This window comes from Bubalus kerabau, chromosome 10, assembly GCF_029407905.1.
Source record: "Bubalus kerabau isolate K-KA32 ecotype Philippines breed swamp buffalo chromosome 10, PCC_UOA_SB_1v2, whole genome shotgun sequence".
NCBI lineage: Eukaryota > Metazoa > Chordata > Mammalia > Artiodactyla > Bovidae > Bubalus > Bubalus kerabau.
In genome coordinates this window covers 9,897,083-9,969,171 of record NC_073633.1, presented here as the reverse complement: position 1 = coordinate 9,969,171, position 72,089 = coordinate 9,897,083, and the positions used below count along the sequence as shown (strand labels likewise).

The window sequence follows — 72,089 nt, the reverse complement described above, 5'->3', positions numbered from 1 at the left end:
TTTTAACATGTTCCTGGGTGATGCTGAAGTGGCTCTGGGGACCTCAACTCAAGAACCGTTGGTTAGGCCCTGAGAACCACCGAGGGGCTTTCATCAGGAGAGGCGGAAAGGGCCATGGGCAGTCTGGATGGGAAGGGAGCACCCCTTTCCAGGGGCAAGACCAGGCTGTAGGAAGAAGTGGAGCGGAGGGTGGCCAGGCTGAAGCCCCAAGCCCCCTTAGGCCCTCTCCTCCAGCTGATGACTGTATCTCCTAGGAGGAAGAGGCGGGCCTCCTGGCTCCTCGCTCACTTGAAATTTTAATTATCTGCCAGAGCGTGATTTCCACAGCCACCCCCACTAGAGGCGGGTGTGAGACAAGCCAAATAACTCCAAAACACATGATTTCAGCAAAAAAAGAATCCCAGTCTCCCTGGCAGCGCCTTGGCAGCAGAGTGGTGATGAATCCAGAGGCAGTGGAGGGGAAGGCAGGCAGGCGCCCTGTACAAGCCCCAGGACTGCGTTACCTCAATTGTCAGGTCAGTTACCCAAGAGCTACTCAGGAGTGTCTGCCGCACCTGGGCCCTGGGGGCTGAGGACTCGAAATGGACCTTCCCTGCGGGCATCAGAGGGACCAGATTTATCTGCCATCCCAGGGTGTGAAGTGCACACTGGCATAGTTGTGTAATATTCACTGTAATAGTTGTGTGTCTATTCAGAAGTGAAAAATGTATAACTAGCACATTCAATCTGTGCTGTTATGGAGAACTACTTCTTATAGTGGAGCTACACAAGTTGTTTTTTTTTTTTTTTAAGAGAATTGATCTCAAGAAAATGTTAATTAAGCCATGGGTATCCAGCAATTCTATAATGCTTACTCACTATTTATGGATGAATTCATCAAAGTTTTATAATAATCCTACAAGGTAGGTGCCATGATTATATCTATTTTACAGATGGAGAAAACAGAGGTACAGAGTGATTAGTTTGCCCAGTAGGGAGTAGAGGGGAGCTGAGATCTAGATTCTGTGCTCGTAACAGCCTCTTGGTGACATAGGCAGGATGTGGTGCTGTTCTCTGGACAATGTTCCTCCAAACACTGATGGTTGGGAAGCACCCAGTAGTCATCCTTCCTGCCTCAGCCATTCTATGACTTCAGTTCAGTTCAGTCGCTCAGTCATGTTCAACTCTTTGCAACCCCATGGACTGTAGCACGCCAGGATTTCCTGTTCATCATCAACTCCTGGAGCTTACTCAAACTCATGTCCATCGAGTCAGTGATGCCATCCAACCATCTCATCATGTGTTGTCCCCTTCTGGTCCCGCCTTCAATCTTTCCCAACATCAGAGTCTTTTCAAATGAGTCAGTTCTTCCCATCAGGTGGCCAAAGTACTGGAGCCAGCTTCAGCATCTGTCCTTCCAATGAATATTCAGGACTGATTTCCTTTAGGATGGACTGGTTGGATCTCCTTGCAGTCCAAGGGACTCTCAAGAGTCTTCTCCAACACCACAGTTCAAAAACATCAATTCTTCGGCACTCAGCTTTCTTATAGTCCAACTCTCACATCCATAAATGACTACTGGAAAAACCATAGCTTTGACTAGATAGACCTTTGTTGGCAAAGTAATGTCTCTGCTTTTGAATATGCTGTCTAGGTTGTTCATAACTTTTCTTCCAAGGAGAAAGCATCTTTTAATTTCATGGCTGCAGTCACCACCTGCAGTGATTTTGGAGCCCCCCAAAATAAAGTCACTGTTTCTACTGTTTCCTCATCTATTTACCATGAAGTGATGGGACCAGATGCCATGATCTTCGTTTTCTGAATGTTGATTTTTAAGCCAACTTTTTCACTCTCCTCTTTCAGTTTCATCAAGAGACTCTTTAATTCTTCTTCACTTTCTGCCATAAGGGTGGTGTCATCTGCATATCTGAGGTTATTGATATTTATCCCAGCAATCTTGATTCCAGCTTGTGCTTCATCCAGCCCGGCATTTCACATGATGTTATCTGCATATAAGTTAAATAAGCAGGGTGACAATATACCACCTTGATGTACTCATTTTCCTATTTGGGACCAGTCTGTTGTTCCATGTCCAGTTCTAACTGTTGCTTCCTGACCTACATACAGATTTCTCAGGAGGCAGATCAGGTGGTCTGGTATTCCCATCTCTTTCAGAATTGTCCACAGTTTGTTGTTATTCACACAGTCAAAGGCTTTGACATAGTCAATAAAGCAGAAGGAAGTAGATGTTTTTCTGGAACTCTCTCACTTTTTCAATGATCCAATGGATGTTGGCAATTTGATCTCTTGTTCCTTTGCCTTTTCTAAATCCAGCTTGAACATCTGGAAGTTCACATACTGTTGAAGCCTGGCTTGGAGAATTTTGAGCATTACTTCCTAGCGTGTGAGATGAGTGCAATTTTGCAGTAGTTTGAGCATTCTTTGGCATTGCCTTTCTTAGGGATTGGACTTCAAAGTGTACCAAAGCAGTGATGCAGGATGCATGATGTAAAGAGCTGCCTGTAACCCTACCAACCACTCACCAAGCCTCGTGAGAGGACAGAGACGGACTGCATCTGTTTGTTCCAAATGTGAAGGGCCCGTGGTCTGTCTCAAAAGCCCCTCCTTTCTGTGGGTAAGCAGATAGGAGCCAGAGGGGTGGAGGAGGGGGTGGGAGGTGGAGTGAAGCAGGAGAGGGCGGCAGGCAGAGCAGGGAGGAGACCTGACCTGGGGAGACCTCAGGCCACGATAGGAGTCTTCAGTCCCACAGACTGGATGTAATTTGGAATCTTCCAGGTCCTAGGCTTCCAGCCCTCATACACAAGAGACTTCCCTTTTTATAATAAATATTTAAAGTGAATCTGAAATTTGTGTAACTGGCATATCCATGCTGCTATGGAGAGTTCTCTTTTAAGCTAAATTTGCTTAAGTCTTTTTAAAAAAGTGTTCCCTTTACTCTCCTGAAGTTTTTAGGTAGTAAAACATGCCAACATACATGATTTTAATATATATGCACGTATATATGAAAGCTCCCACCCATAGTGTAAAGGAAAATAATTTATAATTCAATAGCACAGATTTCAATATGTCAGTGGTCTGGCCTGACAACATTAGATGAGGTAGTGAAGGAACAGACAGTGAGACACTGACTCCTATTTATTCATATAATGTATTAATTTGTCTTAAAGAAGAACAAGGCATGATGCCTGATGCAAAAAGGTATAAGAAGCCCAGGAAAATGAAGAGCCAGAGGCTGAGTGGACCCTACATTAAAAACCAGCATCAGGGTTAGTAGATCTACCTAATTCACAAGTGATAAGAGAAAGGGAAATAACCTGAACTGAAGTTTGGTGACTATGTCAAGACAGATGGAGAACAGCCTCATGGAGAAGCTGGGCCTTCTCTAGAAGAGTGGTGTCCAGATAATTCCTGTGGTGTGACCTATGACAGGGCAGCCCAGAGTACCCCAGAAAACATATCTCTTGCCTTTAAAGTTCAGTACCTCCTGAGGCACATAGCCAGCCTCGAGGACTGTGTCCTTTGAGGGAAGACAGGACGTAGCATCTAGATGGAGAAAACTAATAATAGCAACAACACTAGAGGCTTTAGAAAGGCTGTGTGGTCAACTGAAAACTCTATCATCATAAAAATGGAAAACAATAAGCAACCCCCAAATAAATACATTAATGTGTAACTTTTAGAACACGAATCTCTTATCATTAGGACAAAATAAAATATTAAATTGTTTTGAATAGCCAGAATTTTGAATATTTTGGAAATTTTTAGTTATGAAATTTAGCGAGAGTTCTGCGTGTCACATAGCGCCACTCATTTAATACAGCTTTGTCCTAAGTCTCTGACAAGATGCGAGGAGTGATTGCTTTTACAGACTGTTGGAAGCCCTTTTCAACTAGTAAATATGGAGTTGTAAACTCGATGGTAGAAGATGAGTTGGATGCATATAAGAGAGAAATTGGTTATAGTCATACCACCCTGAAGGCACCAGGTCTTAGAAGCTAAGCTGGAGGAGGCCTGGTTAGTGCTTGAGTGGGAGAAATGGTCAATAATCTCAAGACAGAATGTTTCTTCTATTTAAGCCTCTCTAGCTGTAAAAACCCTTTTTTTCCTAAATTACTGGGATTTCACGCAACGTCTTGTAAGAACTTGTCCTTTAAGCTATTGAAGCATTCTTGATTGCGTTTGTGTTCTTTAGCCCGGGGAGATGTTTTAAAGCCTGGAGAGATGCAGACACTTCTTCCTTGTGACTTGCTCTGCAGGACTGCCCCACCTGGACCAGGGCTCAGGCATCCTGGCCCCCTCCCCGCTTGCTCTGCTGGACCGCCCCACCCAGAACAGGGCTCAGGCATCCTGGCCCCCTCCCCAACATGCCAGCGGCATGCACGATCCTTGGAACAATAAAAATCTCTGCTCTCCATTTCCAAAATGCCCCCCTAGGGGGTGTTATCAATCAGGGAAGAATCCCAGATCTATACCGTAAAGGAAAACTCCTGATTGCTGGCTTTATTAAGTCCCTACTACGTGCCTGAGTCTCAGGGACTCCTCACAGCAGACTTGGAAGACCATTTTATTATCCCCATTTTTACACATAAAGAAATGAAAGTTCAGGGGGATAAAGGGACATGGTCAAGGTCACCCAGCTGGTGAGGACTTGGCTGTGTCACACTGCTGTCCTCATTTGTCAGATGACTGGGAAGCAAGCACTCAGTAAGCATTTATGGAACAAGAGTACAAAGAACAGCCTGGGAGGACTGTCTGGGCAGTTTTCTTCATTCTAGCACCCAATCCAGTATGTTTCTGGAATGTGTAAACTAAAAAATGAACTTACCAAGTCTGATAAATCATGGAATAAGAATTTCTACTTAAAGACTGTAGAAATTAAACAAGATCCACATTTTGAAAGCACTTGACGTATAATACTTTCATCCTTTCCTGCCTTCTTTACTCCACTCTCACCCTTCAAGGTCAAGATAAAAATTCACCTTACTAAAAAAGATCCTGCCCTTGACTGCGGTATTTTACAGATGACGAAAGCACTTCCATATACATGATCTCGATTGATCTTCTGATAATTCCAAGTGTTCAAAGAGTTGGTTTTGAGCCCCCACTAGATATCCAGAGACACCAGCTCAGGGAGGAAGCCAGACCGCAGTTCTTAGCCCCACTCAGAGTCTCCTGCATTTCCTCCTTCCACTCTTCAAGGATTCTGCTTGATTAGCATTACAAGCAGGTCTTTGGCTAAACCCAGCCCTACACAATCTGGCCTTGGGTGAAAATTTCACTGCAACCAGCTTTGCTGGAATACTTCCCTTCAAGCTTACATTGGCTCTTCAAGGAACTTTTCATCTCCCCACCTGAAAATACCTTGAAGATACTCTGAAAGCTCCTATCTAGAGGGTTTTCTCAGCAGAACCCTTTCCAGCCTCCTCCCCTTAGGGTGGGAGCCACCTCACATCCTATTTTAAGGAGAAGTGACTGGTAAACAGAGGGCAGGAGCTGGAGAGGGCAGGACCAGAGTCAAAGCTGCTCTTGTCTGGAGCTGAGATGGAGTCCACCTGCCCGCCAGATGTGACGTCCAGCATCTGAGATGGGGAAGGGATGGGAAGTTAGAAATGGTGGAAATAAGGACAAAACACCATCTCCAGCAGCCACTTGGCTATCTTTTGGAGAACATTTGCATGGGAGGAACGTAGGTGGACAGGAGCCAGGGACTGCCAGTGCTTCTCACAACGAACCACTGTCCCTAATCCTGCTGAATTCAGCCACATGGTGGGAGAGGGCAGGAGAGGGGATGGTGAGCCATGTGCAGACCAGCGCCTGCAGAGCAGCAGGGGCAGAGGCAGGGTGTGGTTTCCTGAGTCATCAGAGGAGATGTGTTTTCCTCCAGAATCCCCAGCTTGGACTCTTCCCAACGCGTGCCCCAGCATCCCTGGCCCAGCCAAGGGTGTGCTTTTGCTGTTGTTGTTCGTGCCACAGAAAAATTCAGGACAAGAGAAAACACAATTTGTGACTGAGCTGCAGGGAAGGGGTGGGTCCATTCTGCAAACATGATCTCCCTAGCTCAGTCCTTCCCAAGTGCTGGATCCCAAGTGCCTCAGACCGGATCCAGTACCTGTAATAGCTGCTTAGAAAGTACTTGTTTACAGAGGAAAGAAGGAAAAGAAAACAGAAAGACCACCTTTTTCTGTTTGGTCATCCTTTCCCTTTGTGTTTGTAGCAGACTATGAAATGTGTGAATTTCAAGTATATATTCTCTTACTACTTTGCAAAAGCCACCAGAACTGAACTTTTAACTAGCGATTTTGTGCTTTAAACAAGTTTAAAATATCTTTGCAGAGAGTGCAATGGATAAACCCTTCAGTTCAGTTCAGTTCAGTTCAGTTGCTCATTCGTGTCCGACTCTTTGCGAACCCATGAATCGCAGCACACCAGGCCTCCGGGTCCATCACCAATTCCCAGAGTTCACTCAGACTCACGTCCATCGAGTCAGTGATGCCATCCAGCCATCTCATCCTCTGTCGTCCCCTTCTCCTCCTGCCCCCAATCCCTCCCAGCATCAGAGTCTTTTCCAATGAGTCAACTCTTCGCATGAGGTGGCCAAAGTACTGGAGTTTCAGCTTTAGCATCATTCCTTCCAAAGAAATCCCAGGGCTGATCTCCTTCAGAATGGACTGGTTGGGTCTCCTTGCAGTCCAAGGGACTCTCAAGAGTCTTCTCCAACACCACAGTTCAAAAGCATCAGTTCTTTGGTACTCAGCTTTCTTCACAGTCCAACTCTCACATCCATACATGATTACTGGAAAAACCATAGTCTTGACTAGATGGACCTTTGTTGGCAAAGTAATGTCTCTGCTTTTGGATATGCTATCTAGGTTGGTCATAACTTTCCTTCCAAGGAGTAAGCATCTTTTAATTTCATGGCTGCAGTCACCATCTGCAGTGATTTTGGAGCCCCCCAAAATAAAGTCTGCCACTGTTTCCCCATCTATTTGCCATGAAGTGATGGGACCAGATGCCATGATCTTCGTTTTCTGAATGTTGAGCTTTAAGCCAACTTTTTCACTCTCCTCTTTCACTTTCATCAAGAGGTTTTTTAGTTCCTCTTCACTTTCTGCCATAAGGGTGGTGTCATCTGCATATCTGAGGTGATTGATATTTCTCCTGGCAATCTTGATTCCAGCTTGTGCTTCTTCCAGCCCAGCGTTTCTCATGATGTACTCTGCATAGAAGTTAAATAAGCAGGGTGACAATATACAGCCTTGACGTACTCCTTTTCCTATTTGGAACCCGTCTGTTGTTCCATGTCCAGTTCTAACTGTTGCTTCCTGACCTGCATACAGATTTCTCAAGAGGCAGATCAGGTGGTCTGGTATTCCCATCTCTTTCAGAATTTTCCACAGTTTATTGTGATCCACACAGTCAAAGTCCTTGGCATAGTCAATAAAGCAGAAATAGATGTTTTTTTGGAATTCTGTTGCTTTTTCCGTGATCCAGCGGATGTTGGCAATTTGATCTCTGGTTCCTCTGCCTTTTCTAAAACCAGCTTGAACATCTGGAATTTCACTTAAGAAATGCAAAAATTTTCAGCCCTTTGAGGCGTAACTCTTAGAAACATTTACTTAAAAGGGTAAGAAATTCTTAAAAGGGAAAGAAATTCCTAATGAATTAATGGATCCAGGGCTTCCTAGTCAGTGTCTGCTCATTTAAAAAGAGAAGTCATCTTGCAAAAGAAAGGAAAAAGGATCAATTGTCATACTGACTCAGCCTCAACTGGATCCAGACAGCACGGAGCAGGAAATGCAGGAGGCTGAGTACCATGTTAAACCATGCCAGCAGGCTGCAGTCAGCAAATGGAGTGGGAGACAGGGGTGAGTGGGGTGGGGGGCAGAGTGAGGAGATGCAACGTGACAAATGAGCATGTTTCCCTGAAAACAAAAAGTTGCTTTTAAAAGCACAGAGAGAGAGAGAGAGCAGGAAAGCCTTAGACGGGTTCTAGGATAGCGCATCAACCGATGGTTACAGTGTGATCCATGCCATACTCGGAGCCCATTAGGGCATGCGTGGCTTCTGCTTTCCTGCTGTTTGGTTGCTTGCTTGTTTTGCCACACCATGTGGCTTGTGGGATCTTAGATCCCAAAGCAGGGGTCAAAACCACATCCACAACAGTGAAAGCCCAGGTCTTAGCCACTGAACCTCCAGGGAATTCCCATAACACGTGTTTTTAAAGAAGGAACAGGGAGGCAGTCACTCACGAAGAGAGCAACACTCATTTCTTTAGGGAGTGGAATAATCTTAGCTATTACAGTGATATGTGGTCTTTAAAGGCCTGCAGTATATAAAGAAATATACAGTTCATCTGTGGCATTCAAATTTCATGGAGCGGGATGGGAAGCGTTGTGATTGGTGGGGGGAGGTCTTAAACAAGAGGGCCATGATTAAAAAGAAAAAGGTTTGGAAACACACTAATTGTGAAGTACACCTATGTGAGGCAACGGGAGATAGTGACAATGCAGTGAGTATCTGATGAAGTATTAATTGATATTAAGTGATAATGGTACTGTGTTTACATTTTTAGGGTCCTTATCTTTCAGAGAGAACAGCTGACAGACTGACAGATAAAACAGAGAATAGGAGAGACAAAGACAGAGATCAGGCACCCGGGATAACGGGAAAGAGTTTCCTTGGTGTTTCTCAGAGCAGTACAACGTCTTTGGTGTGTTTGGGGACCCGCTAACTAGTGGGCCATGGATCAAAGTCAGACCATAGTATGTTTTATTTGACTCTAGCAGTGTTTTAAAATTATTGGAGCCAACATTTTCAAATAAGGGATTTCACTTCCCATTTCCAGCTTCTTTTGAGGAACCAGACTCTGGCATTTGGACCTGAGCCTTTAAACAGAGCTTCTGTTCTTCTGGAAAAGCCACCGCGGATCATACTGGAAATACTCATGCTCACAGTCTCTTCCCTTCCTGTCTTTCCCTTCCCTGCCTGCCCTCAGTGTATGGAAATCATATCAGGAGCAATGGCCACTGACCCCTGTTCATCAAAGGCAGGCCAGGTGGAATTTGGCCATATGGTTTTAATCCAAGCAGGAGGTAGGTGCTAGATCATCTTTATTTTACAGACGATGACAAAGGCTCAGAGAGGTTCAGCAACTCAGTCAAGGACACACAGCTGTGTAAAACTTCTCCTCTGATTCCAAAGCCTGTGCTCTCATTTGTCATCCCAGCTGCTGCCTCTTTCAGGTCACACAACACACCAGCTCAGTCTCCCAGACCCTTGGGCAGTCCTGCTCTGAGGTGGGAAGGCGGGGGTCACTCCAGCTCCCCCAAGGACCTGACCCCAGCCTAGTTGGCTCCCTGGCACGAGTGCACCTACCATATTTGACACCCAGAGTGGATCCGTTTTCGCATTTTTTCCCTCTCTATGAGGGACATATTCCATTATAATAATCTGAAATAAAATAATATTGTAAAGTGAAATTTGTGGAGCCCTATTTGAGGTCGTCGGAGAAGGCAATGGCACCCCACTCCAGTACTCTTGCCTGGAAAATCCCATGGGTGGAGGAGCCTGGTGGGCTGCAGTCCATGGGGTCGTGAGGAGTCAGACACGACGGAGGTGACTTAGCAGCAGCAGCAGCATTCTGAGGTTGTAGGGCAATATTTCCAGAATAAGCCCAGCTCCATAGCATCCGTGGTCGTGAGCCATTTTTGTTTGTCATGAACCATCCTGTCCCTAACCGGCCAGCTCCCACCCCACATAAGGCAAGGTGGGCACCAAGAGACCTCTGACCAGTCACTTAACGCCACCCTTCCCCATAGGAGTTTTCTTTGTCTCGAGACTATGAAGACTGGCAGCAAGCCCATGAAAGGGGCCAGCCCTCCCTGGGCTGTCAGGAAGTCGGCCTGCTGTCTCTGCAGTGCCCCCTCACTACCCTTTGTTCTCAATAAGTTCTTTCTCTTCTAAAATACTCTGTGTCTGGAAATTCTTTTCCAGCCTGAGCTTGGACTGCCTCAACAGAATTGACATATTTCGTGTATAAACTGAAATTTGCACTATCAAAAGAAAATATTACACCTCACAGTTGGTATTTCATTCCACTGTTTTAAATTTTAAACATAAATACAAGCTCTGAGTAGCCACTTGGAATGAAGGAATTGAAGAAACTCAAGTTCAGTTTCTTAGTCTTTGGGATTACTGTACTTTTACTTATTTCAAATCTAAAGCCCAAACATGGGAATAAACAGCAACATTAACCCCTCCCAAAGTGAACTTGACCAATTCCAAATCGTTATGAACTTATTTTCCAAACAAGAGCTTAAAGCTGAGCCTGAGTGTATGGGGAGTTCTCAGAATTAATTTGCATGTAGAATGATACACTTTTAAAGAATATATAATAAAAATGTGCTAATAGGAAGCCGACATGTATTATTAAAACTCTCAACAAGGACAAAGCCAAGTACCTAGAACTTACATCAACAAATGTATTTTTAGGGAATAATATTTTACCACTAACTCCGTCTAGTCAAGGCTATGGTTTTTCCAGTGGTCATGTATGGATGTGAGAGTTGGACTGTGAAGAAAGCTGAGTACCAAAGAATTGATGCTTTTGAAATGTGGTGTTGGAGAAGACTCTTGAGAGTCCCTTGGACTGCAAGGAGACCCAACCAGTCCATTCTGAAGGAGATCAGCCCTGGGATTTCTTTGGAAGGAATGATGCTAAAGCTGAAACTCCAGTACTTTGGCCACCTCATGCGAAGAGTTGACTCATTGGAAAAGACTCTGATGCTGGGAGGGATTGGGAGCAGGAGAAGGGGACGACAGAGGATGAGATGGCTGGATGGCATCACTGACTCGATGGACGTGAGTCTGAGTGAACTCTGGGAGATGGTGATGAACAGGGAGGCCTGGAGTGCTGCGATTCATGGGGTCGCAGAGTCGGACACGACTGAGTGACTGAACTGAACTGAAGTGAACATTATTTAGAATGACAGCCATAAGGTGATAATAAGGTCATTGTCCAATTCTCAGACAATGTACCCCTCATTGCCTGCCTGGTCACCCTGTGTGCTCAGCCCCTGCAGGATACCCTCTCCTGAGTCCAGGAGGGACCTGGGGGGCTGCCCCCTGAAGTAACAGAATGGGGGCAGAAATCTGTTGTCAAATTTGGTACCTCAAGTGAAAGTTCTTTATAAACCAGGCAGTGTACAAAACTCATCAGTATTCTCAGCTTGTGCTTCTGAAAGGCACAAGCATTTCAGAAGACTCTAGCATAGTTTGAAGGGGCATAGCTGCTGTTTACTGGGCGCTGGGCTCTAAACTCAGGGGACTCCCACAACCTCTTCCTCGAGTTTGAGAATTTGTCAGAACAACTCATGTGCCCATGTGCTCAGTCATGTCTGACTCTGTGACTCCATGCACAACAGCCCGCCAGACTCTGTCCATGGGATTTCCCAGGCAAGAATACTGGAGTGGGTTGCCACTTCCTCCTTTGGGGAATCTTCCTGGCCCAGGAATCGAACCCTTGTCTCTTAACCTCACATATTGGCAGGAGGATTCTTTACCACTAACACCACCTGGGAGGCTCATAGACTTCAGGAAAGTGCTTTACTGACTAGTTCCAGCTCACTATAAAAAGATATACCTCAGGATCAGACAGATGGAAGAGGTCCATGGAAAAAGGGCTGAGGGAGGGGCCGGGGGCTTCTGCGGTCTGTCTGGACACTCTACCCTCCAAGCTCCTCGATGTGTTCACCCACTCAGAACTCTGCTGTTCAGGGGATTTTATGGAGGTCTCATTGCACAAGCATTAAATTATTGGCCATTAGTAATTAACTCAGTCTTCAGCCCATCAGCCTTCCCCAGAGGTTAAGGGAGAAGCTGAACGTTCAAACCCTTTAAATCGCGTTCTGGTCTTTTAGCAACCAGCCTCTTCCTGAAGCTATTTAGGCACCCCAAGACAGCAGTCATTACATATAAAAGACAACCTTTTTAATGAAATAGAGTTGATTTACAACATTGTTAGTTTCAGATGTACAGTATGATGACTAGGGTTTTGCTTTTTTTTTTTTTTACACATTATATTCCATTACAGATTATTACAAGGTAAACTCTGGGAGTTGGTGATGGACAGGGAGGCCTAGCGTGCAGCAGTCCATGGGGTCGCAAAGAGTGGGACACGACTGAGCGACTGAACTGAACTGTAGAGCACGGGTATAATTCCCTGAGTCATACAGTAAATCCTTGTTGCTTATCTTTTTTATGTTTTGTCGAGACCAGCTCGACAAGCAAGGTTTCCGAAAGTGCGATATGGCGAGAGAATGAGAAACGAGACACAAGAATTCAGAGAAAAGCGAGGATCAGGGGACCAACACCGCTCCAAGGTGAAGGTGCCGAGCCTGAATCCAAGCCAGCTTTATTATACTTAAAGCCGTGAATGAAAGAATATGCGGGGAGTTAAACTGTAACTCACGTGGCCTTCAGGGCCAAAGAACAAAATGATCATTAACCATTGAGTAATTAGGAAACAGTAATCAATAACAAATCGGTAACGAAGACTAATATTCTTATCTGTAGATTTTCCACCAGATACATAAAACCTGTGACTCTGAGACGCCAGTTGAGAAACAGTCTGGGCTCGGAACTGACCCCAGGATCATATCTTGTTTTCAAGGTTATGAACTGTTCCCTCTGGACTTGTTCCAAGAGTCTCATGCCTTATAGCATCCAGTTTATCAATAAACTTATTGATAAAGTTTAAACTTTATCAATTATAAATAATTGATTATAAACTTCTTTTGCGGCCCTTGCCAGGGTCTGCCTTTCTTTTATTCTCCGTCTCCTACAATGTATAGTGGTTTGTATCTGATAACCCCATACTCCTGATTTGTCTCTCCCCCACTTCACTGTCCCCTTTGGTGACCATAAGTTTGTTTTCTCTGTCTGTTTTTGTGTATATATATTCATTTGTATTATTAAAAACACTTTTGCCACTCCAGAATGTTCCAAGGGCTCTGTGGTGGGAACCAGGGACAAAGTGCAAATATATAGTTGCCACAACCGGCCAGCTGGCATACACCATCCCATTTAATATCTTCCTCATTATAATTCTGGGAGGTGGATACCGCCATCTCCATTTCGATGATTAGGAAATGGAGGCTCAGAGATATTAGTAAACTGGCCCAAGGCATCACAGCCAAGCCAGGATGCCAATCCAAGCCCTGGACATTTCCAAGTCTTCTGGATCCAAAGAAAGGAGGGCTTTACCCTGCTTGGCGTGGGGCGAAAAGGAGACAAATCCTGTCTGCGCATCGCCCTGAAGCCAGGGACGTGAGACTCCAGTCCCAGTGACGGAGCGGGGCCCGTTGACCGTCGGGGAGAAGTCACCGGGAAACTTGAGCAACAAGGAGGGAAGATGGGTGTGCTCGCCTGTTCTTGCTTATTTAAGGGACGTGTTGGCAGCTGAGTGAAGAGGGATCAAAGCGACCTTGTGCTTTGGGGCATGCAGCCAGACCGCTGCCAGACCAAGTTAGAATGTGCCTTGGGAGTCCAGCTGGCAAACTACCAGGCAGATAGATCAAGTAATCAGCCCTGGGGAGACAGAGCGACAGGGGGCACACCTGCACCCCTATTTCAGGCTTTGAAAGCTAAAGCTGAGAGAGGCAAAAATGACTTGACCAAGGTCACATAAGCCCCAAGTACCTGAGTCAGGCGCTGAACCCCCGTCCACGTGACTGCATGGTCAGTAACGTGTCCACAGCCTGGGGCTGACCCGGGAGGAACGGAGGGCTCCGGGGTCCAGATTTCTTCCTCGGAAGCCACAGACTCTGGTCTCTCACAGCAAGAAGCTCCCACAGCCGTGAAGGCTCTGCAGCCGCTGCCTACGACGTTTCTATTCTGAGCGCAGGGTATGCAATTAGCATAAATCTGAATACATTCCTCATTTTTAACAGGAAATAGAAATACATGAGGAAAGAGATTAAAAAGCTCATGTTAACTAGTGAAGCTTTGTGTCATCCCTCTTGAGATTCTACCTTACTTTCCTCCTTCTGCCTAAGGAGCCCATTCTCAACAGTCGCCCTGTAACAGACTCCTCTTTATCCTCAAGGCCCAACTGAAAGGTCCGGTCTGTGGTCGAGTTTTGTGGAGCCTCCAGGGCAGAGTTGATGGCTTTTCTCCTCACACCTCCCTGGACTGTGATAGCCTCCTCACACCCTCTCTCTCTGTCTTCACCACCTGAGGTTGCCTCAAGTCCATGTACCTCACGGGATTGGCTTGACTGAAAAGCTCTAGAAAGTTCTCTTAGTGCTGCGGGTGCCTTGACGCTCTGTCTGCAATGCCCAGCTTCAAACAGAGGAACCCCACACCCCAAAAGCTGTCAGGCTGACTTCAGACCTGTTTGCACAACTTCCCTCTGACTTGGCGGCGTGCTCTGAGAGTCTGTCTAGCTCAAAGCTGCTCTCTACCAAAGCAGCAAGGACACAGTTCTGTCTCAACACCTGGCCAGTGGTTAGCTGCAAAGGGCCTGCCACAGAGTCCCCATTTACCCTGAATATGCCCCGAATATAACTCAGATTGGCAGATCCCTGGAGATCCCTGGGCCTCCGGGGATCTGAGCTGGGCCTACTCTTGGATATTTAAATAAAAATGGCCCACACCCCACATCTTAGATAGCTACATTTCTTCTAGGCAGCCTTTGCTCTTATCTCTGGTTTCCTCTGCATTCTCACCCTCCACGCTGTCTTTGCCTCCCTGCACCACCCCACGCTGGCTGGACTCAGGCCTGATTGCTTCACTGCCCCCAAATTACCACAAACACAAGGTTCTGTGTGTAACAGATTTCCACTCAAAGTTTAGGAGGCGGGAAGGTTGGTTATTGCACATCACTCAGTGCAGGTTACAGCTTTAACTTGAATATCATCTTCAAACCCCACCAAGAGGAGTCCTTCACTGGCCACTTGGACCCTTTGAAACTAGGTGCTTGCTTCTTGATATTTTCCAGGTCTTTTCCTTCCAAGGCAGCCCCTCAGGCCCTCATTTTCCATTCTAAATCTCCCCTCAACTAGGAGACTTCAGCTCTCTACTCCCTACTCTGTTAGAGGCTCGGGGAACACTCACAGGCCATCCAAGGGCCCTCCACACCTGGTGACTGTCCTTGAGCTACATGGAGAGTCTGCAAGGCATTGATTTAACCATTCCCCTTCCTGTGACCAAATTCCAGGTCAGGAGTTTCATCTAGGAACAAAGGAAATCCCAGGGCTTGTATGTTGCTATTTTTCTTTCTGGTTCATCTCACCAGTCCCATTTTTTCCCAGGACCCAGAATGGATGATGAAAGAGAGAAGAAATGAATGGATGGATGATGACACGGCACACAAATCAAGAGGAGGGCAGGAAGGAGCACGGGGGCACTTTGGAGTTGGGTGTGAACGTACTGATAACCACACATTCGTGGAAGGGTCCAGTCCTGTGGAAAAGCACCTGTCTCTCTGGTATGGATCAGATCATCTAAATGGTCATTGTGGTCAGCGGTATTTGCTCCTGTCCTGCACCGCATGAACAGAATATACATCCTTAACCCATGGACTTGGACTTGGCCGTGTGACTTGCTTTGACCAATGGAACCTGAATGGAGTGGACAGTGTGGCCATCCTAAGCCGAGAATTTAAGATGCGTTGCCTGTTTGTGTTCTTGCTCTCGTGCTTTCAGTGTTGGCTGTGAGAAGAACTCATTCCGGGAAGACCTAGAATTGGAAACACATGGGGGAGATTTAAATCCAAACCCAGCTGAGTCACAGCTGACCTAAAGATCAGAGAGTGAAATATAACCATGTATTGGTTGCAAGCCACTGAGTTTGGGCGGAGGTTGTTTGTTCCCAGTACACACTAACATGGACATCTAGTTCAACCTCTGCCCCAATGCCTAGTTCTACCAATTGGAAAACAAGCCTCAGTTTACGTACCTCCAGTGGTGGGGAGCTCACTACCTTACAAGGCTGCTTAAACCCATCTCTCGATAGTTAGATCCCAATCATCTCCTCCACCTGAGTTCACCTGTTAGTACTAGCTCCTTCTGTTCTTCCTTCCTGGCCTCACAAAGAGAGACCACGCCAGTATAGCAGACACCCTGTGGCAGAGACTGAAGCAGTGTGGTGTTGCAGCCCCACCCCATACCTCCTTAGACCTCCCACTGTTCCTACACAACATGGTCCCCTGCACCTTCCCCTCTCTATCTGCTTGCCTTGCCTACTGTCCTCCACAAATGCAGAGTCTGGGACTGACCACTGCACGGTAGCCGGTTGGCCAGGCCCTCATTTCTATTGGTCTAGACAATTCCTTCCTGGGAGCTACCTGGTTAGAAGCAGACTCAAGCTGGACAGAGCCAGGGACAAATCCCAGACCTGCTGTGTCACCTTGAACATGCCACTTCATTCTTGGAACCTCAATTTTCTCATCTGTATAATGAGGACAAAACTTGCCTCTACCTTATAAAAGCAGTAATATGCACCATACATACTTAGCCCAGTGCACAGAAAGCACTCAGTCAGGTCGGAAGGTGCCCAATATGCTACTGGAGATCAGTGGAGAAATAACTCCAGAAAGAATGAAGAGATGGAACCAAAGCAAAAACAGTACCCAGTTGTGGATATGACTGGTGATGGAAGTAAAGCCTGAAGCTGTAAAGAGCAATATTGCATAGGAACCCGGAATGTTAGGGCCATGAATCAAGGCAAATTGGAAGTGGTCAAATAGCAGATGACAAGCATGAACATCAACATTCTAGGAACCAGCAAACTAAAATGGACTGGAATGGGTGAATTTAACTCAGATGACCCTTATATCTACTACTGTGGGCAAGAATCCCTTAGAAGAAATGGAGTAGCCATCATAGTCAACAAAAGAGTCTGAAATGCAGTACTTGGATGTGATCTCAAAAACGACAGAAAGATCTCTGTTCATTTCCAAGGCAAACCATTCATTATCACAGTAATCCAAGTCTATGCCCCGACCAGTAATACTGAAGAAGCTGAAGTTGAACGGTTCTATGAAGACCTAAAAAACCTTCTAGAATCAACACCTGAAAAAGATGTCTTTTTCATTATAGGGGACTGGAATGCAAAAGTAGGAAGTCAAGAAATACCTAGAGTAACAGGCAAATTTGGCCTTGGAGTATAGAATGAAGCAGGGCAAAGGCTAATAGAGTTTTGCCAAGAGAATGCACTGGTCATAGCACAAACATCATCTTCCAATAAAACAAGAGAAAACTCTACATGTAGACATCACCAAATGGCCAACACTGAAATCAGATTGATTATATTCTTTGCAGTCAAAGATGAAGAAGCTCTATACAATCAGCAAAAACAAGACTGGGAGCTGACTGTGGCTCAGATCATGAACTCCTTATTGCCAAATTCAGACTGAAATTGAAGAAAGTAGGGAAAACCACTAGACCATTCAGGTATGACCTAAATCAAATCCCTTATGATTATACAGTGGAAGTGAGAAATAGATTCAAGGGATTAGATCTGATAGATACATTGCCTGAAGAACTATGGTTGGAGGTTCATGACATTGTACAGGAGGCAGTGATCAAGACCATCCCCAAGAAAAAGAAATGCAAAAAGGCAAAATGGTTGTCTGAGGAGGGCTTACAAATAGCTGTGAAAAGAAGAGAAGCAAAAGGCAAAGGAGAAAAGGAAAGATATACCCATTTGAATGCAGAGTTCCAAAGAATAGCAAGGAGAGATAAGAAAGCCTTCCTCAGTGATCAGTCCAAAGCAATAAAGCAAAACAATAGAATGGGAAAGACTAGAGCTCTCTTCAAGAAAATTAGAGATACCAAAGGAATATCTCATGCAAAGATGGGCACAATAAAGGACAGAAATGGTAGGGACCTAACAGAAGCAGAAGATATTAAAAAGAGGTGGAAAGAATACACAGAACTATACAAAAAAGATCTTCATGACCCAGAAAATCACGATGATGTGATCACTTACCTAGAGTCAGACATCCTGGAATGTGAAGTCAAGTGAAGCTATACAAAAAAGATCTTCATGACCCAGATAATCACGATGATGTGATCACTTACCTAGAGTCAGACATCCTGGAATGTGAAGTCAAGTGAAGCATCACTGTGAACAAAGCTAGTGGAGGTGATGGAATTTCAGTTGAGTTATGTCAAATCCTCAAAGATGATGCTGTGAAAGTGCTGCACTCAGTATGCCAGCAAATTTGGAAAACTCAGCAGTTGGCCACAGGACTGGAAAAGTTCAGTTTTCATTCCAATCCCAAAGAAAGGCAATACCAAAGAATGCTCAAACTACCACACAATTGCACTCATCTCACACTCTAGCAAAGCAATGCTCAAAATTCTCCAAGCCAGGCTTTAACAATATGTGAACCATGAACTTCCAGATGTTCAAGCTGGATTTAGAAAAAGCAGAGGAACCAGAGATCAAATTGCCAACATCCGCTGGATCATCGAAAAAGCAAGAGAGTTCCAGAAAAACATCTATTTTTGCTTTATTGACTATGCCAAAGCTTTTGACTGTGTGGATCACAACAATTTGTGGAAAATACTTCAAGAAATGGCAATACCAGACCACCTCACCTGCCTCCTGAGAAATCTGTATGTAAGTCAAGAAGCAACAGTTAAAACTGGACATGGAACAACAGACTGGTTCCAAATCGGTAAAGGAGTACGTCAAGGCTGTATATTGTCACCCTGCTTATTTAACTTATATGCAGAGTACATCATGAGAAATGCTGGGCTGGATGAAGCACAAGCTGGAATCAAGATTGCCAGGAGAAATATCAATAACCTCAAATATGCAGATGACACCACCCTTATGGCAGAAAGTGAAGAGGAACTAAAAGCCTCTTGATAAAAGTGAAAGAGGAGAGTGAAAAAGTTGGCTTAAAGCTTAACATTCAGAAAACGAAGATCATGGCATCTGGTCCCATCACTTCATGGGAAATAGATAGGGAAACAGTGTCAGACTTTATTTTTTTGGGCTCCAAAATCACTGCAGATGGTGACTGCAGCCATGAAATTAAAAGACACTCCTTGGAAGGAAAGTTATGACCAACCTAGATAGCATATTCAAAAGCAGAGACATTACTTTGCCAACAAAGGTCTGTCTAGTCAAGACTATGGTTATTCCAGTGGTCATGTATGGATGTGAGAGTTGGACTGTGAAGAAAGTTGAGCGCCAAAGAATTGATGCTTTTGAACTGTGGTGTTGGAGAAGACTCTTGAGAGTCCCTTGGACTTCAAGGAGATCCAACCAGTCCATCCTAAAGGAGATCAGTCCTGGGTGTTCATTGGAAGGACTGATGCTGAAGATGAAACTCCAACACTTTGGCCACCTGATGTGAAGAACTGACTCATTTGAAAGGACCCTGATGCTGGGAAAGATTGAAGGCGGGAGGAGAAGGGGACGACAGAGGATAAAATGGTTGGATGGCATCACTGACTTAGAGAACATGAGTTTGATTAAACTCCGGGTGTTGGTGATGTACAGGGAGGCCTGGCGTGCTGCAGTCCACAGGGTCACGAAGAGCCTGACACGACTGTGGGACTGAACTAAACTGAACACTCTTTTGCAGAGATGTTTAACTTTTCATGAGACGAGTGCTACCTCTCACCTTCCTCACCGTCCTGAGGGAGGAAGCAGAGGCAAAAGAATGAAAGAGCCTTTGGGGTCATGCAAACTGGTCTTGGATCCCACCCTTGTCTCTCACTGGTGTGCAACCATGGGTCAACAAATTCACCTTCCATCTTGCATCTTTGGGATATGAAAGGATTTTTTTTAACAACTTTATTGGCATATATTTCACATACCATAGAATTTGCCCTTAAGGTATACCATTCAGTGGCTTCCAGGGTATTCACAGAGCTTCATATACATGACCACAATCAATTTTAGAACATCTTATATCAAAAAGAAACCCCACCCTCCTTAGCCATCAAGACCAATCCACCTGGAGCTCCTGGCTACTACTAAGCTACTTTGTGTCTCTGTAGGTTTGCGTGTTCACAGAAATGAATCCTGCCTTTTACGACTGGTTCATTTCCTTATATTAATGCTTTCAGGATGCATCCCTGTCATATGGAGAATTTTTTTTTCAATTATCAATCTGGACTTTTTCACATGCCACTTTCGCTTCTAGAAATCAATATTAACCCTATCAGCCCCCATGAATACTAAAGGCCGTTATCTTCCATCCTTTCCCATTCAGTCCTCGTAGCAAAACTATGACAGGGCTTGGGATATCTTGCTGATGGGAAAACAGAGGCTCCTTAAGTGAGGATGCAAGGAATTCCTAGGAAGGATGCTCCCTGCTTGCCTACTTTGTAGTACTCTGACCGCAGCAGGCAGCATCTCCAGAGTCCCCAGATGATGCTCCAGCAGACTCATCTACAAAACCTCCCAGGCCCCGGACTCTGGGCTCCGGACCTCTGGGCCAGGATTCCAAACCACACTGAGACATTATATGCTAATGTCTTTTACTGGGCTTTTATTGGTGTTTTTAAATAGCCCAAGACTATAAAAAACAGGGGAAAGTTCAAAGGCATTGGATTTGGAATGATTTCTTGGGTTATGACAAGAAAGGAACACACAACAAATGTAAAAATAGTTATATTGGACTATATCAAAATTTAAAACTGCACAGAGTGAAAAGACAGCATAATAGGAGAAAACTGTTACATGTCTTGTATTGGATAAGGGCTTAATATCAGAATACATGGAGAACTAATAGAACTCTGCAACAACAACAAAACCAGCCCAGTTTAAAAAATGGGCAATGCAAGAGATCCCTGCATCCCCACTCCAGGCGGGTAGCCTTTCCCTTCTACAGGGATCTTCCCAACCCAGGGATTGAACCTGGGTTTCCTACATTGCAGGCAGATTCTTTACCAGCTGAGCCACCAGGGAAGCCCAAGAATACTGGAGTGGGTAGCCTATCCCTTCTCCAGCAGATCTTCCTCACCCAGGAATCAACCAACTGAGCTATCAGGGAAGCCCCCGACTGTCAGCTTGAAACACGGTTAATATGCTAGATCTTTTATGAAATCAGGCTTCCCTGATAGCTCAGTTGGTCAAGAATCCACCTGCAATGTGGAAGACCCTCGTTTGATTCCTGGGTCGGGAAGTTCTCCCGGAGAAGGGAAAGGCTACCCACTCTAGTATTCGTGGGCTTCCCTGGTGGCTCAGATGGTAAAGAATCCACCTGCGATGCACGATCCCTGGGTTGGGAAGATCCCATGGAAGAGGGTACGACAACCCACTCCAGTATTCTTGCCTCAAAGCACTAAAAATAGAATTACCGTATGATCTAGCGACTTTCACTTCACTACCAGGGAAACCCCAAAAAACAACTTACCAGCCTAAAACTTTTCCTGCCTAAAAACAACTTTCCCTCCACCAGGGGGCGGGAGGAGGGACTCCTCCTCCCCAACTGGGAACCCATTTGGGTCTTCTTGGAATTTGCAGGAGTGTGGTCTTCAGGAAATTTGGAAGACTCTGGGCTCTTTTCATTCGTTCATTTATTCATTCACGTACTTCTGCTTTTAATTGTGGTTAAGATACACATAGCATAAAATTGAACATCTTAGCATTTTAAACTGTACAGTTTGGCAGTATTAAGCACATTCATACGGTAGTGAAAAACAAACTTTGTACCCAGTCAACAACAACTCCCCATTTCTCCCTTCTCCAGCCCCTGGAAACCATCATTCTATTTTCTGTCTTAGGAATCTTACTGCTGCTGCTGCTGCTATGTCACTTCAGCTGTGTCCGACTCTGTGTGACGAGACGGCAGCCCACCAGGCTCCCCCGTCCCTGGGATTCTCCAGGCAAGAACACTGGAGTGGGTTGCCATTTCCTTCTCCAATGCATGAAAGTGAAAAGTGAAAGGGAAGTCGCTCAGTCGTGTCCGACTCTAGCGACCCCATGGACTGCAGCCTGCCCAGCTCCTCCGTCCATGGGATTTTCTAGGCAAAAGTACTGGAGTGGGGTGCCATTGACTACTCTTCCTCATTTAAGTGGAATCATACAGTATTTGTCTTTTTGTAAATGACTTATTCGGAGAAGGAAATGGCATCCCACTCCAGTACTCTTGCCTGGAAAATCCCATGGACGGAGGGGCCTGGTGGGCTGCAGTCCATGGAGTCGCTAGGAGTCGGACACGACTGAGCAACTTCACTTTATTTTTTCACTTTCATGCATTGCAGAAGGAAATGGCAACCCACTCCAGTGTTCTTGCCTGGAGAATCCCAGGGACGGGGAAGCCTGGTGGGCTGCCATCTATGGGGTCGCACAGAGTCGGACACGACTGAAGCGACTTAGCAGCAGCAGTAGCGGCAACTGACTTATTTCAATTAGTGTAATGTTTTCAAGGTTCATCCGTGTTGTAGCACGTGTCAGAATTTCCTTTCCTTCTAAGGCTTGAATTCCCTTGTATGTATACACCACATTTTGCTTGTCTATCTATCCATCAGTAAACATCTGGGTTTCTTCCACCTTTTGGTTACTGTCAATATTGCTGCTATGATCTTGGCTGTATTAATCTCTCTTTGAGGTCCTGCTCTCAGTTCCTGTGGGTACACACTCATAAGTGAATTTTTTTTGGCCCAGGCCTGGGAAGACGGCACAGGGCTAGGGACAATAAAAGGGTCCTCACACCTCCATTAGGACACAAAGCACTCACACTCATTCATTGGATTCATTTTGCAGAATGCTGCTTAGGTGACAATTTTACAGATAAGTCAAGTAAAGAGGCTTGTTCAAGGTCACACAGCTAGTAGGCCATAGAGTAAGTCCTCAAGCCCACACTCCTTTCCCAGAAGTCCTCAGACGATGCTCCAGCAGACTCATCTACAAAACCTCCCAGGCCCCGGACTCTGGGCTCTGGACCTCTGGGCCAGAGTTCCAAACCACACTGAGACATTTATATGCTAACGTCTTTTACTGGGCTTTTATTGGTATTTTTAAATAGCCCAAGACTATAAAACTCTTAAAACAGGGGAAAGTTCAATGGCATTGGATTTGGAATGATTTCTTGGGTTATGACACGAAAGGAACACACAACAAATGTAAAAATAGTTATATTGGACTATATCAAAATTTAAAACTGCACAGAGTGAAAAGACAGCATAATAGGAGAAAACTGTTACATGTCTTGTATTGGATAAGGGCTTAATATCAGAATACATGGAGAACAAATAGAACTCCACCACAACAACAAAACCAGCCCAGTTTAAAAAATGGGCAAAGGATTTGAACAGATATTCCTTCAAAGACGATAATTTAGAATGAAATCTTGCCATTTGCTACAGTATGAATGCACCTTGAGAATATTGTTCTACATGAAACAAGCCAGACAAAGACAAATATTATGTTATTTCTTTTCCAAGCCTGTGCTCTTTCCTCAGCCTCTCAGCAACGTGCCCCAGAGCCTGAGTGATGCTATCAGCTCTCTCAAAAAAGCTCTCAATATAATTTCTCCTCCCAGGCCTTCATCCTCCTCTTACAGAAAATGAAAGTTCCAGGGTTAAAATGTCTGCATGTCACTCTTTCAGTCCTTCAGCAGGTAGCAGTGACAGCATTCTGGGCTCCGGGTACTTCCCTGGCCCCGTGGATGCAGCGGGAATCAGGTGGATCAGGCCCCTGGCTTCATGGAGCTCACAGACAATAAGCATGTAAACAAGTGGGAGACCCCTAGAGTACAAGTGCCCCAAAAGACAAGGCCAATGGTATTCTGGGGAAGACTGCATTTAAGGGCAGCGAGAGAAAGCAGGGCGGCTTCCCCCGTGTGTGTGTGTGTGTGTGCCTGTAGTCACTCAGTCATGTCTGACTCTGTGACCCCATGGACTATAGCCTTGCCAGACTCCTCTGTCCATGGGATTCTCCAGGCAAGAATCCTGGAGTGGGTTGCCATTCCCTTCTCCAGGGGAGGGCTTCCCTCACAGCTCAGTTGGTAAAGAATCCGCCTGTAATGCGGGAGACCCCGGTTTGATTCCTGGGTCCGGAAGATCTGCTGGAGAAGGGATAGACTACCCACTCCAGTATTCTGGCCTGGAGAATTCTGTGAACTGTATAGCCCAAGGGGTTGCAAAGAGGAGGACACGACTGAGCAACTTTCACTTTCACTTTCCCCAGGGGATCTTCCCAACACAGGGATGGAACCTGGGTCTCCCGCATTGCAGGCAGATTCTTTACCACCTGAGCCACCAGGGAAGCCCCTAGTGGCTCAGCGGAAGCCTCCACTGGCTTAGTGGTAAAAATCTGCCTGCAATGCAGGAGACCTGGGTTCCATCCCCGGGTCTGGAAGATCCCCTGAAGATGGCAATGGCTACCCACTCCAGTATCCTTGCCTGAGACTAAACAGCCACAACAGAGCAAGCAGGCCTCGTAGAAAAAAAGTGGCATTCCAGTTGAAAATTAGAAACTCAAAAGGAGCCAGCCATTAAAGAGCAGCAGAGAACACTCCAGGCCTAAATAATGCAAAAGTGGTGGGCATAAACGTGCCCTTTCTCAGGAAAACAGCTAGGAGGCCAGCGTGGCTAGAGGGTGGTGAGTGAGAGGCGGGCGGGTAGGAGACGGGCTGGGGGGAGGCAGGAGGCAGGTGCCGAGGGTGGAAAGCTAGGGAGCAGGGTTCGGATTCTGTTCCGGTGAGGAGTGTCTTGAGGCAGTGACAAGAAGGAAAGAGCAGCCTGGCCGGGGTGTGCACTGTGAACTCCAGAGCACTGTGACACCCTCACTCTTCCGGGTCCCCTTTTGTGCCAAGTGAAGGGTCCGTCTCCCAGGGGCTCTTTTTTCTCCCTTCAGGTCTGTCCTGATACTCTGGACAAACGGACACACCTAGGAGCTAAGCAGGCGATGGTCACTCCTCTCATTTCCTTCCCTGTTTACTTTTCCCAGCCCCGACAGGCTCTGGGCCTGGGTCACCTTTCCCGGGAGCTCCCTGTGTGGCCCTCTAGCGGGCGGGCAAGGGTGACCTTCACCGTCTGAGCAGTGCAGCCAGGGCTGAGCACTACTCTGGGCGGGCCCTGAAGGAGAAAAGGCTTAGAAGGCAGAGATCAGTGAGGAAGCTCCAGAAAAGGGGGAAATTCATGCTAAGCAGAACCTGGAGAGCGCCTGGGGAAACCTCGGCCTGGAGAGAAAAAGCAACTGAATCTAAGGTGGTACAGCAAGTTAACTCCTGTGGGACGTTCTTCCACCACACCGGGAATCTGATGGTCCTGGTGCATAGCAATAACCATAATGACAATGATGACTGCAGTATAGCTATTGGTGATAATCATTAAGCTCTCACTCTGTGCCAGACACTGGCTGAAGGCATTTACATGGTCAACTTTTATGCTTTTCGGAGCACCCCTACGAGGTACGGGCTATTCGATACACAATCTCTAGAGGACAGAGACAAGGAGAGGTAGCCACTGGATCGGGCTCAGACTCACACCTGTTGCCTCCAGAATCCCAGTCTTTCCTTTTATAGAAATACAGTCGATTTATAAAGCTCTGTTAGTTTCCAGTATACAGCAAAGTGATTCAATTATATATATATATTCTTTTTCAGATTCTTTTCCATTATAGAGTATTTTAAGATATTGAATGTTAATTCCCTGTGCTATCCAATAGGTCCTGTTGTTTATCTATTCTATCGGTTAATCCCAAGCTCCTAATGTATCCTTCCCCACTCCTTTTCCTTTGGTAACCATAGTTTGTTTTCTATGTCTGTGAGTCTATTTCTATGTTGTATATAAATTCATTTGTATTATTCTTTAAGACTCCACATGTAATTGATATCACATGGTAGTTGTCTTTGTCTGACTCACTTCACTCAATATGATAATCTCTAGCTCCATCCATTCTGCTGCCAACAGCAGAATTTGTTCTTCTTTATGGCTAATATTCTATCATACAGTGTATATGTATGTTAGTGTGTATACCACATCTTCTTTATCTATTCGTCTATTGATGGGCATTTAGGTTGCTTCCATATCTTAGCTATTGTAAATACACTGCTATGAACATTGGGGTGCATGTATCTTTTCAAATTTGAGTTTTCATTTTTTCCAGAAAATTACCCAGGAGTGGGATTGCTGGATCATATGGTAGCTCTACCTGTAGTTTTGTAAGGACTCTCCATACTGTTCTCCATAGTGGCTGTACCAATTTACATTCCCACTAACAGTATAGGAGCTGGGCCCCACTCTTACCAACTGCGCTACCAAGTGAAGGCTCAGAGCGGGGAAACCCCTTGCCCACGGCCACCCCAGCTCACTCACACTCACGCTGTAGTCACTGCCGGCCACCGTCCTCCAAAGGAGCTGTCATATGCCTTTTTATATTGATGGCACCAAAAATGCCAGCTGAACTGAAACTGATTGTGGTAACAAATTTTGCCTAACTGTTGCAGATTCATTCAGTACATACGGGGGAAGAGAAAGAAGTTTCAGGAAGGAGGCAGATGGAACAAGCCCAGCTAGTGGTCGTAGTAAAAAGCACATGGGTTTTCTGAGAAGTCACAGACTGCTCATCTGTGGGATCTTCAGCAAGTCGTTTAGACACACTCAGCATCAGTTTCCTTATCTAGAAAAATTAGGATACAATTCACAGCCTCACAGAGCACGGACTAACTCAACTGATGGACATAGAGTAGGATGTGGCCGATTTTTTCTGCAAAGGACCAGGTAATAAATGTTCTCAGCTTTGTGGGCCATAGAGTCTCTGTCACAGCTTCTTAATTGCTTTTGTAGTGCAAAAGTAGTCATGGACAACACATACTCACAAAGGCAGGCAGCAAGCTGATGGGCCCACAGGCCATGGTTTGCTGATACAAAGCACCTAGCCAAGACAGGGCCCACACAGAGCTGGGTGTGACTTTCATGGGCCCCAGCAACTTGTGCCTTTGTGGATCTCTTCCACCATAATAAAATTTTGCGAGGCCTGGAAATTTTATTTTTAATGTGATTTTTTTTTTCCTTATGACTTTAAAATAAACTATTTTCATAGGATAGGATACCAAAATTATTATTGTGGGTCCTAGGCATTTTGCTTATGTGCCTAATGGATGAGTCAGCAGTTGGAAGGCAGCAGGCACTTAGTAACTGGGACCTCCCCTCCCACCCTCTTTTCTTTGCTGGATGGGACTGTATCTTTGTTGTCTAGAAGTGCACAAGAAAATATCAGAGACTGGGTGGCGTAAATCACACAGATTTATTTTCTCCTGGTTCTGGAGGCTAGACATCCGAGATCAAGGAGTCAGCATGGTCAGGTGCTAGTGAGGCTTTTCTTCCTGGCTTATGGACAGCCACTGTCTCACTGGGTGCTCACATGACCTCTTTTTAGCATGAAGGAGAAGGGCTGGGGAGAGAGAGAGAAGAAGCTCTCTGATGTCTCTTCTTATAAGGAAACTAACTTTATCAGATCAGGGCCCCACCCTTATTACCTGGTTTAACCTTAATTAGTTCCTTAGTGGCTGAATCTCCAAATACACCCACACTCTGAGTTACAGTTTCAACATACAAATGGGAGTGGGGAGACAAATATTTAGTCCTTAACAGCCTGAAATTGGACAAGAAGGAAGGACAGCTTTTATGAGCTCAGGCTTTGCAGTAAGGTCAGCTGGGTGTTAGATTCTGGTGGACACTCCCTGGCATTTATCAGAGAAATCATTTCACTTTTTCTGCCCCCAAGTTCTTCTTCTACAAAATGGGGATAATTTCTCTGTCATTGGGCTGTCATGGGATATGTAGCAAGCATTCAACAGAGACTCACACATGGTGAGCACAGAGCCAATGTTAATGACAGTGAGCCAAGGGCTGACCCATTCATCAGGCACAGCACATGGGGCCCACAATACTTTCAGTGTCCCATGACAATACTTTAAAATCATAACACACACACACACACACAAACACACACAAATTTCATATTAAAAAAATGACACTTCTAGGGCCCGCAGAATTATACTATGTTAGAAGGTGAAATGAAAGTCACTCAGTCATATTCAACTCTTTCGGACCCCATGGACTGTAGCCCGCCAGGCTCCTCTGTCCATGGGGATTTTCCAGGTCAGAATAGTGGAGTAGGTAGCTGTTCCCTTCTCCAGGGGATCTTCCCAACCCAGGGATCGAGCTCAGGTCTCCTGCATTGCAAGCCTATTCGATATCTGAGCCACCAGGAGGAGACCCATGAAGGCACACATTCCTAGGGCCCACAAAAGCCATACACCGTGCCGTGAGTGCCTGGCCCTGGCTAGGCGCTTTGTATCAGAGGTCAGCAAACCATGGTCCACAGGCCAAGTCGCCTTCTGCCTGTTTTTGTAAATATGTATTGTCTATGGTTACTTGTGTACTACAGAAGCCGTTGAGAAGCTGTAACAGGGACTGTATGGCTCACAAAGCCGAGAAAACTTATTACCTGGCCCTTTGCAGAAAAAAATGGCCACCTCCCACTTTACATCCATCAGCTGAGTTACGCCATGCCCTGCGATGGTGGTGATGCTGTTTGTAGTGACGGTGAAGGGATGCATATGAACATAGTGGTGATGATGTTGATAAGGCTCATCTTATTAAAAACAAAAAAACCAGAGTGATTGGATGGCCACAGTGGCTGGGGATTTTCAGCTGAGCATAAATCCTTGCCATCACCAATGCAAGGAAGACCCACCAGAAAGAGTAGATCCTAGCATCCCTGGGTGGGGACTCAGACACACTGAATCCCTTTTTCTGGGCTCCTCACACAACAACCTTTCTGTTCAAACTCTTCATCCAGTTGAACTGATACTTGTGGCCCCATTTACTCCCTGACACCAATTCTCTGAGATCAGCTGGATGTCTTGGAGCTACTGTCATGCCCACGGCTCTAAGATCTCTTCTGTAAGACTGCCTCCACTTAAGATGCCAGCCACCAGTCTCAGGAGCCACCCACACTTCTCACTGGCTGACTATAAATTTCCAGGTTCCCATGGCTCCCAGAGGCTTGATAATTCTCTAGAATGACTCACAGAATGCACTGAAAGTGCTATACTTATGATTACAGTTTTATTTTAAAGGGTACAGATCAGCACCAGCCAAGTGAAGAGACACATCGGATGAGGTCTGAAGAGAAGGATCCAGAGCTTTTTTATCCTCTGTGGAACAGAGACTCATCACCCTCCCAGCACACCAATATATTCACCAATCAGGAAGCTCCACTGGGCCATGGTGTCAGAGTTTCTATTGGGGTTTCATTACATAGGCATGACTGAGTAAATCATTGGCCACATAATTGAATGCAGTCTTCAACCCCTCCCCTCCTTCGAAGTCAGGCTGGCCCAAAGTTCCAACCCTGGTTGCAAACAGTCGGACGCAACTGACTACTGAACTGAACTGAATGATAGGTTTATCATGATATCGAATGGTTTGCCTTGGAAATGAACAGAGATCATTTTGCTGAAGAATCTGAAGTTGAACGGTTCTATGAAGACCTACAAGACCTTTTAGAACTAACACCCCAAAAAGATGTCCTTTTCATTATACGGGACTAGAATACAAAAGTAGGAAGTCAAGAAACACCCAGAATAACAGGCAAATTTGGCCTTGGAGTATAGAATGAAGCAGGGCAAAGGTTAATAGAGTTTTGCCAAGAGATCACACTGGTCATAGCAAACACCACCCTCCAACATCATTAGAGAAGACTCTACACATGGACATCACCAGATGGCTAACACTGAAGTCAGATTGATTATATTCTTTGCAGCCAAAGATGGAGAAGCTCTATATAGTCAGCAAAAGCAAGACCAGGAGCTGACTGTGGCTCAGATCATGAACTCCTTATTGCCAAATTCAGACTTAAATTGAAGTAGGGAAAACCACTAGACAATTCAGGTATGACCCAAATCAAATCCCTTATGATTATACAGTGGAAGTGAGAAATAGATTTAAGGGCCTAGATCTGATAGACAGAGTGCCTGATGAACTATGGACTGAGGTTCATGACATTGTACAGGAGTCAGGGATCAAGACCATCCCCATGGAAAAGAAATACAAAAAAGCAAAATGGCTGTCTGAGGAGGTCTTACAAATAGCTGTGAAAAGAAGAGAAGTGAAAAGCATAGGAGAAAAGAAAAGATATACACATTTGAATGCAGAGTTCCAAAGAATAGCAAGGAGAGATAAGAAAGCCTTCCTCAGTGATCAGTGCAAAGAAATAGGGGAAAACAAAGAATGGGAAAACCTAGAGATCTCTTCAAGAAAATTAGAGATACCAAGGGAACATTTCATGCAAAGATGGGCTCAATAAAGGACAGAAAAGGTATGGACCTAACAGAAGCAGAAGATATTAAGAAGAGGTGGCAAGAATACACAGAAGAACTGTACAAAAAGGATCAGATAGTCACGATGGTGTGATCACTCACCTGAAGCCAGACATCCTGGAATGTGAAGTCAAGTGGGCCTTAGGAAGCATCACTATGAACAAAGCTAGTGGAGGTGATGGAATTCCAGTTGAGCTATTTCAAATCTTGGAAGATGATGCTGTGAAAGTGCTGCACTCAATATGCCAGCAAATTTGGAAAACTCAGCAGTGGCCACAGGACTGGAAAAGGTCAGTTTTCATTCCAATCCCAAAGAAAGGCAATGCCAAGAATGCTCAAACTACCGCACAATTGCACTCATCTCACACGCTAGTAAAGTAATGCTCAAAATTCTCCAAGCCAGGCTTCATCAATACATGAACTGTGAACTTCCAGATGTTGAAGCTGGTTTTAGAAAAGGCAGAGGAACTAGAGATTAAATTGCCAACATCCACTGGATCATCGAAAAAGCAAGAGATCCAGAAAAACATCTATTTCTGCTTTATTGCCTATGCCAAAGCCTTTGACTCTGTGGATCACAATAAACTGGAAAATTCTGAAAGAGATGGGAATACCAGACCACCTGATCTGCCTCTTGAGAAATCTGTATGCAGGTCAGGAAGCAACAGTTAGAACTGGACATGGAACAACAGACTGGTTCCAAATAGGAAAAGGAGTGCGTCAAGACTGTATATTGTCACTCTGCTTATTTAACTTACATGCAGAGTACATCATTAAAAACACTAGGCTGGAGGAAGCATAAGCTGGAATCAAGATTGCTGGAAGAAATATCAATCACCTCAGATGTGCAGATGACACCACCGTTATGGCAGAAAGTGAAGAACTAAAGAGCCTCTTGATGAAAGTGAAAGAGGAGAGTGAAAAAGTTGGCTTAAAACTCAACATTCAGAAAACTAAGATCATGGCGTCTGGTCCCATCACTTCATGGCAAATAGATGGGGAAACAGTGGAAACAGTGGCAGACTTTATTTTGGGGGGCTCCAAAATCACTGCAGGTGGTGACTGCAGCCATGAAATTAAAAGACGCTTACTCCTTGGAAGGAAAGTTAAGACCAATCTAGACAGCATATTGAAAAGCAGAGACATTAATTGGCCAACAAAGATCCATCTAGTCAAGGCTATGGTTTTTCCAGTAATCATGTATGGATGTGAGAGTTGGACTATAAAGAAAGCTGAGCACCGAAGAATTGATGCTTTTGAACTGTGGTGTTGGAGAAGACTCTTGAGAGTCCGTTAGACTGCAAGGAGATCCAACCAGTCCATCCTAAAGGAGATCAGTCCTGGGTGTTCATTGGAAGGACTAATGTTGAAGCTGAGACTCCAATACTTTTGGCCACTTGATGCAAAGAGCTGACTCATTTGAAAAGACCCTGATGCTGGGAAAGATTGAAGGTGGGAGGAGAAGGGGACAACAGAGGATGAGATGGTTGGATGGCATCACCAACTTAATGGACATGAGTTTGTGTAAACTCTGGGAGTTGGTGATGACAGGGAAGCCTGGCGTGCTGCAGTCCATGGGGATGCAAAGAGGCAGACATGACTGAGCAACTGAACTGAACTGAATGATAAGTTTGGTTTTTCAGGTGACCAGTCCCCATCCTGAGGTTATTTAGGGTCTCACTGTGATCTCTTCATTAGCACAACAAAGACACTATTATCATTCAGGAAATTTTAAAGGTTTTTAGAGATCCATGGCAGGATGAAAACCAGATATATTCTTTGTTATGCCATATCTCCCTCGGGAAGCACCTCCTCCTCTGCCTCTCCAAAGCCTTGATTGAATTCCCAGGCTCTTCACTTACTGTTCTCAGCCGGGGAGACATCTTGCCCGTGGAAATGACCTCTGCAGGGGCTGAGCTCATCTTTCAACCATGCGTGCTCATCCTGCTCACCTCGAGGTAACCACAGGCTCTCCCTAAAACTCCTTCTGACCTGGATCCTGAGCTGCACACCTAAACCCCACTTCCTCAGCTGAGGCTGGGGTTCCTCATTTGCTTATGTCATTTCCTGGATCTGCTCAGATTCCCTATCTTACCTGACCACCGCCCAAGAGCTCTCTTGTTTAAAGTTGATTTTTATTGGTGTATAGTTGTTTTACAATGCTGTGCTAATTTCTTCTATACAGCAAAGTGAATCAGGTATATGTATACATATAACTCTTCTTTTTTGAATTTTTTTTTTCCATTTAGGTAACCACAGAGCACAGAATTGGGTTCCCTGAGCTATTAATATATAGTAGGTTCTCTTGCTGTGTTTTCTTAGCTCATCCCAACTTCGGACCCTGAGATTACCTAGCTTTCGAGAGAAGCCTAGAATTCTGGCTTGAAATGAGTCCTAAAAAGACGTTAAGTCTAATTGCCAATAGCACATTCCCAGTTTTGCCGTTTCCTAGTTGGATGACCTTGTGCAAGTCACTTCAAGTCCAGAAGGTTACATTTCCTTATCTGGAAAAGAGAAAAATTATTCTCTATTAGTCAGGATTTGGCTAGGATTTGCCACAATAACAAATGCTTCCTCACATAACAAAGATGCTTTCTCACTCACAGCACAGCTTTGTCCCACAACTACATCATATAGAGCACGTGGTCTCCAGGGCCACCAGAGCAGAGGAAGTAGAGCGGATGGAGGAGGTACTCTGGCTCTCAGTTGTCCTGGCCCCAAGTGACCCACATCTACTTGGCTCACAAGCTACCAGCCCACAGTTGTCTTGTGGCTCCCACATACCCGCAGGGATTGCTGGAGGATGTCTGTGTGCTATTTGGCAGGTGCCGACAATCTCTCCACAAGCTGTTTGACTCAGTGGGAGGTGGGGGAAATCAAGAAAGCTCGTGTGTGTGAAAACTCCAGCCACAGAGCAAGTGATCGCTAATCAGTTTCCTGATTCCACAAAGGGCTCTGTTTGGCTTGGTGAACCCTTTGGTCCTGATAGGTGGTTCCTGTTTGTGCTCTTTCGCTGTACAACCTCCTGCCTTACAGGCTGCCAGGATAGGACAGGTCCTAGTGATCTTGCCGCTGGGGCTATTCATTCCGGGCTGAGATAAGCCCTGCAAAGATGACCACCTTACTTCTCCCAGCTCCTCACCCCCACCCTCACCCTGGGATCAGAGATCCTAATTTCCTCAAATCAATGACAGAGACAGAGCTTATCTCAAGTATCACTGACTTTTACCTTGGCAATCAAAGATCGAGAACCATCTGACTGAGTGTGGTCACTTCTTAGTTTAGTCTGTGTAGCTGTAACCAAATTGGTTAGTAGAATGGAGTGCGTGACATGGAGTCAAGACAGCATTTGCAATGACAGCAAAAATAGCAGCGCACATTTATCGAGCATTTATCGTATGCCAGGCTTCTGGCCGAGCGTTTAATGAGACTCATCTCACTGAACTCTCAATATCTCTGTGAGGAAGATCCTATTATCCCCATTTTATAAGCAGAAAGGTCGAAACCTGTCCCTGTGCCACAGCTGGTCTGTGGCAGAGCCAAGATCCATCAGATTCCATGGCCTAGGAGACAGACCACCCAGCTCCATGCCTAGGACCAAACAGGCTTTGCTGCTTACCAGTGGTAAGCACATTTACCAAATGCCAAGGATTTCCAGTGCCTAGGGTATATGAGGATTAAATTAATTCATCTTTCAGCAACTGTTTACAAGTGCATGCCAGGTTTAAGGACCTGGCTAGGTTCTGAGGTTGAGGAGATGGGTCAAGTGTGGCATTCTTAAAGAGCTCATGGTTCAAGATATCGTTAATTCCCAAAGAGCAAGAAAGAGGCCTTGGGAGAATGACAGGGAGGAACGTGAAAGTTGGAGACAGGAAAAGAAAAGATCAAGAAGGGCTGAGCCCTGATGGATGGGTAGGCATCAGGAAGCTAAGAAAGAAGGGCACTGCAGGCAGAAAATGGTGCGTGCAATGCATAGAGGCATGAAAGGACATTGTCTGGGAACTTCAAAGGGGCTTTTTTTTTTTTTTTTTAAACTTTACAATATTGTATTGGTTTTGCCAAATATCGAAATGAATCTGCCACAGGTATACATGTGTTCCCCATCCTGAACCCTCCTCCCTCCATAAAATCTAGGATGGGGACAGGGGGATACTGTTAGGAGATGTGACTAGAGAGGTAGCTGGGGCCACCTTCATTCACCCATTTATTCATGCATTTAAGGGCTATCCACTGAGCATCAGAGGATTCCAGGTGCTGTGAGAGATACCGGAGATCCAACAGAGATCTTTAAGCAGAGCTTGAAGTGTACAGGAGGGACATATGCAAGACACCAGCAGGTGAGTACATGAGAGAGTTTCAGAGGGATGCAAGCAAGGGCAAGGATCTTCAATGCCAGGCCAAGGGCGGGCACGAAAGAGTTGTAGGCAGAGGACAAATGAGGTGAGATCTATATTTTGGAAGCTCACTCCATGCAGGAGGGGAGGCTGGTGTACCACCTAGGCAGACACCCCCAGCCCTGGGCTGGGCACATGGTGGGTGCTCAGATCACGCTAGGGATCTGGCTCTCACCGTGTTGCGCTTCTGGGGCCTATACCCCTCCCTGCCCAGCTGCTTTGTCCCCAAGGACACCTGCGAGACGTCTCCTAATCACCCCGCTGGCTCTGTGCCCAGCAAGGACTGGATGGAAGGGCCATCTTGATAAGCATCAGAGCTCCGGCTTTGACCCTGGGAGGAGGAGACAGCCTGAGTCCCTTGTGCTCCGCTGCTGAGGATTCAGCCACCTTTCCCCGGGGCCTCATCCATCCCCTGAATGGATGGGGGACAGAGATGTGAAAATCAAGAGCCTTGAGCTCGACCCTTGTCTCCACCTCTGACTTGCTTTGTGTCCCGGGCAGATTGCTTCCCCACTCTGTGTTTCCTTCTTAGCAAAACAGGGACAGCATCCAGCTTCCCACCTCAACAGGCCTGTGATGGGAACAGGAGTAACAAGCCATTTGCTCCTCAACTAAGCACTTCCTGGGGCTCTCCATGTCAGACCGCAGGAGGGTTGGGGGTGGGGGGGGTGGTACAGCCCACAGAACCAGAAGAATAAGTCGCTCCTTTCACTGGGCACTGCCCAGGACCCAAGTTCTGCTCTAATAATGTTACATGGATTTGCTTCATTTAATATTCATAGCAACCCCATGAGGTGGGTCCACTCCTCAGCCTCATTTAACAGACTAGGAAAATAAGGCAGAAAGAAGCTGTAAAACTTCTCCTGGGACAGGTCTACAAAAAGCAGCAAACTAGGATATGAATTTGTCTGAGTCCAGAGCCCAGCCTCCTAGCCACTAGTCCACACTGCCTCACTGCCCACATGGGGCTCACAGCTAAGGTGAGGCCTGAAACGACTCAAAATCAGATGGGGAGTCACACACTGAAAAGCTGTGTGGTATAAAGACAGGAGACAGAGACAGGAGGAGTTGGCGGGAGTGAGACCTGAAGGAGGCCGGTGCCTGGAGAAACGGATATGAGCAGGGCAGCCGCGGGGCAAGGCTTTAATTGTAGTGAGGAAGTGGGTGGGGTATGCGGAACTCAGCAGGGGGCTGCAGGCCAGAGGCCTCACAGGGAGTTTGCGCTTTCTACTAAGAGTGAAGAGAGCTGCTGGAGGGATGTAAGCTGATTGTGTTTTGAAAAGAATCCTGTAGACTGTGGGAAGTCATGGGAAGGCCATTCATAGGACCCTGCAGTGACCCCAGTGAGGGAGGTTGGCCTAGACAGGTGTTGGCCCTGGGGATGGGGAGAAGGCAATTTTGGGAGGATATCAGTCAGTTCAGTCACTCAGTAGTGTCTGACTCTTTGTGACCCCATGGACTGCAGCTGGACACCAGGCTTTCTTGTCCACCACCAACTCCCAGAGCCTGCTCAAAGTCATGTCCATCGAGTCAGTGATGCCATCCAACCATCTCTGTTGTCCCCTTCTCCTCCCACCTTCAATCTTTCCCAGCATCAGGGTCTTTTTCAAATGAGTCAGTTCTTCACATAAGGTGGCCAAAGTATTGGAGTTTCAGCTTCAGTATCAGTCCTTCCAATGAATATTCAGGACTGATTTCCTTTAGGATGGACTGGTTGGATCTCCTTGCAGTCCAAGGGACTCTCAAGAGTCTTCTCCAACACCACAGTTCAAAAGCATCAATCCTTTGGTGCTCAGCTTTCTTTATGGTCCAACTCTCGCATCCATACATGACCACTGGAAACACCATAGCTTTGACTAGACAGACCTTTGTTGGCAAAGTAACGTCTCTGCTTTTTAATATGCTGTCTAGGTTGTTCATAGTTTTTCTTCCAAGGAGCAAGCATCTTTTAATTTCATGGCTTCGGTCACCATCTGCAGTGATTTTGGAGCCCAAGAAAAGGAAGTGTCTTACTGTTTCCATTGGGAGGATATAGCTAAGCTGAATTAACAGGAATGGATAGTTGACAGAGGGTTATGGTGGAAAGCGTGAATCATGAAGAAACTTTGGGTCTCAGAGAACACCATCTCAACAGGCTGGTTCTCCAAGGAGACAAAGACTTGTAAGAGTCATTACGAAACGCCCAACTGGATAAGGAAGGCTCAGATAGACACAACAGACAGGAAGCCCTGACTCCACCCCCCAACCGGCCATGTGACTTATGACTAATCTCTTTACCTTCCTGACCCTTAATTTCCATCTTCCAAAAGTAGAGATGTAAACACCCACCTCACAGAGCTGTGGGGTTCACAAAGGTGACAGCTCCTGCCATTTGGGTTTAGAATCACTACTTATCCTTAGTAACAATTTATTGAGCTTGGAGGATGTGTCCAATTCTGTGTTGCAAAATGTTACATACATGATCTCTGTAATCCTCCTATCCTTCCAGTGAGGTAAGCAAAGTTATTCCCTTCATTTCTCAGTAAGGAAATGGAGGATCAGAGAGGTTAAGGGTTTGCCCAAGGTCATGCAGTGGCTAAAAGAAGAGGTAGAATTTAAGCACAGAGAGATCTTGTTTCAAAGCCTGTGTGTTTCATCATATCACTAGCCAGCATTAGTTGGGATGAGGTCAGTGGCAAGAAACAAAGTGCAGACAAAGGTGTTTGTACAGTGGGGGATTGTTACTTCCACATGTCAAGGAATCTGGTCATAAGTGATTGCAAGTTAGAGGCAGTAGTTCAGTCATGTCATCAAGGACCCACATACCTCCCAGCTCCCAAATCTATCCCTACCATTCTATCACCAGTATCTTCACTCATGCTTGCAATATGGCTGCCACAGCTCCAAGTATCATAAATGTATCCCAAGAAAGAAGGGAGATTACATAAAGGGAGTATTCTTTCCTATCATGAAAGAAAAAATGTCCTCAGAAACTTTCTCATTGCCCACAAATAGGTCACAAACAATCCTAAACCAATCTGTGATAAAGGAAAGTAGAGATAACATGATGCGGCAGTTTTCAAGAGTATCTGCATATTCTTGTCACTCCTCTCATCAAGAAGTGGGGTTCCCTGGAATTTGAGCCAAATTTAGGAACTTCTTCACCAATAAAACATGGCATAAATGACATCATGTGACTTCGGAGGCTAGGTCATAAAAGGAGATTCATTTTCTACTCAGTTCACTGGAGCCTATGTGCTGCAATCCTCAGCTGTTATATCAGTCCTTCCATGAGGCTGCCATACTGTGAAGAGGCCCAACTAGCCATTGCAGCGATTCCACACGGAGAGGGCCTGCCTAAAGAGAGATGCCTGGCCAGCCCTAGGTGCGCCAATCAGATGCATGCATGCTCGGTCGCTTCAGCCGTGTCCAACTCAATGTGACCCCATGGACTATAGCTTGCCAGGCCCCTTCTCTCCACGGGATTCTCCTGGCAGGAAGACTGGAGTGGGTTGCCATGCCCTCCCCCAGGGGATCTTCCCAAACCAGGGATGAAACCCACATCTTCTCATAAGACTCCTTCACTGGCAGGCAGATCACTAGCGCCACCTGCGAAGCCCAATCCCCAATGTCTATCAACGTTTCTGAGATGAGGGATTGATAGCCCAACTCTGAGAAAGCATAGTGATGCTAGGAGGTTTCTCATTGGCCACACATAGACTGATGCTCTGATTGCTTGCGTGGTACAAGATTCACATGAGAGCTGGAAACATTAGTGCTTCCTGATACAGGTTCCTGCATTATTAACAGTCTCTACCCTGCTGTGACAGCTGATTCAATCACTCAATCAATTCTGAGAACTTTCCCATGCCCACCAGTCCCTGGGTCCTGAGACAGAGAGATGAAAATATAATGCTTGTGATGCCCTCGGGGAGCTCTCAGTCGGACAAGCCCAGAAATAACTTCCAGGTCAGAAAGTGTGTGATGTACACACGAGAGTGCAACTCAAACGTGGAAAGAGTTCAGAGCCAAGCAGTTTCTTCTGAATTTTGGGAGGCAGGAGATGAATGAGGAGGGGCCTTGCAGTACTGGCAGCCATGCAAAGCATGGCAACTCTCCTGCCCACCTGTCCTCCTGGCCTTTCCCTCTCCCACTGCTTCCCTACCTTCTAGCCTTCTTTCTGTTCCTGGAACTCCTTAAGCTCATTCCTGCCCTAGGACCTTTGCACTTGCTGTTTATGTTTGGGAAATAGGGAAACATGAAATCCATACCTAAGGAGTATAGAAATAAGGGAGCAGGCACTTGAATTGCCCTGCCATTGGGCATTGGGCTTCTCGTCCACCCTCAAGTGCTTCAGTTCAGGCCCGTGGCCAGAGTTCCTGCACAGATAGCAGATCTACCTTGGCCCACAACCACCCCGTATATGTCTGGCACTGTGCAAGGAGTTTTATAAACTTCCACTTGCTCCACAATAATCCTGTAAGGTGGCTGTTAACATCCCATTGTACAGATGAGAAGCTGGAATTCCAGGGAGATGGATGAACGGTGTGCCCGCTGATGCATGGCTTCCAAGGAGAAGAGGGTCAACTCCAGGGTCCACACTGTTCCTTTTGCAGGGCTTATCAGAAATAAGGGGGATCCTAGAACTACAGGCCTCAGAGTCACAAAGAAAGCCTCCCCAAGCTTGAATATTTCGGCTTGAATATTCACAACCACAAGGAACTCAGCCCATGAACTGCCAAATTCTCAGCTGGCGGATTTGGGAAAGAGTAGATCCAGGAAGAAGATCCTAGCAATAGACGGAAAGATCTGGGAGTGGCGTTCATGGGAGAGAGAGCAACTTTGATTTGAGCTTTGGGAACCTCTCCAAAGACAACAGGCGTCTCTGCTGCAGTAGTTTGAAGGGCTGGAGGCCATGGAGAGCAGTGCAGATACATTGCCATCATGGACACTGGGTGTGGGGTGCTGCCGGGAGATGATGGGCCACCTGCTCAGCAAGGCCAGGACAGGCAGGGACTGGACAAGGGGGCTGTCTTCTGGCCACACCAGGCCCCCGAGGATGGCAGTTTGCATGTGTCCTAGAAGCAAAGCCACTGTGTGGCTGGTGCCCTCCTGTTGCAGATAAGATCAGTGGGTGAGGTCACGGGAGGGCCCATTGCCTGTTAGTCTGGGGCCCTGGCAGCCACGTCAATCATTAGCTGATAATTAGAGGCCTCCAGAAGCTGTGCCCTTCTGCAGAGCAGCCTGTGTCCAGCAAGTGCCCAAATACCCCCTCAGCCTCCTCTGCAGGAATCTTGGTTCTGCTAGGCTCCCAGCCATGGGCCTGAATAACTTTCTCGCCACATGCGCTGGAAGAGGGCAGATCATTCGAGCTCACAGTCACTGAATCAGAGAGGTTCCATTATGGCCTCTCAGGTGGCCTAAAGCATCAGAAGTGTCTGGCTCTGGCCTCCCCTTGACTTGGGTTCAAATCTTGTTTTGAGTGGTTCCCGCTATCAATCAGAAAACGCGTTGTCCTGAGGGTGTTACTGCGAGAGCTCAGTGGATGGTCATCTTCCCATAGCACCCTTCAGTTGCCTTTTACTGTTCAAAAAACCCGTAGTAGGTGTTTTGAAAGAGACAAAACTCCATGCTGGCTATAGTCCTTCTAATCTAAAGTTACGGAGAGAGATGCCACAGACAGAGCCATGGTTGTGTGTACATTCATAGGATTCACGTGGGAATGGGAATGCCACCAGGCAATCTGGATTGTTCTTTTATCATTCAGCAAACCATTACTGACTGTCCATTCTACATTCTCAGAGCTGGGCACACAAGATCGAAACACATGACCCCTGCCAACAGAGAGGCATCCCTGTGAATAAACAAGTCCAATCAACCCAATAATCGCCATCACCCACATGTGGACCATTTTCAATGGCAGCCCTGGAAAAGCAGTCCTGCCTGATGCTGCCTCTGGATGTAAGTTGAAAACTCATGGTTCCTTCATCCCAAGAGTTTAGAATTTAGAACAGAAAGAGATACATGGATAAAAATACCAGTATAGCCAGATGATGGCATTCACAGATTCATGGGCCATTTTCAGCAGGAGCACTGGAGAAGGAGCAGCTAATTCTGCCCAGAGGAGGTAAGCCAGGCTCCTCAGAACAGACAGGAACTGAAATCTGGGAGACTTTCGAACATCCACAGCCTCCCTCCTCTCCTCCCGGGGCGTCCTGCCCCAGGGAACTCCGGGGCCAGCTGCCCCCTCGCTCAGCAAGGCAGATCTGCCCACACTAGGCACCTTCCTCACTTCTGCTGCAGGGGGACCTCCAGGGCTGGGCTCTTCACTGTTCCCCAAAGTGCCCACTGGCACGATGCCAGCCTCAGGCTTCCAGGAAGGTACAGCCGAGTCAGCTTCTGTGCCCATAGAGGCTTTTTTTAGAAAATGCACTTTTCTGGCTCTCAGTCTGCTTCAGGAAGCTGGTAACTCATATTTTCCACCCCCTCCAGAGTTCACAAACACACCAAAGATTGACTTATCCTCCCCCTAAGAGCGAGTTCACAGCCTATATGGTTAACTCATTGTACCTCTTTTAGAGAAGAGAAAACAGAGCCTCAAAGCATTAAAAAAAAATGGCAGCAGTGGAGTGAACCCCAAGTCCAAGGCTTTGTCCAGCACAGCACAGCTTCGCACGAGAGATCAGTCAGGGACAGGCAGCTGTGAGCTGGCCCCCAGTGACAAGGATGAAAGGGTCATCACTTATTCAACAAATGAATTTGTTGAAGCTCCTACTATGTGCCAGGCACGATCCTACACACTGGCAATTTGTCGATGATCAAGAAAGACAAACATGAATTTCAGTGAAAAAGGATAAGCAATAATTGACCATAAGAAGAGTAAATGGAACCATTTCAGAGCATAACATATGCTATGAAGAAAAATAAAACAGAGTCATAGGATAGAGAGTGACGGGAGGTGAGAGGGGAGACTTATTCAGACAGAGTGGGCAGAGAAGTCCTGACTGATGAAAAGTGTCCAGTCTTATGAAGAGCCCAGGCCAAGAAACCAGCAGGTGCAAAGGCCCTGAGGTAGAATGTGCATAGTGTGCATATGAAACAGCCAGTGTAGCTGAAGCAGAGTGAGGAAGAGACTGAATGCTATGAGATGAAGGCAGAGAGGCAGATGGGACCCAGTCATGTCAGTTCATTTCAGTCGCTCAGTCGTGTCCGACTCTTTGCAACCCCATGAACCACATTATGCCAGGCCTTCGACAGCATCACCAACTCCCAGAGTTCACTCAAACTCATGTCCATTGAGTCGGTGATGCCATCCAACCATTTTATCCTCTGTCGTCCCCTTCTCTTCCTACCCTCAATCTTTCCCAGCATCAGGGTCTTTTCCAATAATTCAGCTCTTCACATCAGGTGGCCAAAGTATTGGAGTTTCAGCTTCAGCATCAGTCCTTCCAATGAATATTCAGGACTGATTTCCTTTAGGATGGACAGGTTAGATCTCCTGCAGTCCAAGGGACTCTCAAGAGTCTTCTCCAACACCACAGTTCAAAAGCATCAATTCTTCAGTGCTCAGCTTTCTTTATAGTCCAACTCTCACATCCATACATGACTACTGGAAAAACCATAGCCTTGACCTAGACGGACCTCTGTTGACAAAGTAATGTCTCTGCTTTTTAATATGCTGTCTAGGTTGGTCATAACTTTCCTTCCAAGGAGTAAGCGTCTTTTAATTTCATGACTGCAATCACCATCTGCAGTGACTTTGGAACCCAGTCACATAAAGCCTTCTCATTCAAGAAAGAAGCCAGGACTGACCACACAGAGAAAAGTCAGCTGAGCACTTGTCACAGAACTTAGGTGGACTGTCCACTTGCTGAGATAAGAGAGCAGGTTGCAAAGCCTGAGGTCCCAGTTATCCACTCAGTGGCCTAGAGTCTGCTTACTGGAGGCTGCCTGGCCTTCCGATACATCCTTCTCTGCTATTGTGCCTGCTGCTACCTAGGGCTTCCCTGGTGGCTCAGACGGTAAAGAATCTGGGCTCTACTGCAGGAGACCCAGGCTCAATCCCTGGGTTGGGGGGTTCTCCTGGAGAAGGGACTAGCTACCCACTCTGGTATTCTTGCCTGGAGAATTCCATGGACAGAGGAGCCCGGTGGGCTACCATCCACAGGGTCACAAAGAGTTGGACACAACTGAGCAACTAATGGGCTTCCCTTGCGGCTCGTCTGGTAAAGAACCTGCCTGCAATGCGGGAGACCTGGCAAGGCACCGCTATTGAACACGGGTCTTGCCCAGTCCTCTGGACGCTTGTCCACTGCAGCAGCTCACTCTGGCTGGTCTGACCCTTCCTGTTGATGCCACAGATGTGCCTTCTGCTTGACACCAAATTTCAACTTCCCTGGGGAACATCCTACACTCAGCTCTTCTTTCTAAGCACTATCCCAAGCGTGGTAGTTGGATCCAGAGGAGCTTTCAGCCATGTGAACTCAGCTCCTCCCATAAACCCAGATTTCCTTTTCTTTACTATGAATTCTCTATGGGGATGACTAGCATATGGTGCCTCTATGGGGTCAGGAGCATCACAATGAACTTTCCTAGTTTTAAATATCAGAGAGCAGGGCAGGGCTTGAGGGTTTTGGTTCCTTCTTTATCCAAAAGATCCTGGTATAACTTGTTTTAGAAAAGAAATTCATGTGAGCTTATTGTTGCCAAATCTTCCCCTTTTTACTCAGCAGAAGCCAGAATTTATTTTATGTGAAACTTTCAGACCTTAAAAATACCGCAAAGGCTTGTCAACTACTAAAAAAAAAAAAAAAGAAAAAGCACTGTTAATAAATCATGTATTTGATTTCTGTCCTACAAACACATCATACACACACGTATATACATATACATGTGTGGTGTAACACATACACACACACACACACACATATATACGTGTGTGTGTGTATTTTTCCAAATTTAGAAATCAGATTTTTTTTCTTTTATCAATGAGGAAGTGAAAACTGGCTCTGCTGTCAGCCAGACCCTGATGTTCCCATCTGAGTATAAACAACACTCAGTGTTCACAGAATACAGACTGAGTCCCAGCAAGGCTGGGCTCAGCCAGGGTCATGCCGCATCTGTGTTTTGAGCATGGCAGAGAAAAAGCCATTCAGAGCTACAAAAATAACTGAACACCCCCTCCTTTTATTAATGTGAATGATTCCTGCTTTTTTACTGTCTCCTAGGTAAAGTGTGTTAAGACACCCCATGAGCGAACTGCCCTTGCTCTTTGACAATATCCAATCCAGAACCTGCTTCTTTAATCTCACCATAGAATCACCCAAAGCCAAAGTCTCTAAGTAACCTTCTCAACCCCCACCGCCCCCCATCCCGCCTCGTGGTTCCTCTGGGCGACTCTCCCTTACCACTGCAAGATAAACAGACCTAGCTTTTGACGACCTTTGACAACCTACCTGTTGCCCCTGGTGGTCTTTGGATGAGGCCCTTGATAACAGTTTATCTCCAGCACCTTTCCTTATCCATCCCTAGGGCTATTAACCCCTCCTTCATGGCTGCTTTGGATGGCAACACCTATATTACTTCAAGCTTTTTTTTTTTTTAACTTTTAAATTTTTTTAGCTGCACTGAGTCTTCGCTCCAGCACGTGGGATTCTCTAGCTGTGGTATTTTCTCTACTGTTGGCATGCAGGCTTAGTTGCCCTGTAGCATGTGGAATTTTAGTTCCCTTGTTGCTGAGTCACTAAGCTGTGTCCCACTCTTTGCAACCCCATGGATGGCAGCACGCGAGTCTTCCCTGTCCTTCACTATCTCCTAGAGTTTGCTCAAACTCATGTTCATTGAGTTGGTGATGCCCTCCAACCATCTCATCCTCTGTCACCCCCTTCTCTTCCTGCCCTCAATCTTTCACAGCATCAGGGTGTTTTCCAACGTATCGCCTCTTTGCATCAGGTAACCAAAGTATTGGAGCTTCAGCTTGAGCATCTGTCCTTCCAATGAATATTAGTTCCCTTCAGTTCAGTTCAGTCACTCAGTCACGTCCAACTCTTCGTGACCCCATGAGTCACAGCACCTCAGGCCTCCCTGTCCATCACTAACTCCTGGAGTTCACCCAAACTCATGTGCATTGAGTCAGTGATGCCATCAAGCCATCTCATCCTCTGTCGTCCCCTTCTCCTCCTTCCCCCAATCCCTCCCAGCATCAGGGTCTTTTCCAATGAGTCAACTCTTCGCATGAGGTGACCAAAGTATTGGAGTTTCAGCCTCAGCATCAGTTCTTCCATTGAACACCCAGGACTGGTCTCCTTTAAGATGGACTGGTTGGATCTCCTTGCAGTCCAAGGGACTCGCAAGAGTCTTCTCCAACACCACAGTTCAAAAGCATCAATTCTTTGGCACTACCAGGGATCAAACCCTCGTCCCCTGCATTGGAAGGTGGATTCTTAACCACTGGACCACCAGGGAAGTCCCATTTTCGTTTTTTAATAATCTCTATCACATATTTCCTGGCATGGTATCTCATCATATGCGGTAACTGTTTTGCTTTATTGTATTTATTTGTATCATTTGGCCTTAGGAATCATTACTATGAACAAAGCTAGTGGAGATGATGGAATTCCAGTTGAGCTATTTCTAATCCTAAAAGACAATGTTGTTAAAGTGCTGCATTCATTATGCCAGCAAATTTGGAAAACTCAGCAGTGGCCACAGGACTGGAAAAGGTCAGTGTTCATTCCAATCCAAAAGGAAAGCAATGCCAAAGAATGTTCAAACTACTGCACAACTTCACTCATTTCACATGCTAACAAGATTATGCACAAAATCCTTCAAGCTAGGCTTCAGCAGTACATGAACCAAGAACTTTCAGATGTACAAACTAGACTTAGAAAAGGCAGAACCAGAGATCAACTTGCCAACATCTGCTGGATCATGAAGAAGACAATGGAATTCCAAAAAAAAATCTACTTCTGCTTCATTGACTATGCAAAAGCCTTTGTGTAGATCATTACAAACAATGGAAAATTCTTAGAGAGATGGGAATACCAGACCACCTTACCTGTCTCCTGAGAAGCTTGTATGCAGGACAAGAAGCAACAGTTAGAATCCAACTGGAACAATGGACTATTTCAAAATTGGGAAAGGAATACATCAAGGCTGTATATTGTCACCCTGCTTATTTAACCTATATGCAGAGTACATCTTGAGAAACGCTGGGCTGGAAGAAGCACAAGCTGGAATCAAGATTGCCAGGAGAAATATCAATAACGTCAGATATGCAGATGACACCACCCTTATGGCAGAAAGCCAAGAGGAACTAAAGAACCTTTTGATGAAAGTGAAAAAGGAGAGTGAAAAAGCTGGCTTAAAACTCAACATTCAAAAAACGAAGATTATGGCACCCAGTCCCATCACTTCATGGAAAATAGATGGGGAAAAAGTGGAAACAGTGACAGATTTCATTTTCTTGGACTCCAAAATCACTGTGGATATTGACTGCAGCCATGAAATTAAAAGATGCTTGCTCCTTGGAAGAAAAGCTATGACCAACCTAGACATTGTATTAAAAAGCAGAGACATCACTTTGCTGACAAAGGTCCGTCTAGTCGAAGTCATGGTTTTTCCAGTAGTCATGTATGGATGTCAGTTGGACCATAAAGAAGGCTGAGCACTGAAAAATTGATGCTTTCAAACTGTGGTGCTGGAGAAGACTCCTGAGAGTTCCTTAGACAGCAAGGAGATCAAACCAGTCAATCCTAAAGGAAATCAACCCTGAATATTCATTGGAAGGACTGATGCTGAAGCTGAAGCTTCAGTACTTTTGCCAGTTGATGTGAAGAGCCGACTCATTGGAAAATACCCTGGTGCTGGGAAAGATTGAGTGCAGGAGGAGAAGAGGACGACAGAGGATGAGATGGCTGGAAGGCATCATTGACTCAATGAACACAACTTTAGGAAACTCTGGGAGATGTTGAAAGACAGGGAAGCCTGGCGTGCTTCAATCCATGGGGTCCCAGAGTCAGATGTGATTTAATGACTGAGTAACAACAATTTGCTTTATGATAACTCCTCATTTTCTGTCCTTCCCACAGGACCATAAGCTCTGTGAGGGCAGAGACCCCCATCCAGCCCCCAACTAAAAGTCTGAGAAGAGCTTAGTGAATGGTAAACAGAATCAGATGGGGCCTAGAAGAGTGTTCATCACCAAAGGAAAGAGAGTGAGTGAAACAGTACCGGTTGCAATCTGGACCGCTGGCCTTAGCAGGCAATGCGGCCCCCGCAGGAGGGGAAATGAGCCAGGCAGGCTTTGGCTGGCTGCCTGAAAGCTGAGACCTCTCAGAGTCTATGAATAGCCATCACACAGGGGAACCCAGCAGAGCTGGAGGTCCTGGGACTAGAATCAGTGCTCTATTAATAAGGACAGCAATGTGGTTGGGTCAGGAATGACCTCCAGCCCTGGGACTGAGCTTTTCCTCTGCATTCTTATCAGCAACTCTGAAATGGATTAAGTCAGATGGCCTTCTGTTAGCTCAGAGAATTGCAAAATGCCAATGGTCCCCATCATCCTTGCTTGCCCAGCTATGTTATTAAATGTTCTAGAAATCCAGAGAAACTTCCTGAATCTGCTATGAAATAGAACTCAAGAGGAATGTCACTAACAGCTCAGCAGGTGCTGACTCCCATGTCAAGTGGAATCTGAGGGCCTCCTGAGGGAGCAGTGCCCTCTGTGCTGAGTCTGGAAGGAAAGACTCCGCTCTTTGGAGCTAAGATGGGAGTAGAGTCAGACAGGGAGCTCACACTTCTGCTGTGGGCAAGACATGAACTAGAATTTGTTTGTAGAAAAAGAGATTGTGAGCCCTAAACTAGACATTAGAAGACCAACTGTTGTCTTTGAGCCAGCTCCTGCTCCCTGAATGCACTATTCTAGAAAACAGGAGAGTGGGAATTCATGGTCACCAAAGAACAGGTTCTTTCTGTCCTCTTTCTGGTCTGTGTTATGTGCTCTGGGACAAGTCACATGTCCTTTCTGATCCTCAGTTTTCCTGCCTGTCGGGAGGAAGAGGGAAAGAGAAACAGAACGGAATAAATGCTGATTAGAGTCATGTAGCCACTGGGCCAGCCATCACGCTGGACACTGGGGAGGCGGAGATCAAAGCCTCTCTGCGTGCTCGGGAAGCCCATTATCTGGAGAGGCGACAAGTAAACAGCTGATCTTAATGCTTGAGGGGCAATCAGAGGTGCGATGGAAGGAGGCTTCATTAAGGTGTGACAGCCGAACCTCAAAGAATGAGTAGGAGTATCTCCGGGGAGAGAAGCAGGACATGTGGGGGAGGAAGTGGTGGCTAGGAGGTGTCTTTTGTTTGGTGAGTACCTAGCAGGCAAGGACTTGTGTATGCATGCTGGGTATTTGCAGCAAAAGTCATAGAGTCCAGTGCCTGCGGGGGCCGGGTAGGTGATGTACATGAGTGAGGCAAGCAGGTGTCTGAGACCAAAGGATGTGTGGGAGCATCCATGGAGTAGAGAACTCATGCCCCGTGGAAGGAGAGACATTACTCAGGCCCATCAAACGCCATCTTGTAAGAATGAGCCCAATGTCTTCTGAGAAGACAAAAACTCTGGATTTTTATGTGAAATAATAATTTGTAAATATTTTCTAATTTGTAAATATCAACTCCAATGTGCCAGACAGATGAAACAGGTTGGACATGAGTTTTTGGTTCCCCAGTTTGCAGCCTCTGGGCAAGGTAGTCCCTGAAGTCCCTCCCAGGATTTCCTTTTGAAAAACAGGCATGCAGCATAGTGATTGACAGCCCGGGCTGGGGAGCCAGTTCAAATCTTAGCACTGGATCTTACCAGCTAATTCACAGAGTTCATGAATGTCACCATCTGGGTCTGTTCAGTGCACAGCCTGAGCAGCTGTTTATGGTTGCCTCGTCTGTAACTATAAGCAAGGGCCTTCTCCTCTCCAAGTCCCATCACTTGTAGATCAGAATACGTATGAGGGTAAAAACGAACTTATATGGGTATAGTGCTTAGCTCAATGTTGGGCAGACAGTAAATACTCAAAACAGGACATTTTCTTTTTACTCTAGAGTAATTCTGAAAACTCCAGCTGAAAGTACGGGCTCCCTGGGGAAACACACTTCTTTGTGCTGGAGAATGCTGGCTGACGGTTGGAAGGGAGGACCCCTCTCTTTGGAGCTGGGCAGGAGTAGAATCATGGAAGCTCATGCTTTCCTCAGTAAGACCTGAGCCAGGATTAGAACTTGGGGAAACAGACTAAAAAACCCAGGCACCAGATTCAGGTTTTGAGAGATTTTTTTTTTTTTCAAGAATTTATTGAGAGAATCAGTTTGGAATATGCTTGGAAGACTTACTTTTTTTAAAAAAATTTCTTGTTCAATAAGGAAAAAGGAAGCCCTCCTCTGCGCCCCTCCCCACCCCCCTCATCTCCCCCCACCCCATCAAATGCACGGCAAGTGTGAAGCCAGTGACTTGGACAATAAATGCAAGTGGATTCATGGAAGGTTGGTTTACACAAGACTTAGAGCCCTGAGAACAGCCAGAGCGATTCTCGGCATCTCCTGGTACCCCCTAACTCTCTCCCTGGCCACTTACTCCTTCTATCTCTTCCCTCCTGTTAGCTGTTTATGGGTTTGCCTCCCTGGGCTATGAGCATATTGACCTCAGGGAACCCGTCCTTAATGTCGATGTCTTTGCGTCTCAAAACATCCAGGGCACAGTACACATTACAGGCACGAAGGGAGCAAATGAAGGACTGAATAAATGTCTCAGCTCTTAAGGTGGCTGGAGTGACAATGTTATCAGTTGAATTGTGTCCCCCCAAAAGATGCTGTTAACATGGGAATGGGCACTTATTTGGAAATAGGATCCACAGATCGTCTAGGATGGCACCTAACCCAGTGTGACTGTTGTCCCTATAAAAGGGGGGAGATTGGGGGAACGCCCTGGTTGTCCAGTGGTTAGGACCTCATACTTCCACTGCAGAAGCCACAGGTTCAACCCCTGGCTGGGGAACTGGGATCCCACTGGCCGAATGGTGCAGCCAAAAAACACAGTGTGTGTGTGGGATGACGGGAGGCGGGGAATGATTTGGACACAGAGAAATCTATACAGAGGGAAGAAGACAAGGGAGAACAGCATTTACAAGCGGAGGAACAGGACAGTGGCATGAACAGATTCTCCTTCACAAGGCTCGAAGGAACTAAGCCCACCAGTGCATTGCGACACCCGACTTCTGGCTCCCGAACTGTGGGAAATAAACGTTTGTAATATCAGCCATCCAGTCTTTGATATTTTGTTATGGCAGCCCAGACCCAGCTGATAAGCAATGTTGCTGGGACTCACATAGGGCATCTGGTCACCCACCTGGCCCAGAGATACAGGGCAAATTCACAGCTGAGGGCTTGGGTCCAGGGTTCTCACTGGGACTGGGGAGCTGAAACGCTGATTTTAACACACACAGGGCTGCAGGCCATCAGCTGATGCAGCCAACCTGATTGCTCTTTTCATCTGCTGCCAGCTCGATCTCTCGCCGTCGGCTCCCCCTGAGTGAAGTTCTTGAGTATATCTTACCTTACTAGGGGTCCTGCCTTCCGATTAGGGTCCAGAGCGCATTTTACAGTGCAGAGCCATGGGAAGGCAGCTCTCCTGGGGACCCTGATGTGGGAGTTGGGGGACAGCACATAGCTGTGTCCTGGACCTCAGACTCTGGCTGGGCTGCCTGGATCTGGCTTCCAGCTCTGCCTCTTGGTAGCTGGGTGACCCTGGGAAAGGATCTTACCTCTCTGAGCCTAGTTTCCCTGAGAAATGCTGACATTAATAGCATCCACCTCAGAGGACTGTAGTAGGGATTAGATACGTTAATACAAATGAGGGAGGAGGGCTCAGGATGGGGAACACATGTATACCTGTGGCGGATTCATTTTGATATTTGGCAAAACTAATACAATTATGTAAAGTTTAAAAATAAAATAAAATTTAAAAAAACAAAAAACAAACAAACAAAAAAAACAAATGCAACTTACAAGAGTCTGGCCCGCGGGCCTTGTGGTGTGTTTGCCATTACTTCCCTGGGGACTGATGTGTGACTCTTGGCTGGGGTGGCCAATCTCACCCTGGCGATCCACACCTCTCCAGCCACAAGACCCACTGTTTCAAAGAGCTCCATTGCCCCCTGGCTCCTCACTGTGCACAGCCAAGGGGCAGAGCTGCAGGAGGTCAGGGAGAGTGCAGGTGGGTGCCCCGAGGGCATGACTGCTGCCCCCTGCTCAAGGACGCAGCTCCTTCTAGGCCGTTCTCCCCTCTCCCCCGACCCCTGCTTGTGTCCTGGTGTTGGAACCTGCTAGCTCCCTTGTCCCTTCAGCCTTAGAGAGAAAGGTGCCCAGTTGCAGCCAGTTGAGGGCGCCATACCATCTTTTAGGGGCTTCCCTGCACCCTGTCTTCTTCTTTGTAAAAAGCCCCTTTGCCTCATTCTTCAAATTACCCAATCAGAGTGTGCCATCTGGTTCCTGCCAGGACACTTCCTCGTGCATGCGCCCTGTGGGAGCTCTGTCAGGAAACTCACTTGGGGCCCAGCAATAAGAGAATACACTTATTCACACATGGTGTTGGTAAGAAATAAGCTGTGGCATCAGAGGGACTTGATGCTGAATTTCAGACTGGGTGGACACAAGGGTGGGGGCAGGGCTACAAATTGCTGGGGGGCGGGGGTGGGTTGGGTCGGGAGAGTGGGGAGAGGGTGATGGTGGTAGTTAAATTCTTCCACTCCTGGTAAACTCGCTGAACTGCGGAAATGGTGCCCAGCTGGCAGGAGCAGCCAGTGGGGAGGGCTCCGGGCAGGGAACCAGCCTCTGGGCTCCGTCCCCACACCCAGGCTGACAGGGTCGCACGTCTCCCCCACAATCCCCACCCCTAGGCAGGGACTCTGTGGCCAGGCCAGGACCAGGACCAGTGAGCCAAGTCCCCACTCCTGCTGCACACAGCACCCCCACACCCCAGCCCCCCACCCTCCCACCCTCCCACCCCTGCTCCCATGCCACTAGGGACCTGCATGGCTTCCTGGTGGGCTCAGGTTTCTGCAGGGCCAGAGGGCCTGGGGGGCCTGCAAGAGACCTGCAGCCTCATGGACCTATTGTAAGCAGGTAAAGCTCAGAGGTAGGTCAGTTGCTCTGTCTGGAGACAAAAGGGCCCCATGCAAAGACCCAGACAGATATCTGGGCCGGGGAGGAGGAGGCTCAAAACTTCCTGCTTTTCCATTATGATTATAATAAGTAATATATGTTTGGTCTTTGTCCCTAGTTTCTGGTACAGAGCCCTAAAATCCTTGGAATTTCCTAGGCATTAAAAGCAACCAAAGTGTCTTGCTCTTCATAACAAACCTCTTTCAACCACACCTGAATTTATGCTAATGAGGTGACTTATGGAAAGCCCCTAAGGATGGGGGCTGGTTGCCAGGGAAACCAACATGATTAAAGGTTGAAACTTCTGGTCCTTCCCACCTCCCGGAAGGGAAGACGGCTGAGAAGTTGAATCGATCGCCAACGGCCAAGATTTAATCAATCTTGCCTATGTAATGAGGGCTTCATAAAAACCCCAAAGGACTGGATTTGTAGAGCTCCTGGGATGGCACATGAGTGGAGATCTGGGGAGTGAGGTGCACTCCTGGGGCGCCCATAAGCGCCGCACCTTTTCCTGGTACCTTGCCCTGTGCGTCGCTTCTATCTGGCTGTTTCTGAGTTACATCCTTTTGTAATTAACTGGGGATCTAGAAAGTAAAAGGTTTCTCTGAGTTCTGTGAGCCACTCTAGGAAATTCACTGAATGTAGGAGGGCGTTATAGGTGCCTCTAATCTCTACCCATTCAGCCAGATACAGGGATGACAACTTGGACTTGTGATTAGTATCTGAAATGGGGCAGGGGGACAGTCTCATAGGACAGGTGTGGGATCTGATGCCACTTCCAGATAGACAGTGTCAGAATCAGTTGAATTGGTTTCAGAGAAACACTTGCTGGTGTTGGAAAAAAAAAAAACCCACTCATGGTAGCCATGAAGATGAGTAGGAGTGGAGGAGATAAGAGGGGGTGTGGATTTCCTTCCCAAATCCTCTTGACATTTGATATTCCTGCTCTGCCCTTCTCTCTCTGGTCTCTCTCACTCCCCAGAATCTTTCTCCTAAACCCTCCTAGTCCCTCTCAAGATTTCCTGTCCCGCAGCCCAAGTCTCCATCTGATCTCGGGCAAAGCACTTTCACTCTTACTACATCTCCACATCAGCATCATCTTTAAGAATCTGGAAAGTCATTTGACTGCCTACTTGACACATGTGCTTAGTGAACAGAAAGATCTCCCTGCAACAAAAGAGATAAGGTGGGGAGAGGAATTAGAAGTATTTTTTTGTGTATAGTAATAGTAAAACACCCAGCATGATAGTACATTGCTTAGAGTTATGAAATATTTATGTCATTAAAATTACTAAGTAATCATAATAGCAGATATTTATTGCATATTTGCACATTACTTAGCAGCATCCTAAAAGCTGTACCTATAATGTCTTATTTAATCTTCACAGTGAGCCTGTGGAGCAGACTAGGAAACTGAGACTAAGGGTGGTGGGTGATTTCTCAAGGTCACACACTTTTTAAGTGGATTCACACTCAGATCTCCTGAACACCAGAGCCAGTGGTCTGAACCACTGATGCCAGCAGGAAGGAATCTAACCCAAGATCCTCGGTGTTCAGTCACTATCACAGACCAGATGGCTTCAAAAGAGCAAAGCAAATGGCAAAAATACCCAGGAATGAAGTTACAAGCAAGCAGGCAAGGCCAACACAGCTTAGCAAAACTCAACAAAGGAGATCTGGGATACCGCAACACAGATCATCAAGTTTCCTAGGTTGTAAGGTTGATGCTCCTCAAATTACCCTGTTCACTTGTTGTAATGCCAATAAAAATCCCATTAGTGCCTAGGAGAAGACCTTTGCAAATTAAATAAAATTAATTTGAAGAAAAATATACTCAAGAGGAGCCAAGAAAATGGTCAAGAAATGAAAGAAGGAGGGGAGTTCATGCTACTCACTCCTCTTCCAGTGGGTATTTATTGAACACCTGTTCTACAGGCCTGAAGATAAAAAGATCATCTTTGTCCTCAAGAAGCTTACTGTCCAGTGGATATAAAATATGCTGTAAGCAGGGGCATGTAAATGGTGTGACTATGGGGCAGAAGTGGACAGAAACAGTGGGGCCCAGACACAGGCTCTTGCGAAGCAGGAGGTGGGGACTTAGGGAATAATAATCCCGACGGTGTTTGTTAAGTGCTCCGAATGTGTGGCATCACTGCATCCCCCAGAAGTCCTGTGACTCAGGAATCCTGATGATCTGCGCTGTACACAGCAGGAAACATAAGCCCAGAGAACTCGACCTGCTCAAAGTCACACAGCCAGCGAGTAGCGGAGCGGGGCCCAGAACCCAAGTCCACCCAACTCCAAGGCCCTGCTCTGGAGCTCTACAGACAGTAATGCCACGGACATCAAGACACTGAGGTCAGCGTGAAAGTGGATTAGTCAACTGACTGTTTTGGGATAATTATTCGAGAGATGATTACTTTGATTTTAAAAACAAATTTGGCAAGGATTATATATTTAAAGACAAGGCAAAAACTATAAAAGCAATAGAGAAAACAAAGGGAAATGGATCAGATATTTCAACGTAGGACAAAAGCCATGAAAGAAATAGAGAATATAAAGGTGGGTGCGAGGAGAGGAAGGGTTTATAAATTTGAGTTGACTTTTAAAAGGTGTTTCCCGGCACGACATGAGGGTCAGTAATAGTAAGAGAAGACAATACCAAGGAGAGAAAGGCTATATAATTGAGTTGAGAAAGGGGTTTCACAGCATGACATGAAAGTCAGTAATGATAAAAGAAAGGATCAGTAGATACAATCACATTGTGATTTAAAACTCCTTTGCAGTACAAGGCACGGAGACAAAGAACAAAATGAGAAAATACATTCACAACAGTTGCTATTCAAGGAGCTCATGGAAGTCCATGAGGAAAAGAAAAGAACCTCATAGAAAAACAGGCAAAAGACACAAAAGCAGGCAACAACGGAAGGAGAAAGACTCAGAGAGCATCAGGCAGGTGGCTTGCTGGACACACTGCCTGTTCCGTATAATGAAGTAGGATTTGCAATTGATAAGAATGGGATTCAATCTATACATACATACTCATGAAAAAATGCAGGAAATGAACTGTGATATTTTAAACTATACTAAAGACGTGGGTTTTTTTTGTTTTTTGTTTCTTGTTTTTGTGGTGTGTGTGTGTGTTTCAGATTCAAATTGCCTGGATTGAAATCCTGGCTCTGACATTATTAGCTGTATGGCTTTGGACAAATTATTTAACCTCAGTTTCCTCATCTATAAAATTGAGGAATAACTGTATTATCTTCAATTGGTTGTCTTACAAGTATTAAAACATGTGATATCTTAGAACAATGCTGTGTATATGAGCTCAGTTGCTCAGTCGTGTCTTACTCTTTGCCACCCTGTGGACTATATCTTGCCAGGCTGTTCTATCCCTGGAATTTTCCTGGCAAGAATATTGGAGTGGCTTGCCATTTCTTGCTCCAGGTTTGGCAGGGGGCATGGTCTTCCCAACCCAGGACTGAACATGGTCTCTTGCGTCTCCTACATTGGCAGACAGATTCTTTACCATTGCGCCACCTGGAAGCCGTAGGAACATATTAAATGCTCAGTTACCAGGAGCTACCATCATCATCATTCACAGAGCAAAAAAATCCAAAAAACTAAAAGGATATGAAAAATCCGTTTGCCTGTGAGGGAAGGGATTGGGATGGGGATGACACTATTACATTTAAGTACGTTTTCTTTGAAAATGAAAGCAAAGAGGGCGCTTTCTCTTCTAAGTGGAGGAGCTTCAGTAAAGGAGGAGGAGAGAGTGGAGCCAAAGAGTGGAGAGACACAGACCCCTCCTGGTCCCCAAAGGGTGAGCAGTGAAGGAAGTAGCTGTAGGGAGTAGGGATGGGTGATGTTCAGCTTCCCGTAAGGCAAGGCAGTGATTTGTTTATGTAATTGCTCTGTGCTCTTACAAAACAAACAACCTCTTCCTTTTTTTTTTTTCCTTTTCGTTTTAAACTTAAGCTAGTTCAAATAGCTTTTTGCTCCTGGTAACCAAAAATTTCTGACCAAAACATGTAGCTGATAACATAAGAAAATACACTCAACCTTACTGAGAAACAAAGAATTGCAAACTAGAACGCTGAGATACCCATTTTCGCCTATCGTATTGAGAAACATTTAACAGATTGTTAAAAGCTCAGTGTTGGTGAGGGAGGTGGGAAGAGTCAACACACACACACAGCTGCTGCTGAAAGTATGTATTTGGTCAACCTCTGGGAGAGCACTTACCCATGAATCTGTTTGCTCTCAGATTTAGACATTCCGTCTGGAAGAATTTTCCAAAGACTGTCTCGGACCAGTTAAGGAAGATTCACGTTCACAGATGATGACATTGTTTGCATTGGTGAGAAAACTAGAAACAGCCTGGGAGAACTGAAGAGAATTGTCGTCAACAGAAGAGTCATTAAACAAGTGGGTCAGCATGTCAGACGGTTACCCAGCGAACCCTGGCTCCTGCTCTTCACATCATTGTCTAATCCCTTCCCCTTGAGTGTGGAAGGATCCATAACTTACTTCTAACCACCAGAACACCTCAGCGTTGACTGCATATCACTCTGTGGCGGATTACAAAAGATCCTGACTTCTGTCCGGCTAGCAGAGTCTCTGCCTCTCTGGCTTTGATGAAACAGGTTGCCATGGTGGGTAGGGTCATAGGGCAAGGGACTGAGGATGGCTTCAAGCCAACAGTCACTGAGGAACTGGGGCCATCAATCCAAAAGGAACCGAATCCTCGTAACAACTCTGTCAGTAAATTTAAAAGCAGATCCTTCCCCACTCAAGCCTTCAGAAGAGAACCTAACCCAGCTGACATCTTGGTTACAGTCTAGGAAAAGACTCTGAACAGAGGACTTGGCTAAGTTGCACCTAGAGTCCTGACTCACAAAAACAGTGAGACAATAAATGTGTGTTGCTTTGAGCCACAAGGCTTGCAGTCCTTTTTTTCGCATCAATAGAACACAGAAACTATGTCACTTTTCAGAAGAGTTACATTAGATATATTTGCATAAATATGGGGAACTATCCATGCTACTCTTATGTTAAAAAAAGTAAGTGGCAGAGTAATATATAAGATCCCATTTTTACAAATAAATGTCTAAAAACATTTGTATGAATAAATAAAAGTCTAGAATGAGATATAGATCAAATTATCCATAAGCTTATCTCTGGGGGAATAAGATTTCAGGAAACTCTTTAAAGCCATATGATTTGAATTTTTTTTTTTTTACAACAAACTTTATTGCTTTGAGAATCAAAATAATAATAATAATGGAAGTATTTTCATTTAGAAGAAACAATAATAATACCTGGGTTAAAACATCAAAGAACTTTGAAAAGTATGTTTTGTTGTGTGTAGCAGATACTGCTTAGTGACCAACCCGATACTTCCACCCCAGTCCTCCTCTCCTTTCCCTGCATCCACGCAGAGGTTAGAAGGGCACCCTGCCACCTGGCAAGTCTCCCTGTGGCTAGGGATGGCTACAACAGGTCTGGGCAAGTGAGCCATAAGTAGAAGTCCAAAAAGGGGGAAAATATTCCCAGCTCCCTCCCATTTCCCTTTCTTCCTGCCTCACGAAGCACACTCTGGTGGAAAGAGGCCATTGGAGCCCCATGTGACATCTGCTACGATAGCGAAGGGGCATCAGTCAGATGAAGAAGGCGTCAAGGAAGGGCATGTGATCTAGCCTGGGAACTTTCAGAGAAAGTTGATACCTAGACTTGGCAGGGGAGCAGGTGGAGAGAGAAAGGGAGCATGCCCCAACAGAGGAAAATTCAGTCACCATGTCCTCAAAGAGCAGCAAATTAAGGATAGGATCATATTTTCTGCACATGTGAATATTTCCTCCTTAAAGCGAGATGTGTTCAGCTATAAATTGTAAAAACCTGGACTCATTTGGTTACCTGATTTGGGCGTTTCATTACTTCACAAGGGGAAAAGTTGGCAAGTCAGTGTTTTCAAGGTTGATGCGGGAGCCCTACTGTGTTTGGGTTCTGAGTCCATTTCTTCCATAGTTTTTCTGTCACGGGCACAACATGGTTGCCTCAGCTGCAAGATCCAAAGAAGGAAGTGGCAGAGCAAGCAGGCCTGGCAGCAGGAGAAGGCATGCCTTCTGTCCCTTGTTCCTGTTACAGACAGGAAATTCCCCATCCCTGCCCCAAAGACCAACCCTTTGTCCCATTAGCCAGACTGAGTCACATGAGAGTCTCTATCCAAAATGGAGGCTTGCAAAGCAAGTCTCTAAATTTCCAGCCTTGACAGTGGGTAAAGCAAGGACAAAGGGTGGTGGAAATCACTGTAGCAGACAACAGCTCTGCCCATGCTGCCCCTGCCTAGACCTGGAACAAGCTGCCCATGATTTCTTGAGCTGGGCCCAGGCTCACCTCTGAACTCCTTGCCTCCCAACACTCTGATTAATGATGCAGCCAGGCTCCCAGAGGATCATCCTAGCATGGGTCCTGGACTAACTTTTTCTTTATTCCAGGAGTCCCCAGTTCTAGGCTGCCTGTGTCCATCTGCTCTAAATATTCTGTCCCACCCTTGCTTTAGGACATGGCTAATAGCTCCTCTTCTGTGCATTAGTCAGGGCTCTCCAAAGAACAGAACCAATAGAATGTGGATAGAGAGAGAAAGAGAATTATTTTAAGGAACTGGCTCATGCCATTAAGGAGGCTGACAAGTCCAAAATCCACAGGGTGGGCTGGCTGGCTAGAGACCCAGGATGAATGCATCATCTACTTTGGATTCCCACGAAATAGTCTATTTTCTACTGGAGTGGGCCGGGAGAGCCAATTAGTTAAAAGCAGGAGCTTTGGAGGTAGGTAGTTACATGAATCCCGCAGCTAGCTGCAAAAACTTGGAGAAAACTCTGACTTTCAGAGCCTCAGTTTCCTCATCTGCAATCTGGGAGAAATAATAGCATTTGCCTTCCAGGGCTTTGATAAGAATTATTTGAGTTGATGTGTTATATAAAGAACACAGCATAGATACAGAAGATGGTACCTGCTCTGCAAATTATGTTCCTTCCTATCTTGTGAGTAAGAATGGGCACTTAATGAAGTCTTAAAGTCACCAGCGAAAATAGTCAAGTTCAGGCTCCTTGGAGTTGCCCAGTGGGGTGGGAATGTGTTACATCTGTCTGAGGACTCCAGCCCCGAGACCCTTCCAACACCTCTCTCAAGACCCAGAGCACATGACAGCCAGGAAGTACTGCACCTCACACACCCCAATCATAGTCTCAGGTGTCCTACCACAAACCCAGAGCCACCTCAGAGCTCAGGATAGAGACAAGAAACGACTCATGGCAAAAACCAGTGGGGTTTCCCTGGAATTTTCCGCAGACCACTTCAATAAATGTCATCACTATGCCATTCGTCATCTTAATTGTTACAATCTTTCTTTTTTCCAATTTTAAACTGTCAGACTCGTCAGAGATTACTCATCCAAAGAAGGCCCTTTTTTTTTTTTTTTTTTTAATCTATTTTGGTCAAATAGTGGTTTGGGTTCCTCAGAACAAGAAGGTTCTTCCGGCTTCCTTTGAAAGACAGTTCTTACATGTTCAGAGCCAGGTGGACTTTGAGGCCATCAGATCCCGAAGCCCTCTAGCGAGGTGGGGAGCCTATCTGTAATAATGGTGACTTCAATGAGCCAAGCGCTTAGTTACCAAAGGGCTTCAGATCTTTATTACAGAACTGGAGACTTTTAGAGCTGGAAGGGGTTGCAAATGTCATCCCAATCTGCTGGGTGGCCAACCATGAGTTGCCTTACTTTACAATGCATGAAGGGTATTGGCTGCCTATGAAAACCCTCCAATGACTTCATTTCATTTAGGATGAAATCCCCACTCCTCACTATGACCTTGTACCAATACTATCTCAAACCATGCCCCCTCTCCCTCCTACACTCAGTCATAATGAACTTTGTGTTCCTTGCCAAGTCCAAGTCTGTGCCTACCAACTTGCATTTGCCCCTACTGCTCCTACATGGGACACTGTTGCCCCTTATTTTCCTATTCCTGGCTCAGCTCAAATGTCACGTGCTCAGAAAAACTTTCTCCGACTGTCTTCAAGAAAGTGCCTCCCCACGTCATACTCAGTTACATTACCCCACTTTGCTTTCTCATAGCAATTCTCTTTAGTTCAAATTATCTGGCTTATTCTTATTCAATGTCTTTCTACACCTTCTAGCATGTCAGATCTTTATCTTGTTCATTACTGTATCCCAGAGTCAACTCAGTGCCAGACACATAGTAGGTCCAGTATCATGTGTTGAAAGAATGTATGCATTTAATATTCATTTCTTCCATGTGAGCCTTTTGAGGCTGACCTTACTGTTTTGCTTATTTAATGGTGAGTTGACATTGTTGAAATAAAGACCTCTTACACTGATATTCAAGAAAAGTATAGGTAACCTTTCAGTAAAAGGTCATAAGATTAATGTCTGTCCATGTTACTAAATAATGAGCTTCAGTTTTGTAAGTCATAAAAATTGTTACTCTCAAACCATAGTATCAGAAGAATGATAATGTTTCCGAATGCTTGTAATCTGTATTTTGATTAAGGATCCTACAGTAGATTTTGAAAGGCTTTATTTGGATTATGTGTGAACTTAATATATGTCAATTAATAAAACAATGGTTTTTAATGTGTATTTTCTTTAAAAAAGAAAAGCCCATTTTCTAAATGGGCTTATGCCATGCTAAGTTGCTTTAGTCATGTCCAACTCTGTGTGACCCCATGAACTGTAGCCCACCAGGCTCCTCTGTCCATGGGATTCTCCAGGCAAGAATACTGGAGTGGGTTGCCATTCTCTTCTCCAGGGGATCTTCCTGACCCAGGGATCAAGCCAGCATCTCTTATGCCTAGCCTGCATTGGCAGGTGGGTTCCTTACCCCCAGTGCCACCTGGGAAGCCCAAATGGGCTTAGAGATGGGAACTGATCCCCACGGCCCTTTATCTAGCAATTCACTGTTTTGTAACAAGCCACCCCAGAGCTCACCAACTTGAACCAACAAGAATATATCATTTCTCTCAGTTCAGTGCATGCCTGGGTGATTCTTCTGCTGGGCTCACCAGCGCTTACATATATGTCTGTAAGAGTTGGGACAGCCGGCTCTCGCCCACCGTGTGGTCCTTCAGATGTCTCCACAGCCTGGGGCCTCAGGGATGATCCCAAGAGAGTAAAAGCTGGGGGATCAAGGCCTCTTAAGGCTTAGCTGCGGAAACGACCCCGCATCACTTCTTCTGGGTTCTGTCCATCCAAGCAAGCCATAAGACGGGCCCAGGCTAGGTGAAGGGACATAGACGCCACTCTAAATGGGAGGAGCTGCCACACTGCTAAGGGGCAGAGGGCCATGTGGTGGCTGTCCCAGATAGCAAGTGCTGGAACCAGCCTGACTGAACCTCTGACTCAGCAAGGAAAACCAAGGACCAAGTTGTTATCTGTGACTCCAGAAATCTAAATGGCCTAAATCACATTTGTCTCTCAATGACATTATGTGTCCACCACGTGGCTGGCTGGGCTTCTGAGACCTCACTCTGGGACTCAAAGTAAGGGAGCAACCTCTCCATGGCATATCTCCCGAACAGACAGTCTCATGACAGACAGAAAAGGGAATCGACAAGGACTCACTGGCCCAGAGCCTCTGCGTAGAAGTGACACAAATCACATCCACGGTTGCATCAGTGGCCAGTCAGGTCACAGACAGTTCCTCCTCTCCTGGGAGGGACACTGAATGTGAATGGACAATAATCTCACCCACGTGGAGCCTATTTTCCTCGAGTCCTTTGAAAAAAAAATAATAATCCTTCAACAGAGCCAAAATCTGTCTCATTTTCATTCTACTGTTGGCCCAAGTGCTGTTGCCCCATCTGCTTCCTCTGCCCACAGAGCAGAGACAAAGGTCGTTGGAACCGTCTCTTCTCTGGGAGTCACCCAGTGTGAAAACCTGCCTCCATGGCTCACAGGATCGAGTCTAGGATCCCACGGGCATCCTCTTAAGCGTCCCCACATTTTGATTCCTGCCAGCCTGAATGCTCCAGGCTGTTTGACGGCTTGTGCAGCTCACCGAGCTGTTTCCTCCGCCTCTGTGGCCCTTCTGCGGTTCTCCACCTTGTGAAGTGTTGTTTTCCTTTTAAGATCTGCCTTAAAAAGCATGCCTCTCTATAGACAATTTTCATTTTCTTTGGCAGGGTCAACCAACTTTTCCATTTTCTAAACCTCTTCATTATAGCATCTCTTCATTCACTCATTCAACCTATACTTTTAAAGCATTTGTTATTGTTCCAGGCTCTGGGGAGACACAGGGAATTATACAAACAAGTTTCCAACTCCTTCACTGGTTACATTCTGGCACGCTAGAGCAGGCAATAAGCACATAAACAAATGAATAAACAAAATAATTTGACATAGTGATAAATGTTTTCATTACAATAAGAAAGGGGTGATAGAAAAAACTGGTAGCAAGGAAGTGACTGTTGTAAGTAGGATGATCAGGCTTTGTGGTCTCACTGACTTTGGGGCAGCTGCAAAATGATGTAGGGGAAGTAGAGAGAACAGCCAGTTCAAATGGTCTGTGGTGTGATCCAGCTGGGTTGTTGTGAGCACAAGGAGAAAGGTGCTATGGATGAGGAATAGAAAGAGAGAGGCAGAGAATGGTGAGACATGCGCTCAGAGAGGTGGGTCATGGCCAGATCATGTGGATGGCAATAAGGAGCCTTGATTTTATTCTAACTGCAACACAAAGCCCTGTAAGAGTTTTCTTCAGGGAAGTAGAAAGGCATGATCTAATTTATACTTGTTTGAGATAACCTATATTGCTTTGTGAGGCTTCCCAGGAGGCGCCAGTGGTAAAGAACCTGCCTGCCAGTGCAGGAACCATAAGAGATGTGGGTTCAACCTCTGGGTTGGGAAGATCCCCTGGAGGAGGACATGGCAACCCACCCCAGTATTCCTGTCTGGAGAACCCCATGGGCAGAGGAGCCTGGCGGGCTATGGTCCAGAGTTGCAAACGAGTCACACATGACTGAAGAGACTCAACACACACACACACACACATACATTACTTTGTGAATTGTTGGTGAGCAGGAGTAAAGTCTGTGAGACCAGCTTGGTGGCTTTTTCTGTCATTCCAAGACACTGGTGACTTGGATACACCATCTACAACAGCCTCCCCCAGAAGCTGTGACCTCTAAGCTCCAGGGAACTATAACCTTAGTCTCTGCATCTCAGCACACATATAGCCTTGGGGCGGGGGTGCGGGGTGGGGGTCCACAGCGACAGAATGACTTGGGGTGGTGTGTCAGTCAGCAGCAGCACATACCTGAAACTTAGACTCAGCAGAACCAGCTCCCTTTCCCCCTGCTTTGTCAAGCTTCTGCAGAAACTCCCCTCCACGTATCAGATGGGGCAGCCCCTCTGACTGCCTGCCTCGCTTACACTGGGTTAGCAAACCAGGCCTGGCACAACCCTCACCACCCTGCCCACCCAGGCTCCACTCTACCAAGGTCTGCTGGGTTAGCATAGCAGCCTTGATACTTGGATCTGTAATAGAGGCTTTTTCCCATTGGGCCTCTATGTTTTCATCTGAAAGGCGGGTGTAATTTTCCCTACTCAAAGAGCCCTTTTTCCCAAGACTGTCCTTCCTACCTTTTCTCTCTCTCCATCTCTCCCTTCAACTAGAACAAGTCCACTCTGGGGATTTCTGAAACTCCACTGATATTTCTTTTAATTAATAACCCCTTAACAGATTTTTCTGTGCCCTTAAGCCTCAGGCGTTCTTTGTTTCCAGTCCAGATCCCAGAATTGTCCAGACTTTCCCCCTGAAACTAGTTCTTCCTCTCTCTTCTAGCTTGATTCCAGGGTGGCTGAGAGCTGGACACCCAAGGGTAGCGGGTGCCACCTGATCCCATGGGTCTAGCCCTCCCAGGGCAGGCTCTCCAGCTGGGGGCAGAAACCAGCGCTGGACCACAGTCAGGAGTCCCCTTCCTCTTAGCCAGGGAAGGCACAGCTGGAATCTGGGTCCCAGGCCAGGCAGTGGGGGGAGCGGGCGGGAGGGAGGGGGGAAAGTGAGGGAAAGACGGGGGAGCGTGACCAAAAAAAAGACAAAAGGGAAAGTGTCAGAGGCAAAGAGAAGGAAAGAAGGTCCAGGAGAAAGCAAAAGACAGCGTGGGAGAGTGTGGGAGAGGCAGGAAAGCCAAGGAGGAGAGGACGTGAGTGTGTGCGTGCGCCGTGGAGGAAAGAGACGACAGAGAGGGAGAGAAGGAGGCTTGGAGAGGGAAGGAAGGGAAGGAGAGAGCGGGAGCCAGGAGCAGCGAGTTGGGGGCGGAGACGAGGAAGTGGGTGCGAGGCGCAGGGCGCAGGGCGCGGGCGGGCGGGGAGCGCCGCCCGCTCCATCCCTGCCCGGAGCGCAGCCGGCGCGGGCGCAGGACGGAGGCGAGCCCGAGCGGAGCCACCTCGGCGGCAGCAGCTCCAGGTAACGCGGCCGCCGTCGCCCCGCCGGGCCTGGGCGCGGGGCGGGGTCCCCGGGCAGGCCCTGGAGGAGAGGAGGGGCGCCCCTGACGGCTGCCCCCGGCTCCCCGTCGCCAGCTTGACCCTGACCCCAGGTTCGAGCCCCGGCCCGTCCGCGTGCGGGCTGTACCTGACCTTGAACCAGTCCCTTTGCCGGCGAGACTCAGTTTCCTTTTGTGACTCGCGGGGGTGGAGCCCTGGGAATGTGGCAAGCGCGGGATGCAGCCCCGGTGGGTCTGCGGTGGTGCTCTGGGCGCGGGATCGCGCGGAAGTCCCCGCTGCCCCCGTGGGGATGGATTTGGAAAACCCACTTTCGCAGAAACAGCCCGTGTTTTGTCCCTATGTCTGGGCGCTGGCGTTTTCTCAGAGCGCTGTCTGTGGGCGCAAGGCACGACTTTCTGCTTAAGGAAAGCCGGTAGAGGGCAGGGGGTGGGCAGGGAGGAGGCTCCCAGCTCCTTAGGGAGCCTTCGCCCTCCTGGACTGTCACCCCGATGCCCGGGAGCGAGGACCCGGAACCGGGAGCTTCTGGACAGCGAGCCTCCAGGATGGAGCCGGGCAGGTGGCCTCGGCTTGGAGGCTTGGAAACGCAGTTCTGCCGCCTAAGGCATGCAGCTGACCTTGAGCATGGGAACCTCAGCTTCTTCCCCCATGAATAGGGCCAGACTCAAGGATAAGAAGGTGGGGCAGGCAGGTACCTGCAGGTCGTGGTATTCCCCAGTGGCAGCTGTCATATCCTAACTCGGGAGCCCAGAGTCCTGGCTCTGGTTGCCTCCTGAAAACTCATTTGTATGTGCCAGATCCGTCCTGGTCTCCTTTGCCAGAGCTGGTTAGTGGTCCAACTGGGCATGAAGCAGTGCCCAGGGAATGAGGAGGGGGTGGTGTCAGGAGACCCCTCCCCAACCCAGATACATCCTGGTGGTTATTTTAAACGTGCAGCCTTTGAGATGACAGCTTATATCCAGTAAAGACTCCTGAGGGAAGCTCTCAGAGCCTCAGTTTCCTTATTTGTAATAGAAAGTCATGAATTCCTCCTGTTCGTGAGATTCCTGTTGTTGGAGGTTATGCAAGGCAATTAGTAAATGATATTTATTGACACCTCTGACCCTGAGTTATGAGGAGAATTGAATAGAATAAAAAAAGAACATTTCTTTTGCACCTGCTAGGCCTGGGAACTCAGTGAGTCATGTATATGGTATCGGCTATAGTCATTGCAATAATCGGGAAGCCAGTGCCATTAAACCCCAGTTTACAGAAAACCAAGGTTCACAGCGTCTGTGATTTCCACAGCGTCACACTGGTGGGAAGTGCCTGCCCTGGGGCTGGCCCCAGTCCTGCCTGACTGTAGAGTGCTTCTCAGAGCACCAAACTGCGCCCCAAATCTGGTGGTGGATGGCGTTCCTGGCACCTGGTTAGTTGCGTGCTCGTTGCCTGGTTTCTTGTGACACATGTGTTAGGAAGAGGTGCTACATAATCGCTGGAGAAAGCAAGTCTGAACTCTGGCTGTGGTGTGTGTTGGGGGGTGCCTTTGCCAGGCGATTTCTCCAGGAGTCTGGAAGGAAGGAAGGTCACGACCCAACTCCACATGGGAAGCAGACAGCAGGCTGACTCACTCTATCCCGCCAACTTCTTTTCCTTCTCCTGCCACCTCATCCCAGTTCACCTCAACCTCGGCTGCCTCTCCAGGTCGCAAGAGCAATCTTCCTTCTGCATCCTCTCATGATGACTAATGGAACTGACCGTCCGGGCTGGGCTGTCTGAGGGGAAAACAAATCCAGCTGTGGTCCATCCCCGCCAGGGCCCCAGAGAAGCAGAAACAGGATTGGGTCGCAATCTCAAGGATTTAGCTCAGCTTCTGGAGAATGTCTATGATGATGGGAAAATGGACACCCTGCTCTGGGAAAATGGGTGTTGCAGCAGGCTGGAGAGGTTCCTTTGCCAAAAATGTTCTAAGAGAAGAGGAGGACATCCAAACAAGATGATGGGAATATAAGCCAAGGCTCAGCTGGAAAGAGATTCATCAACTGAGAGGACCTGAATGTTTGAAAGTAGGAAATCAACTGAGGAAACTGTGGAACAGTCAGGTGGCTAATAAAAATGGACAGTTTTTTTATGACAAATTTTATGTTATCTGTATTTTACCACAGTATAAAAACACTTGAAATTATAGTTGATTTACAACATAGTATTAATTTCTGCTGTTATAGCAAAGTAATTCAGTTATACGTATATATATATATATATACATACATATACATTTTAGAGAGAGAGACATTCTTTTTTCAAATATTCTTTTCCATCATGGTTTATCATAGGCTCCTGAATACAGTTCCCTGTGGTGTGCAGTAGGACCTTATTTACCCATTCTATATCTAACAGCTTACACCTGCTAATCCCATCCTCCCACTGCTCCCCACCTCAGCCGCTTCCTCTGGGCAATCACCAGCCTGTCCTCTATGAGAAATGGACAGCTCTTCATGGATGGGACAGAGAAGGCAATGGCACCCCACTCCAGTACTCTTGCCTGGAAAATCCCATGGACAGAGGAGCCTGGTAGGCTGCAGTCCATGGGGTCGCGAAGAGTCGGGCACGACTGTGCGACTTCCCTTTCATGGATGGGGACATGCATATGTGTAATATGTGGCATCACAAATTGGTGGCAAGTACTTAGAAAAAAGACTGGAAGGATGTAAGTCAAACGGCATTAACAGTGTTTGCCCGTGGGAGATTTATTCCCCCTTTATAATTTATGAACTTTCCAGATTTTATGCAGGGAACATATACTATAATAATTAGTGGACAGAGAATTGTCTGACTTTTAAGGACCATCTACCCCACCCACTCCCACCTCTTCCTGGCCAGCACCCAGGACACGGCTGGGGTATGGGGGCCTGTCGGCAATAGAGACACCTCTGTGTTGAGGCCTGGCAGGCATCTTAGAAGGAAGAAGGAATACTAAATTTTTAATACCGCCAACATCTGGCATTAGTTACGTTTTTACTGTGTGCTCGTGGTAAGGCTGCGAGGCAGGTGCTAGCGAGAGCCCCATTTTTCAGAGAAGACACCAAGAGTGAGACACCTTCAGCCACTTCCCCAGTCACACAGGGTCCAAACCCAGGTCACCCAAACTCAGAGTCTGCACTCCTAGCTGCAGTCAGGAAGGGTCAACAGATGCCATCAGTTGGCATCTTAGTACTTATCACTGAAACCCTGGGGGAGGAAGTGCTCCTCTGCACTTTCCAGGGGAAGAAATGACTCAAGAAATTCCCTGGTGGTTCGGTGGTTACGACTCAGCCTTTCACTGTGGGGGCCCAGGGTCAGTCCCTCTTCGGAGAACGAAGATCCTACAAGCTGTGGGGCATGTCCCCCAAAATTAAATCAAGTTCCTTTTTAAAAGAAAAGAAATGGCTTAGCAGTGACCTCTGAAGTGCCAGGCCTTGTGCTGTGGACCCAAAGGCACATAAGGTGTCATCCCCACTCAGACGTGGGGAGAGTGGTATGTAAACTGTATCCACGGGGCTTTCCTGGTGGGTGTGGAGAATTGTTTTAGGGACCATGGGGCCTCAGAGGAGGAAGAATGGAGGCTTTCAGACAACATGGTATCTGAAATGGTTCTGGAAGGATAAGCAAGACCCCATCAGGTGAGCAAGACAGGCTAGAACAGTGGTTCTCAACTGGGCAGTTTGGCGACCCAGGGACATTTATCAACATATGGAGATAGTTTTATTATCAGCTGGGGTTGAGGAGGTGTACTGGCATCTAGTGGGTAGAGGGCGAGGATGCTGCCAAACATCCCACAACGCACAGGACGGCCCCCACAACAGAGAATTTACCTGTCCAAAATGTCAGCGGTGCGGAGTTGAGAAACCCTGGAACAGAAGAGAAGGGCCTTCCTGAACAGGGTTGGCCCATGCAGGGCGTCCATGGATATTTAGCAACTGCCACCTTGGAGCCCGTGATGGCACTCCTGGCCTCCCTGCTGCCACTCTGCCCCCACCACCAGCCAGAGTGGTCTTTTAAAAAAAAAAAAAAACATGAAAGCTTTATAGAGATATAATTCATCTGTCATAACATTCAAATATACAAGCCAGTTGCTTTGAGTATATTCACAGAGCTGTACAACGATGACTGCTATCTGATTCCAGAGCCTTTTCACCACCCCAAAGAGAAACTTTGTACACATTGGCTGTGACTCCCTATCCCCCACCCCCACAAATCACTGATCTGCTTCATGTCTCTGTGGTTGTGCTTATTCTGGAGATTTTGTGTCAGTGGAATCATGCAACATCTGACCTTTTGGGTCTGGCGTATTTCGATTAGCATAGTGTCCTCAAGGCCCATCTCTACTGTAGCGTGTGTCGGTACTTCACCGCTTTTCATGGCCCAGATAATATTCCATTGCATGGATAGACCAAATTTTGTTTATCCATTCATCAGGTGATGGTTGATGGGTAATTGGGTCTTTTCTACCTTTTTGGCTATTATGAGTAACACTGCTCTGAAGAGTTGTGTACAGGTTCTGTCAGGACATAAATTTTCATTTCTCTGAGGTATATACCTAGAAGTAGAATTATCGGGTCGTATGATAACACTAGGTTTAACCCTTTGAAGAAGCGCCAGAATGTTTTCTGAAGCAGTGGCACCATCTTACCTTCCCACCAGCCCTGTTTGAGGTTTCCAGTTTCTTCCCATCCTTACCGGTGCTTATGATCTGACTTTTGGATCCTAGCCATGCTAGTGGGTGTGAAGTGATATCATTGTGGGTTTGATTTGCATTCCCCTGATGGCTAATGAATTTGAACAGCTTTTTGGGGGTGCTTCTTGGCCATTTGTGTATCTTGTTTGCAGCACTGTCTTTTCAGATCAGCTTTAAAAGTTGGTTGCATGCTTCCCTTGCTTAGACCGAATGACAAACCCCACAGCGCAGTACCAGGCCTGCACGACAGGGCCTTGTGCCCATCTTTGAGTGCATCTGCCCTCACTCTGCTATGGCCAAGCCGACCTCAAAGCAGCAAGCTCGTCACTGTGCAAGTCCTTTGAAGGGGGTTTCCCCTATCCCCCACTGCCACCCCATCCTCCTTTGCATGGGGAGCAGGTCTGGGGTCAGCCTCAGAAAGAGCTTCCCTGTTCTCTTGGTCTCAAGGGCCTTCCCTGACAGCCTCCGCCCCAGGCTTTTTCTATCCCCTCTCAAAGTTTCTTTTGAGTATCCTTTTAATATCTTATAAAATCCAGAAGAACTGGCCTCCTGTGTGACTCCGGGCAAGTGGCTGCCCCTCTCTGGGTCCCGGCTGCCCCATCTGAAAACAGACACAGGTATATGAGCTGGCTGACCTCATAGGGCCTTTCTAACTCTGCCCTTCATTGATGCCAGCTTCCCTGTGGTAGCTCTGCCAGAAGGCACCGGCCTGGCGCCATGGCAGTGAGAGAAAGGTGGCTAGAGCCAAGTTGGTCACGGATCGTAGCAGGCACCGTGGCTGATTATCACCAGCCCCGTGGGGACAGTCTCCAGGAGCATGTGGCAGCCAGGAACAGTAGGAAGAATTGTCAACAGCTCTGCCCAGGTCTCTACCTTGGCCACTTTCAGCTCTAGAGTCACCCACTTTCCCCAGGAGAGTAATCTTCTAACCTCCAAACCCTCTCTGAGCATTAGAGCTATCCGGCCCCCTCACTCAGTCACTTAACAAACACTTCCTGGTGGTCTGCTTGTGCCTAGTCCTGGGTGCCGCCCCAAAGACATAGAGGCAGATGAGTGCCACCCCTGCCCAAAGACTCAGGTGTCGTGGGGGAGGCAGGCTTGTAGCCAACAGCAGGACAAAAGCAGCCCTGAAGTTGCAAGTAGACCTCAGAGACTGGAATACCCACTGCCCTGGCGGGGAAGCGGGAGGATTCGCAGAGCTGGGTGTGGGGGTGAACGGGAGTGCAGCAGGTAGGCAGAGTGTCTGGGTATTAAAGGCATAGAAAGAGGTGTGGAGACACGGCTGCAAAGCCTCCAGGTGTGCTCAGGGCATTCAGAGCAATTAGGTTTTGCCTGAGGCTCCGGGGACAGTGGAAGGAGGTAACAGAGGATTCGATGTGCCGAGATCCTGATCATGGAAAGCCTGCAGTGCCAAGCAGAAGAGTGTGGACTTAGCCCTGGAGGCTGCAGGAGCCAGGAAGAGATCGGAGGCTGAGGACAGAGGCCATCAGGTTGCACTTTTGAAAAGTGCCCTTTCCCCAAACAGCACAGAGGCCAGGGTGCTGGGGAGCGAAGGGGAGACCAGGCACCCCGTCTGGATGCCCTCGCTCTTTCCAGATGAGCAGAGATGAAGGCTGGAGCACTGCCACTGGAGGGAAGGGGCAGAGCCTAAAGCCGTTTGGCAGACAGAAGCCCCCGAAGGAGATCGGGGAGTCTAAATAATGAACGACACGGGAAATGCCAAGGCCAGCCTCCCAGGCTGCTGTGATGGGGAGGCATGGGAGCTGTGCGAGCTGGCCCGTGAGGGTGGCGTTTTCCTGGTGGCTGAGACACGACCACAGAGGCAGAGGTAGAGGGTGTCCAGACCGAGGGGTTGGGTTGTGCAAAGGCACAGAGCTGTGAGACTGTCGAGAGTGAAAAGAAGGGTGAAGCCTTCTGGGTGGTTGAAGCACAGGCTGTGATAAGAGGGGAGGGGAAACAGGCTGGGGAGGGCAGAAGGGGCAGACACTCTGGCCTCTGAAGGCTGTAGGAGTCCCAGCTATGGCACCTCTGCCCGTCCCTTCCAGACGTAGAGCACTCACTACCCCAGAGAAAGCCCATTGCTAGACTCAATCACCCCTCTTCTGGGACTCCGTACCACACTCCCCAGCCCCCGCAACCCTGAACAACTGACCGATGGATTTGGTCTAGGGCAGAATTTGCAAAGCTGTATGAAAGGCGGGAGGGTGGTTAGAAAAGCAACCAGATCCTGGGGGCTGACCTTGCTCTCTGAGAGCACCAGGAATGTGCCAAGGTCCTAGACGCCTGCTGGTGGAGGACTTTCTCAGGAAACTGTAAGATTTTTTTTTTTAAGCCATTATTTTAAAATGAGATTTCATTGAAAAGTTTGGGTCTTCTATTTATTTTTTTCAAAGACTGTATATATTTTCAGATCTTCCTTCCTTCCTTTCTTTCTTTTTAAATATTTATTTATTCATTTGGCTACTCCAGATCTTAGTTGCAGTGCACGGGATCTTCAATCTTTACTTCTAGGACTGCAGGGTCTAGTTCCCTGGGCAAGGACTGAACCCAGCCCCCCTGCATTTAGTGGTAAAGAACCCGTTTGCCAATGCAGGAGATATAAGAGACACAGGTTCAACCCCAGGGTGGGGAAGATTCCCTGGAGGAGGGCATGGCAACCCACTCCATTATTCTCACCTGAAGATCCCCATGGACAGAGGAGCCTGGTGGGCTACAGTCCATGGGGCTGCAAAGAGTTGGACGCTGAAACGACTTAGCATGCACACACCCTTGCCTTAGGAGCACGGAGTCTTAGCATTGACCCACCAGGGAAGTCCCCTAGATGTTTTATTTTAAAGCCAGAAGTACTCATTTATGGGCTTCCCTGGTAGCTCAGTTGGTAAAGATTCCACCTGCAATGGGGGAGACCTGGGTTTGATCCCTGGGTTGGGAAGACCCCCTGGAGAAGGGAAAGGCTACCCATTCCAGTATTCTGGCCTAGAGAATTGCATGGACTCTA

General features: G+C 46.8%; 1 long non-coding RNA gene across 2 annotated transcripts; it reads left to right on the top strand.

The window, feature by feature from the left end:
• Nucleotides 1–33,818: 33,818 nt before the first annotated feature.
• Nucleotides 33,819–47,261, top strand: LOC129620388 (uncharacterized). Of its 2 annotated transcripts, none has more exons than XR_008698505.1 (3): nucleotides 33,819–33,928; nucleotides 34,526–34,641; nucleotides 46,767–47,261. It is a non-coding gene; the product is annotated as an uncharacterized LOC129620388 (long non-coding RNA). The 2 variants fall into 2 exon arrangements; XR_008698506.1 differs by lacking the exon at nucleotides 33,819–33,928 and adding an exon at nucleotides 34,155–34,263.
• The last annotated feature ends 24,828 nt before the right edge of the window (nucleotides 47,262–72,089 follow it).